At 33.7% G+C, this 72,089-nt stretch overlaps 3 protein-coding genes, 1 long non-coding RNA gene, 1 other non-coding gene and 3 pseudogenes across 5 annotated transcripts; 5 read left to right on the top strand and 3 right to left on the bottom strand.

Annotated features, from left to right (window-relative positions):
- The first annotated feature begins 11,940 nt into the window (after positions 1–11,940).
- On the top strand, positions 11,941–13,233 carry LOC107908507 (GATA transcription factor 15). The gene is made up of 3 exons (XM_016835682.2): positions 11,941–12,371; positions 12,459–12,608; positions 12,695–13,233. Exons 1-3 carry the CDS (start codon positions 12,351–12,353, stop codon positions 12,992–12,994), a joined length of 471 nt encoding a protein of 156 aa, XP_016691171.1. The 5' UTR covers positions 11,941–12,350; the 3' UTR covers positions 12,995–13,233.
- A 12,351-nt stretch (positions 13,234–25,584) lies between these two features.
- On the top strand, positions 25,585–28,502 carry LOC107908508 (COBRA-like protein 7). Its single transcript, XM_016835683.2, has 2 exons — positions 25,585–26,375; positions 26,883–28,502. Exons 1-2 carry the CDS (start codon positions 25,832–25,834, stop codon positions 28,304–28,306), a joined length of 1,968 nt encoding a protein of 655 aa, XP_016691172.1. The 5' UTR covers positions 25,585–25,831; the 3' UTR covers positions 28,307–28,502.
- A 7,509-nt stretch (positions 28,503–36,011) lies between these two features.
- On the top strand, positions 36,012–38,288 carry LOC107908509 (protein DEHYDRATION-INDUCED 19 homolog 4). Its single transcript, XM_016835684.2, has 5 exons — positions 36,012–36,353; positions 36,447–36,595; positions 37,139–37,216; positions 37,564–37,826; positions 37,981–38,288. The coding sequence occupies exons 1-5, from the start codon at positions 36,278–36,280 to the stop codon at positions 38,087–38,089; spliced, it is 675 nt and encodes a 224-aa protein (XP_016691173.1). The 5' UTR covers positions 36,012–36,277; the 3' UTR covers positions 38,090–38,288.
- A 14,821-nt stretch (positions 38,289–53,109) lies between these two features.
- LOC107908128 (uncharacterized) lies at positions 53,110–54,292 on the bottom strand. Its single transcript, XR_001686918.2, has 2 exons — positions 53,861–54,292; positions 53,110–53,716 (listed from the first exon to the last, which is right to left on the bottom strand). It is a non-coding gene; the product is annotated as an uncharacterized lncRNA (long non-coding RNA).
- On the bottom strand, positions 53,693–53,912 carry LOC121215069 (uncharacterized; annotated as a pseudogene).
- A 395-nt stretch (positions 54,293–54,687) lies between the features above and the next one.
- Positions 54,688–69,390, top strand: LOC107907655 (major allergen Pru ar 1-like; annotated as a pseudogene).
- A 559-nt stretch (positions 69,391–69,949) lies between these two features.
- On the bottom strand, positions 69,950–70,145 carry LOC121215046 (U2 spliceosomal RNA). The gene has a single exon (XR_005910782.1). It is a non-coding gene; the product is annotated as a U2 spliceosomal RNA (small nuclear RNA).
- A 1,114-nt stretch (positions 70,146–71,259) lies between these two features.
- On the top strand, positions 71,260–71,871 carry LOC107908257 (major allergen Pru ar 1-like; annotated as a pseudogene).
- Positions 71,872–72,089: the final 218 nt, after the last annotated feature.

The following is a 72,089-nucleotide window of genomic DNA, read 5'->3' as shown; positions in this document are numbered from 1 at the left end:
CTTGTTCTTAATTTGTAATGACTATTAATGTTTTGCATAATAGATGACATGTACCTAGGCATCTTGATTACCTTATGTTCTAGCACATTAGAAGTTTTGAAGTTTTCAAATGATTTTGGTATTTGGTTATATTTGTTACTTATTTTTTCATTTGGTTAAATTTTCATGAATTTTGATTTCTCAATTTATATTATGGCATGTACGGCTTTTAAGTTGAAATATGCATGCTTTATAAAATGTGTTGCTAAAATATGTTCCGGAAATTGTTGAAGGTGATTAAAGTGAGGAAAAATTGGCCCTCTACTCCCAGGGTGAGGGTATCGGTTCTCGACCCTCAAAAGGCCAAAAATGTCAACTCGAGTGCCCAAGGTCTGGTACCCTTGGCATGGGTATTGATACCAATTTTATAGAATGCTAAAAAGCTAAAGTATAGTAGCCCAAGGTTGGATACCAAGCTTAGGTATCAATACCTTGTGGTTGGATATTAGTACATGTATGCTCAAGTATCGCCATTTGGTAGTGGCCACTCCCTGCATTCCTTTTTTTGTGTTGATTTGACTTTTGGGGGGTTTGATTTAAGCCTCGAACACTTCTAAATCTCTTTTAAATAAAATGGGCCCTATTAATATTTGACTTGTGCTTTTAACATTTCACTTACTCAATTATTAATATGCCTCATCGCACCCCAACGTGCGTGCACCAGGGTTATTAATCAACACAATTATCTCTAAATATCTAGCTATATATTGCAAGTGTAACTGGTCGAGTTGTAATATTTATAGTGTTACAATGGAACACCCGAGTATTCCAAGGATCGAACCAAGAGAGTTTGGGGACAAAGTGATTTGTAAGCAAAAATCATGTAAACATGAAGTCTAGCTAACTTGTAACACCCCTAACCCATATTCGTTGCCGGACTGGGGTTATGAAGCGTTACAGTACAGATTAGGACATTTATCATCAAATAGAAACAAAAATATAAAATAAATGACAGCATTTAATGGCTTATAAAAATCAAGGTAAAAATATACTTACGGGCTTTAAATCAAGCTTACGGGGCCCTAAAAATAGTTTGGAAACAATCCAAGACTAATTTGAATCAAAACATAAAAAATATGCAAAAATTTGAAAATTTTGGAAACATGGGTCACACGCCCATGTGGCCAGACCGTGTAACTAACTGTGACCGTGTGAAAAATCTGCACCTAAAAATTAATAAGACACATGGTCGTGTGGAATAGCCCAGGCCATGTACACCTTAAAAAGCTTCCAAAACAAGACAAACTTTTATCCAACACGTAGGTTCCAAGCCAAATCAAAACCAACCATTTCCATACTTTAAAAAAAACATTTAAACAAGCCTAAAACATGGCAAACCAATCAACCTAAGTGCCTAACCAATGTGTCCTCATTGACACCATAATTCAATTCAACCTCAATTCACTTGACACATAAACTAATTTGCATTCAAATTCATAAGTTCATATATAAAACTCATACCAAACTTATCATTTCTTCTTAGTCATTCACATTCATTCATACCATGATTCAAACACTTAAATAAGGTTTATATCACATGACCAAAACAACTTTATATAAACATATTCATACCAAGATCAAAGGCACATACACAGTAAGCTTATACCAAGCTTAAAACATAACATTTGTAATAAGTATCTAAACATATACAAAAACACCTATTACATGCTATATAACCCAAAATAAACATATCAAAGTCTACCAAAATGTATATGGATAGTGTGATCTTAAAGTTGATCCAATAGTTTGACTCCATAAAACGATATCTACAAGGAATAGAAAAGAGCATGAGTAAGCTTCACTAGAGCTTAGTAAGTTCAACAGTTAAAACAATAAAGCTTACCGAATTAAATATATCAATTTTAATAACAAGATTAAAATTCAGAGTTTCCTGTCAACCACAATCCATAATAGGTGAGTTTATACATAAACAAGTACAAGATCATTCACTATCAAGCCACAATGCTATTAGGAGATTCATGAATAATCGTTCAAAAATTCAATAACAAAACATTTAACACAAGAAACATTGGCCGATGAACGATATACGGATATGAGTACACAGTTATCCATCCCAAACACATTAAACGCTCCAACAAGCCAATCCAATCGATAACACGCCTCGGTACCAAATGCCAAGCCCGAAAACTTTACATATGCCCCCAGTAACAAGCTAGAAACACTGTAAATATAACACGATAGTCCACAAAAAATCTGGACTTTGATATATTCAGTGAACAAGAAATAAACAGGAATCATCATCTCACCTCAAACCAATCCCGAACAGCGCGCACTATAACTTATTAGCATGCCAATCATACTCTATCCTATGTTCCTCCGGCTCAAGAGCTATTTTTGTAAAACACAAATCCAAGCAATTTATTACCTCAATTCATATTAAATTAACAGTAAAACATTAATTTAAACATTCAACATTCAATACCTCATTCAATTTATATTACAATTTATATTAAAATAAACCGAACGAACTTACCAGGGTTAAACTGCAATAACGACAAAAGTTCAAGGGCTATTCAGCTACTTTCCCTTTTCTTCGGTTATCTACTTGTTCTTGATCTACAATATAATTTATTTAAATTATTAGCCTCAATTTCATATATCATTCAATTTAATACATATAACTTCCTATTTACAATTTTTACACATTTGCCACAAACTTTTACACTTTAATCAATTTGGTCCTTAAGACCAAAAAAAGCTTATTTCTCATAATTAAAATTTAAACCCATTGAACCTAATTTTTAACCATTCCAAAATAGCACTCAAAATCATCAATGATAAATTTTGAAACGTTTAACAGTTTCACAAATTAGTCTCTAAACTAGTTAGATATCAATACAACGATCACAAAAAACATAAAATTCATGAGAATCGGATAAGAAACGAGATTACATGCAATACACCAAATGACCAAGCACTTAAGCTACTCCCATGGCTGTTTCTTTCTTCCCATTTTCGGCAAAAACAAACGAAAGAGATGATAGCGTTTGTTTATTTTATTGTTTATAATTTAATTAAATATTTACCACTTTGCCCTTAACTAAACCATGTAAAATTAACATTTGCAAACCCAAAATCATCCATATTCAAATGCTAGGGTCTAATTTCAACATTAATCCCCCACTTTAATTATTTATACTATTATGTTAAAATAAATCAATGATAATTAACTTTTTCACCTTTTACAATTTAAATTTTTTTCTTTAATTAACTAACTAAACGTCAAAATTACCTAACCAAATTTTAATACACCTATATAATCACTCCATTAATATTTAATAAAAATATTTACGGGCTTGGTTTATAGAAATGAGGTCCCGATACCTCATTTTCTAAAACCACTTGACTTTAAAGATAACTCACTTGAACTTAACTAATCATTCAATTAACTAAAATTATCATTTCAAAATTTACTATATACTATATTTGACTCGTAAATATTAAATAATAATATTTACGGACTCTCTCATCAGATTTATGGTCTCTAAATCATTGTTTCCGATACCATTGGAAAACAAGCTCTTACATAACTACTTGTTAAGTAACATATTAAGACAATTCATAATCAAGGGTATATTACACTAATCGGTTACCTAAAACTAAGAATGAACAAATTGTAAAACAGTCAAAATTATGTAATTAATAGTTCAATACATACAAGCGGTTGGTTGACTTCCATGTTGCTGATTAGTCTTTGGGTTAAGGAGGTTGGTTGATGGAGATGTGGGTAAACTAACAATCATTCGACAAATGACTAAATCGTAACAAATTAGATTAATTTGAATAGAACTAAGAACTTAGGTAATGACGCCCCTAAGGGAATATCAAGATAAAGTGATATTGGAAGGTAATGTTGTTGCGCACTTGTTCGTTAGTCCTGGGTTAACCAACGAGATCAAAAGATAAATTGGACGTAATTCGTTTAAGTCGGTAAAATTGAGATCGGAAGATAAAATGGAGTCAGTTGATAATTTACGTGATTTATGTCCCTAGTCCGAGATTTGGTGAACCACATCGAAGTCAACCAACCCTCATTAGTTATTTGTTGGATAGTCCCTCTAGTTTTACATTTCTTATAATTTAGTCCTTAGAGTAGAATATTCAATTTTCTTGCAAACTCATCTTTTTATGAATTGTTGTACTATAAAATTGTATTAGCAGTCGTTTGGACTCTATTTTGTATGTTAGTTATTGTACCTTTTGTATATTACAACTAACAATGTACGCTTCCAGTTAAAACCTGTTCTTTAAATGATTTCATAAATTCACTGTTTTTAATACGCATGCACCGTGCAGTCATTGAACCATTAAGTAATGATCCATTGTGTTTGGAAAAATCCGATTTGAAAACGGTTTTCTTACACAACGGAAAATTAAAATTCTGAAAAATGACCCGGTTTGTGATATTTATAGAAATAAACCTTAACTGATTACATACATGTGTTTTCAAATAAGCGGATCCTTAATGTTTTCTGGCTTTCAACCAAATGATTTTCTCCGCTATTCTTGTACCATGAACTACTTCGAGTGTGGGCTCGAATCAATTGAATCAAAACACATAGATAGAAAAAGTTTTCCTTTTGGGGGGGAAATGGAAATTCTCTCTTCTTTAATAAAAACTGGTAAAATTGTTATTCTAGAAAAATATATTTAAAATTTGAAAATAAACTCTCTCCATTGTTCGGCAAAATAACAATCTCTCAAAAGTTATGTAAATAGCTCTACCGATGTCATCTATTTATAGGAAGAGAAGGTAGAACCCTTGTAGAGTTGTAGAGGTTTATTTTAAATAGAAAAACAACATCCTACTTAGAGTAGGAGAGGGGTGAATGACTCACCCTTGTATTTATACTTGCGTTATTGCCCCATTCATGTTATATAAGGGGTTTTGGCCTCTCTCACATCGGGTCCAATTACAAGTACTTCCTGGGCCTTTTTGACCCAATACTCTGTAACATTATCCAACCCAATTTAGTTTTTCTATTTCCCAAAATAAACTTTAATATTTACATATTAAATAATTTTCTCATCCCAATATTACCCTAGTAAAATTTTGACAGTTTTACCCCCAATCAAATTTTGACGATTTTACCCTCAATAAAATTTTGAGAAAATTCATTCAATATGTCACAACTCAACATGTTCACTATGACCGAATGATTTATTTTCATTTTCGAGCTTCAAAACAATCCAAAAAAATAAACGCATTCTTCCATCATTTCTTAAGTAATCATATATAAGCAATTGATTAATCGGACGAGAACAAAGATAGAGTCCTGTTCTACATGTCAATATCAATACCGACAACAATGAAATTTATAGTAAGAGGAAAATCTGTCGACTTTAAAAATCATGAGGGTTTAAGTCCCTCTATCCCTAACCCCAAAAAGCCCGTTTACTGTTTATTTATTTTATCTTACCCTTTTTGTTAGTGGTTCAAAGTTCCTTATGTTTCTCATTCATCATATTCTTTTTTGTTTTACAAGCGTATCCTAGCATAGCAGAATTTTGTTCTCTTATCAGAAGTCTTGTGATATAGTGTGATATATTGTGATATATATATGATATACGTAGAAATCTCTTGAACAAGGAATACCTATTTGAATGATTCATAATACATATTATTACTCATATGGAAATTTACAAAGTCTTCCTATTGAAGATCCAAGAAATTCCTGTTAAAGACTTTTAATTTAAAACTTTTTCGTTTTTTTTGTTTTCATTTTTAATTGACGCAAGTTTCCATTTTCATTTTCATTTCCATTTTTGGAAACCTATATTCATTTCTAAATAATTCCATTTCTCCATTTTGGAGAAAACCATAATCATTCCTAAGTGTTTCTCATTTGTCTTCTTCTATTCATTCTGTTCATTTCTATTCAAACACGCAATTCATTTCTGGTTTCAACGAGCTAGCGGAGGGACCGATTGGACATATATAGTTGAGGCTAAAATGATTTATAATTAAGTTCCAGCTTTTCGCTTATTAATTATAAACTCATTTAGTCATGAAGTCATTCCACTATATGATCTTGACTGAGCTCTCCTCAACGATATACCATTACGAAAACAAATACTTAGGCTTGTGCAATGACCTTGTCATAAATGTGTTACCCTCATAGGATATCTTTGATCTCTTTGGGATAATATCCGTTCTTCCAATATGATTCTATTTTTTTTCTCATGGTAACCATTAAATCTTCATTCATAAAAAGTCAATCACTATCAAATAGTGGTCAAGTCACTCATCACAAAGACAGACGACCCGTGGCCACGTTTACTTTTCATCAACCATGTACTGCCAATGAGAGGATATCATTTACCCATGTTTTGGGCTATGAATTCCACTGTTGTGAATGACGCTACATAGTATAGAAGTCGTACACCTAACGCACTAGCTTTCGGTTCCTTATCTATTTGAACTCAGACTTTTACTTGCATCAAAGTGTACGAGTTACGCATACATAGTCCGCCATCCACTCAGGATTTAGGTATGTCACACTATGAACGTCACAAGTGAATAAATTCATAAACGGGTTCAGGATCTATTCTGCTTGGGTCCTGTCTGATGTATTGTCAGTCTAGTCAGTCATATCTATGTCTCTATATTCTGGGAGTCATCCACTTCGGTGCCCAAGACAAGGCATCTCCCCAGTTGGACTTGATAGACAACATATTAGACTTTCAATCAGTTTGCTCATTTCCGATTAGACTAAGGACATGTTTAGGTTTATCTACTAATACAAGCTATCTTTCTATACTATGATCCGACTACGTAATATCGCTTAGCATCAGTTTAAACAATAGACACAATCAATGAGCACCATTTGCTTCTATTTTGCTTTGAGTGCAAAAATCATTTGAGGACAATAATACAAAGTATATTAACCTTAATAAATGAATTTTTTTATTAACGAATCTTTTCAAAAAATTACAAGTGTATATTGATGAAAATATTACATTTAAGACACCATATCCTAGCATAAAAAGCAAATAACATGAATGCTTTCATATTTGATCCTTTGAGTAATGAGCCTTATTTTCACCTTAAGCAACAATGACTTATTAAAATCTACCATCACACGAATCCTAGCAAACTTCCCTCAAATTGCTAGCGTTGTATTAAATCCAATCAAGTTAAAGTCAACCTTGATTGGCTTCCGCACAAATTTTCCAATAGAGACAAGAAACAATTCATGAAAATATTCTATTGGCAAACCTAGTAAATGAATCCACATAGTAGTAGATTTCACCTCTACCCGCTTCAGAGGAAAGTTAGGTCACCATTGTTGAACCATTAAGTAATGATCCATTATCTTTTAGGGACTCTCAGTGAGTACCTTCAAACAATCCTTATCACTTACAAACTTCATCGCATAAAAACCATACCCCAAGTCAATACAATCAAACCTATCATCTAGTTTCCATAACATTGTTATCAAAGTCACCAAGGAATTAAACGAGATAGTTTTTCCAAGAAGTTCTATGATAAGTGCTTTTTGTCATGGTTGGCGTAACTTCTGATTCCATTCCTAATTGATTCTGACCGTGGCCGTAACCAACAAATCCATGTTCGACTCCTCCATATCTAAGTATGAGTCCACATCCGCCTCTTCAACTGAAATCGGCCCATGAAACATCTCATCAAATAGCAACGATTGGATAAGAGAATCTCGAAACGACCTTCTTGAAATCCCAAAACTGGGTACACCATGACCCCATCGACCTTAATCTTCTTTGTGCTCCGTTCAAGATGGTTTTTTTCTTCCACAACAACTCTGTGGTTTACTTCTTCATATTGATGATAAATACATTTTTATATGATTTAGATTACCCATGAATATTTAAGGGTTTGATTCATTAGTATTTATTGTTATTTCATTTTGATTTAATGGAAATAGATAAAAGTTATTAAGAATTAAGGTAAAATTGTTACAAAATAACATTGTCAAAGTGACTTAAGATTATTTAAACAATAATAAATATTAAGTTTATCCTCATATAATTGAAGTGGATAATTGGTCCTTGAATACATTCCTATAGAAGAAAATATTGAAGCTAAACGTATTTCTAAGATGGCATTTAGTAGAGAAGAAGGTTTACAATTATTTGTAACTCCTCCTTTTGAGTCTCTTTAAATTTTTATAGAACTTTTCTTTCCTTTCAAAAAAAAAAAACATTGTTATAATTTCATATTATCAACTCATAAAAGAAATTACCCAACAAAACATAATAATGTAATAACAAAATCTTATATGCATAATGATAATATAAAATAACTTAATTCAAATATTTAAAAAAGAAAAGCGAAAATGACATGTAGAAATGTTGTTTCTACCATATGATTAGGTGAATCAATAACATCGCTATCTCATATCATTGTTTTGACTTCCATACGCCCAACGTTAACTAGCTTGAGCTTATAATTATCAAAAGTACAATTCCATACTTCAAAGGTCAATAGAAGAATTTTGTGGAAATAAAATAAATGATTGGATTTTATTTTATTTTATATCGACAGCTGAAATATAAAAAAAAATGAAAATCACGTAGTTAGAACACGTGTATATTTAAAAATAGTATAGAATAAATAATGAAACATAAAGTTAAAAATTAATAATAATAACACATATGTAATATTTATGATCTTAAATAAAAAATAGTTTAAATTGTGAGTAAAAAAATTATAAGATTAAATACATCAGTTTAAGAGTATTAGATGCACTCCAAATATTTATTATGATATTGTCATTTTTCTTAAGTTGGTATCGCGTTGACTTGTGACACCAATTCAATTAATATCATTATCAATATATACAAACAATGTGGTGGGACACTTTGAATAATAACAGTGAAGTGTATAAAAATGATCAGTTAATTGAACCAGACATCCCCAAACTGTGAATCTTATTCTAAGTTGGTTCCTAAACTATCAATGTTATATTATTCAGGTTCTTCCATTATTGAAACCATTAAATGATACTTGAAAACTTATGTAACATAATTTAAAATTATTTTTTTAAAGTAAATTGTTGTCGTGAGAGAGAGAGAGAGAGTTCTTGTAAAAGCTTTAAAAACCTCAAAGTCAAGATTAATTTTTATAATTTTCATTTTTCTTTAAAATTCTTATTTTAAATTATGTCACATTAGATTTCGCGCATCATTTAACAGTTAAATTAACAATTTTAGTAACAGAAGGATCTTATTAATATAATATCGATAGTTTGAGAATGTAATAAGAATGTTTTAAAGCTTAAGGACCAATTTAAAATGAATGCCATATTTTAGGAATGTTTGGTGCAATTAACTCTAAAAATATCGAAACGGAGCTTTGGTTAAAGTAGTGATGAAAAGTTTTTATAAATCGTGATAGCATGAGTTTAGATATTAACATATGTAATTTTATACTGGTTTTATTATGAATGTAAAAAGAAAAAATGCCCTTATAATAACTTATTTCAAAGATATAAGGGTAATTTAATAAATTTTCATCCAAGTTGTTGTTCAGTTGGTTTGTGATACCTACTAGATCAGGAGTTTAAATAATAATATAGATAACCCAAACAAACATAAAAACTAAATGTATGATAAACACGACCATGTGGAAAATCTTCAACATCCAATTTGTCATTTGCGGTGTGTTTTGAAAAGGGCTATTATAAATTTTGGCTTTTAAACTTGTCAATTAGGTCCGCTTTGGTATTTATATTTTTTGCGGGTCTACTTTGATGTCTAAACTTAACAAGTAAATCTATTTTGATTTCTAAACTTGGAAAAATGTAAAAAGATAAATGATATTGCACTATGAGCATGTTCCATGTCACCAAAGTGGACTTAACATTGTGGTATAATCTTAAAATATTACATCATTAAGTTTTTATATATTTTTTAAATTTAAGAATAAAAATAGACCTAGTTATCAATTTTAAGTATTAAAATGGACGAAAAAAATATATAAATATTAAAGCAAACCTTTGTGAAGTTTAGGGGCAAAAAATTACTTAAAAATTTAAACTGAGTAAGAAAATTTGAAAAAGAAAAAAGATATTTGAACTGATTTGTTTAGATGGTATTTGGAATACAAATTAAAAAATGGTGGGGACACGAATTGAATTTTATAATTATTTTTAATCTTTATAATATACAAATAAATATTTTACATTGGAAATAGTAAAAATAATATAAATTTTCTTTTTTCAAAAAACATTATATAAGGGTTATTTATTATTTACTTAAAAAATTGTATTTATAAAAATATTTATGATAAAAACTTTTTGGAAATTCGAAAGAATGTTCCAAAGCAACCAAAAAATTTGATTTTGTCATCGTAAGTAAAAAATTTTCAAAATCTCAAAATTAGTATGGAAAATTTAACAACAAATAATAATGTTTTAATAATCAGACTTGTGGTTAAATTGATTAGACAATTGGTTCAATCCGTTTCATTGTTCTCTAACAATAATTAAAAATTCATAAAAAATAATAAAAATTTCAAAGGAATATATTAAAAATCTATAAAACCGGTTCAATTGTCGGTTCTTTTGTCTAGATTTCCAATTTTTTTATATTTCCAAATGGTTCGCTCCAAGACCGGTTCAATTCCTATGCCTGTACTAGTGTCATGGGTTGCGCATGGGAGCACGCAACCATGACAAACTTGTGCGACCCATCGTATTTGAAGGAGCTCATTTGGCCCAACTAAACTGGCCCGTTGCCTGGAGAGATTAAAAGCCCATCCCAAGAGCCTAATAAATATGGGAAGTGACCCAAGAAGATATGATTATGTAATCTTAGAGTTCTAATTGTGTCTTAGAGTTCTAATTGTATACAACTTTTAATTGTAGCCTTTGATGTACCTTGAGGCTCAACTATAAATAGAGACTTCTTTGCTCATTGTAATTCATTAAGTTATCAATAAGAATTTTGAGAGTATTCAGTCAAACTTTTCTCTCAAGTGTTCTTGCTTTTCTGTGTCTTTCGTTCATCTTTCAACGTTTGTTCTTACTTCGTTCTTCTGCTATTCTTTGTGAGTGCCTTGAGGGAATTCTGTTGAATCCTTTATCATTGCAAGTTAGGTTGACTTAGGCGTTTTTGCTGTTGAATCCTTTATCATTGCGAGTTAGGCTGACTTAGGCGTTTTTAAGCAAAGAAACTGCCTAAGGCCGCACGGATCGTGTGAAAAAATTCTAAGTCCGTGACACTAGTATAATGGTCAATTCTCAGTTCAATCGATTTGATCTTTTCAAATAACATTGTCGAATAGAATTGAATTATAATGAACAATTAAGAAAATTAAAAAAAAACTTGACTGAATCGAATTGATTTAACCCTTAAGTCAAGTGAAAAATGTTTGATATCTCAGAAGCAAAATTTTGTTTTTAAGTTTTATAGATGAAGAAAACATTATTAAGAGAACTTTGCCTCTCATTTAAAGATTGAACTTGATTTTTTAGTTTGGATGGGTGATTAAGTGTAGTGTGGGGCGGTGCATTTAGCTTATCTTTTGTCTCACGCTAAAGTATCGTTGCGGTAATTAGTCTTACCGTCATCGTTATTTTTACACTAATCACAAATAAAGATACTATTCATTCAAACTCACCCTTAATTTCTAATTTAATCGAGACACGATATAAATACCGGACATTAAAAGGTGCTTCTATCAAATCTAAAAATTTTCCGGGAAAACAGTCAGCAAAATCGAAATTTTGGAGCCAAAGTGCCAAACAGTAACAGAGAAAAAAAAAGGGAAAAAGAAAAAACAATGGCGCCCTTTTTGTTTATTTCATGTTGATTTTCTTTTGGCTTTAGGGAGAATTTGCCGGGTGGCAACAAGGGATAAAAAACTATACCTACCAGTGGTATTTTCGTCATTTGAGAAGCTCGGCGCTAGGGTTTCGCATCCCATTTATAAAGGAGTTCTCTAGATCTGCCCTGCGTGCGGTGTTTTGGTGTCGGTTTATTTATTCCCTCTGCTTTTACTTTCCTTCCACCTTTCTCTCCAAATCTCTCCTCTCAGTCACAATTCAGTGTCTCTCACTTTCCCCTTCATCTTCCCTTTTGCATGCCCCCCCTTTTCCTTTTTTAGGTTACCCACAACTTAAAACCCTCCCTACACTCTCTCATTTCCTTTCTTCTTCTTCTTCTTCTTCTTCTTCTTCTTCTTCATTGCTTTGATCTCTTAAATCTTTTTGTTTCTCTTATACAAGCCAGCTTTATTTTCTCTACCCATTTTTAGTTTCTGTGTTTCAAAACTTGGGTTGGTTTCAGATCCTCAAATTTTGAAGTAAAAAATGTTGGATCCAAGTGAAAAAGTGAGTGATCCATTGCTCTTACTAAGCTTTAGCTTCTGATAACTTGTTCATTTTAGCTGATTGTATTTGTTTTTCTTTTTCTAACAGGGATCAAGTTCTGAGGATCAAACCAAGAAATCGCCAGAATGGATTTCACCGAAAGGAAGTCCAAATCAAAGCATTGAAACCAAGAAAGTTTGTGCTGATTGTGGTACCTCTAAAACCCCTCTTTGGAGAGGTGGCCCAGCTGGTCCCAAGGTGTTTTTATATTCTATATATATATTTTTAATTTGATCTGATTTAGTGCAGTTCATTCTTAATCCTTTTTTGGTCTTCTTTTACAGTCTCTATGCAATGCATGTGGGATCAGAAGCAGGAAAAAGAGAAGAGCAATTCTGGGTTTAAACAAAGGAGAAGACAAGAAATCAAAGAAAGGGAACATCAATGGAAACAACTACAACAGAAAAAGTAGTTCAAGCAGCACCAAAAATTTAGGGGATAATTTGAAGCAAAGATTATTATCTTTAGGAAAAGAAGTTTTGATGCAAAGATCGAAGGTTGAAAAGCAAAGAAGCAAGTTAGGAGAAGAAGAACAAGCTGCTGTTCTTTTAATGGCTCTTTCTTATGGCTCTGTTTATGCTTAGTGTTTTCTTACTTTTATTTTAATTTAAAAATATATATTTAGAACAGAAATAATAGGATCTTTAATGGGTATCTAACCATTTTGAAATGTAATCTTTGGTTAATTTGTAGTTTTCTTTTTAGTGCTAACTTTGTTGTTAATTGTGGGTGTTTGGAGAGAAGGATTTGAAGGAAGGAAAGTGTAAGAAGATGGAGGTTTTATTCTATTTTTCTTGAATCAACTTGTATTAGTAATTCGATATTTGTGTTATTTTTTGTACTTTATTTATTTATTAAAATTTTATAATTTTGTCATTTGTGGGATGAATGTGTGGTTTGTATTAATTTGTCCAAAAGGAAAAAAAAGGGGGGGAAATTCCCAAATCCAATTCTGTGTTTAGATCTCGGATAAAGGAAGAAATAAAGGGTGTGGGGGAAAAGGATAAGGATGAAATGAAAAGAAATTGGGAAAATGAAAATTTTGAGGAAATCCTAAAATTTTCCAAGGCGCCAAACAGCATAAAGTAGATGTTAATTTTTGGTGGGGATTCAAATCTTCTTTTTCCAAATCTTGGCTGAACCCTTTTTTTGAGGTCGGAGAACTTGAATTTGAAAAATATAATTATAATATTAATGATTAATTTTTATGTACTCCAATAAACGAAAATTTATTTTATTTTTTAAATTCAACGTATTAGTTGGGTGATTTGATTAAATAGTTCTATTATTATTATGCTTTAAAAATATGATTAATTGTAATTAATTGAAAAATATGGTTTTTTAAGTTATAAGTATAATCAATTAAAATTATATATAATATATGTTTGAATAATTATAATTATAATTAATTGGAGTATGCTAATATTTGGGTAAAATTAGTCATAAATACTGATTTTAAAAAATTAAGATTTTAAGCCGGTTTTAAAGTTATTTAGAGAAATAAAACGTTTTGCTGTTGATAAAGTAAAAGGGCGGATGTATTTTTGAAAAAGGTTTTTTGCAAAAGATGTTTTCTATTTAATAAGTGTTTGACTTGGTTTGTTAGTCAAATTCATCATTCTTATTCGATCACGGCGGGACAAGGTAAAATAAAAAAACTCACATTAAATTTAGGATGATCAGGTTCGAACTGATGACTTCCACCATATCAAGGTGAAAAGTATAGTTTGAATTTAAATTTTCTCTCAAACATTTTATATTTTTATTTTTAATTCATGTTATTTTAGGATTTTTTTCTGTAATTATATATTTTTTCAATACTCTTATTAATAAAAAGTGCGTATTGTACCTCAAATAGTCTCAAAATCGGCCTAAAACCTAATTAAAAAGAAAATTCGCATTTATAGTTAATTTTTCCCTAATTTTATTTGAACATTTGTTTTAATGATTTGCATGAATTTTGGGATGGTACGACGTACGAGATAACAAGTGGAGATTACTGAAATGATGATATTCTTGTGTTTGCATTTCCATTTTCTATATTATTCATATATATATAATTTTTTTAAATGTTTTTGAGTTTCACTTCCCTATTTTTAATTCTTATTTTTTTTTAAATTTTAAAATTTCAATATTGATTCATTGATAATCATTTAATTTTTTCTATTTTCAAGAATATTATACAATATATATTATCACATTTATAATATCATGTTATTTTACTATTTCCATATAATACTTACAAAAAAACACACACACCCACCATTTTAGTTAATGGGTTTAACAACTTTCGTTTGAGTTGATATTGGAATTTTAAAATTTGAAAAGCATATGAACTTAAAAAGAATTAAATTGAAAAATAAGGACTTAATCTATAACTTATGCCCAATAAGAGACTAATAGAATTGACCTAATGGAGTTAATTCTACTGTTTGAATCAGAACTAAAATTTCAAAATAAAAATGTACAATTGATCAAATTAGAATATAGACACTAAATCCACAACTTACACATAATACATGAACTAAAGGGGAATTTGATGATTTTCAATGTTATGATTCCAATAGAATGTGATTGATGAGAAAATCATTATCCTGAAAGTTACTTTACAAAGGTTTGGTATATATAAAAAAGTATTGATTAAAATTATCTTTATTAAATAAAAGGTAAATTCATGTATTTTAACATTTTCAATAAATTTTATTATTAAAAAATATTTGAATTTAAATAATTAATGATATATTTAATATTTTTTGTTATTAACAAACATTTGAAATAATCTACAAAAAATTGCTCACGTTTTGGTCAAATTTGTTACATGAATACATTTGAAAACAATAACTTGTATATTAACTCAAGATTGTGAATATGTAAAATTTGTAAAATTTTGGTATAAATTCAATATATTCATGTATTACATATATGACTTGAAATTATCTTGATACTAAAAATTGATATCAATGGAATATATTGTAAAAAAAATATTTATAAATATATATATATTCATTTTGAATCTTAATCCTAAATACAAATAAAAGAAAAGTTAATTTTGTCCTAGTAAATTCTTTTTACTTTCTATCCATACAAGACTAATTTATTAAGGGAATCATTTTTCATTGCTTGAGCGAAAGTAACTCTTAAGAAATACTACATTCTAAGAAAGGTAAATTAAATTTTATATAATAAATAATTGAAATCACATTTGGGGTCGGATTAGATAACATGGGCCGGGTCTCTAACATGAATGAGCATTAGGTCCAAGTCTTTAACAAGGAAGCTGACAGCCGAAGCCCATAAATTAAAACTATGGGCGCAGCATCCCTGTAAGGTAGGACTTTTGTTTCAGTTATACGGAGTTATAGTTTAATTAGTAAAAATAATATTAGGATTAATTTTCTTTTTTGGGTTAGAAAAAGGTGACAAAAGCAACTACACCCTGGTTCTCCTATTTAGTGCCACAAACAGGTCCTGTTATAGTGTTGCACAGCCACAAACAGTGTTCATTGTTTCTTAAGCTAGACAAGGTTGTATTGGCCGCATTATTATCTCTCCCATTACATGCCTGGACTGCCTCAATACAGTCACTTTCTATCAGCACCCGACGTACCCTTTCGGACCAAAGCAGCTGCATTCAGCTTGTTCAATACTACAATATCTGAGGCTTCGACTAAACCCCACCATCCACTGTCCCTGCTCATATCGCGCAACTCCACCCGATGATGCCATGCTCGTACCCGACTTAAGCACCATCAGTTTTCAATTTAACCCAGCCTGCCTCCAGAAGTTCTCAACCATTACCTCTAGATTTCAACCTCACGCTGTAGTGTTCACACACTAATTATCCCGTTGAAATATGCTTTTGGCCCAGCTAAATAACGTGGACCAGGTAACATCCTCAATATTTGCTTCTAAACATTATCATAAATCCAACAAAACAAGATGTAAAGGAACTAGCTTTGTCCACTCCCCGCACGCATTATAGCAGTTTCGTAGCACATATATCGTGTCCTCCAATATGTTGATACACAGGTTGAGGGTTGAGATGGGCGGTTCATCCTCTTTAAAACTAGGCGAAGAGTGATCTAGTAGGGTGGAGTCGGAGTTAAGGTAGGATGCAAGTTCCCTGCCCCTTGCTCCAGGCCTTGAGCCATATACATTTGGGCTGACTTTATCTTGAGATGCCACATATTGTGTTGTTATTAGCCCGTCAGAAGCAAATAACTAAGTGGTTTGGTATTATAGGCTTAGGTAAAGTGGTATTATAATGTGCTTTAAGTCACCTTGTAATGGTGGAATCAGAAAAAAATTTTTGAGAGGCGGAATTAAATTGTATATTTTTACGATAGTAAAAATATAATTTCACCATTTTAATAGTCTATATCATTATAATTTTTAAAGGATTAAATCAAATTTTTATCACATTTGGGGGAAAAGTGCAATTTACCATTACTAATTTAAAATTTTATAAATTATAAAAGGCCTAAATAGAAAATAAAGGGGGGTCAGGACCCCTGCCAACCCCCTGGCTCTGCCACTGTCACCTTAGATGAAATGTAGTAGTTGAAATCTAGCGTGGTGAGTGTGGAATAGGGCCCGCTTAGTCGTCAAGCCAAGGGGTTCCCTCAAAGGTTTGCTCGCATTGCTCGTGGAGCTGAGTCATTTGTACTTTTTATGCAGCTTACCATCTAGCCTTGCCTGACAGGTTGTAACAATTGTCTCCTAATTGAGGGAAAGAATATACAATTACCTTCCTTAAGACATAGTTCAGGTCTTTGTGACCCGGGACTAGGAAGCATTTCCGAGGTAGAGGTTATAATATTTTATAACATATATTTTAAATTTATAAATAATTTTCACATATTTATTATAAATTTTTTAATTTATAAGATTTTATAAATATATCATTTAATTTTATAAAAGTTAACATAATGTAAAAGTAATTTTTATGTAATTTACATATTATAAAAAAAATTATAACCTAACATAATTTTTTCTCCAAATTAAGTTATATAAATTTTTATGACTAAAGCTATAAACTATTTGTATCGTGAACCCATATATTATACGGTACATGTTAATTATGTGAATACAAAAGTTTCGCTCGGTTGGGTTTGTTAAACTAAATCGGAAGATTTGCTGTAGAAAAAAAACAAAAGAAACTCACTCAATAACACTTTATGAATTGTATATAAAGACTCAATAAAAAACAATAACTCAAGACACTTTTTATTCACTGGTTTACATCTTTTATATAGGTTGAAACTACAACAACTTCAGCTAAAAAATAGGATAACTCAGAAGCAAAATCACAATCAAATATTGAACCATGATTTTAGCTAACCATTCAACAACTTTATTGAAACTAATTTGAATATTTCATCTGTTGATATGCCTAAGATTTTAGGCCACTAATTGAGTTGGTGGTGAACTTTAACACTCCCCTTCAACGCCAACTCCAAACTTTTTCACAATCCCAAGCTGTGAACAAAACTTTTCCAACTCAGTTGTACTCAAGCCTTTCGTGAACAAGTCTGCAGCCTAGTTATCAGTCTTGACATAGGGCAACTTCATTTCTTCTTGTAACACCTTCTCCCTAACAAAATGGTAGTGCACCTCCACATGTTTGGTCCTTGCATGAATCACAAGATTTTCTACTAAACGGATAGATGACTTGTCATAGTAGAGAGGTATTGCATAATCAACTTTTTGGTACAAATCTTCCATAAGTTGCACTAACCATGTACTTTCTTGGGCTACCATAGCTGCTGTTCTATATTCTGCCTCTGTTGTCGATAAAGACACTGTTGGTTGTCTTTTACTACACCAAGAAATTGTCCTTGAACCAAACTTGAATACATAGCCAGTGGTTGATCGACGTGTATCATGATCCCCTGCATAGTCAGCATCACAATAACCAGCTAGTTTGCAAACCTCACATTTCTTATATAAAAGACCATAATCAAGAGTATCCTTCACATATCTTAGAACTCGTCGAACTACTTCCAAGTGTTGTTTCTTGGGATTCTACATATATCGACTTACTAGCCCAACAATATAAGAAATATCAGGTCGAGTTAAAGTTAGGTAAATGAGACTACCTACAAGTTGCTGATACATCAACCTATCTTCCAAGTCTTTCCTTTCATGAGCACAAAACTTGGTGTTTGGTTCCACTAGAATAATGATAGTCTTACAATTGAGCATTCCAAATTTTTGCAACAATCTTTTGCATATTTCTCTTGACAAAGAAACATGCCTTATTTTGTATGATCAATTTCTACCCCCAAGAAGTGTTTAAGTTGGCCAAGTTCCTTCATTTGAAAGCGGACTGACAAGTTTTGTCGAACTTGGTGGATTTCTTCACTATCATCTCCAGTGATTATCAAATCGTCCACATACACCAACACTATTGCCAATTTCCCTTCACTAACTTTGACAAACAGACTAGAATCTACATGAGCCATAACATAACCAACTTGAGTTAAAAATTCAACAATCTTACCATACCATGCTCTTGGTGATTGCTTTAACCCATATAATGCCTTCTTTAACTTGCAAACATAACTAGGATGACTTCCACTCTCTAATCTAATAGGCTGATTCATGTAAATTTCATGATCTAGCTCTCCATGCAAAAAGGCATTTTTCACATCCATTTGCCATAGCTTTCAATCTTTGCTAGCAGAAAGAGCCAAAAGAACTCAAACAGTAACAATATTTGCCACCGAACTAAACGTCTCTTCATAGTCCAATTCATATTGTTGAAAAAATACCCTTACAACTAACCGAGCCTTGTACCTCTCAACTGACCTATCAGGACAATACTTTATTTTATAAACCCATTTACAATATATGGGTTTCACATCTGGTAGATGTGGCACAAGCTCCCAAGTCTGGTTTTGTTCTAATGAATCCCTTCTTCCATTACTTTGACCCACTCAGAATGTTGAGATGCTTCTTCATAAGTTGTTGGCTTGACCAAAGGTTTTTCCTCCGCTACAACTACATTAGCATACTTTGGATTGTGCCTACGAAATCTGGTTGATCTTCTAAGTTGTGGCTGCGAAGTTTCTTCACCCTCTAGATTGAGCTCTTGCATCTGATGAACACCATTTCGCCAAGGATTTGTTGTTGTCTCAACAACTTCATTGTCTCCAATTTCTTCATTAGCTGTAGGACTTGGTTGTATATCAAGAAACTACTCCTCTATTTTCCCTTAGGGCTGATCTTCTTTTACTTCAGAATCTGGCAACTTCACTTGTTGTGGAGTCTACCAAGAAGAAGCTTCATCAAACACTACATTGCATGATGTGTAGCATTTGTCAGTTACAGGGTCACAACACCTCTATAAATACCTTTGGTTATCATATCCAATGAAGATACATCGGATTGCTATCTTGTCGAACTTGCTCTTTAAATGATCTGGAACAAATACATAGCAAATATACCCAAAAACTCAAAAATGACCAATAGCAGGTTTAGTATCCCATAGTACCTCAAAGGGTGAGATGAAACCAAACTTTGGTGTTGGAAGTTTGTTAATGACATGAGCAGTGGTCTTCATACATTCTGCCCAAAACCTTTCAAGTATATTTTTGCATGAAGCATACTCCGACACGTCTCAACAAGATGTCGATTCTTCCTCTCGGTAACTCCATTTTGCTGTGGCGTGTTGGCACATGTGAATTGATAATGAATTTTTTTATTTCTAACATAGGTAGAAAACTCATCTGATGTGTACTCCCTGTCATTATCTGTGCGTAAGCATTAAATATTTCTACCAACCCCTACTTCAGCTACTTCTTTAAATTCTTTAAACTTGGAAAATGTCTCTAATTTTTTTTTCATAAAGAAAACCCACACATACCTTGAGAAGTCATCAATAAAAGTCACCATATAGAGCATCCCACTAATTGAAAGTTACTTGACATGCCCAAATACATCAGAATGAACTAGCTCTAACGGAGCTTTTGTTTTGTACTTAAATTCTTCATATGGTAGCTGATGCGCCTTACCAAATTGACATCCTGCACAAACAATATCATCTCGCACTTCAAGTTGTGGAAGACCCTTTAGCGTTGACTTCTTCATCATAATTTTTAGCTTGTAATAGCTAACGTGTCCAAGCCCTGCGTGCCACAAATCTATCATCTCATTATTCTTTGTTTTGTCCACATAAGTAGTTTTTGCTGACATCACATAGACATATTCCATTCTCTTTCCTTCCATGGTTGGTGTTCCTGAAACTTTAACATTTTCGAATACCTTTACGCCCTGTGGATTAAACAAAACATGGTGGCCTGCAGATGTTAATTGTGCCACAGATGATAATTTTTCTTCATGCTAGGCACATGATAAACACCTTAAATTGACATTGAATCAAAATTAAATCGAGGTGCGATAGTTGTCCTACCAACATTGGTGATAGGTAACATTAAGTTGTTAGCCGTTACCACCACACGATTTCCTTTGTATGCTGCAACATCTTAAAGATTTTCTTGATCACCAGTTACGTGATTAGAATAACCAGAGTCAACAATCCAGTCGTTCTTGTAGTCAATCTTTTGGAAGTTGTTACTGTGAGTGCCAAGTCTTCTTCTTCCACAGCAAAGGATGCTTTAGCATCCCACTCATCATCACCCTGAATATCTCCTTTAGATGTCACTGCATACTCTCAACAACTTTCTTCCTAGACCAACAGTCTTTGGCCATATGACCATTTTTACCGCAATTATAGCAATCACCATTAAACTTCTTCCTCTGGTTGGATCAGATGTTGTAGTTGCTACGCTTTTAAGTTTTTCCAAATTGAGAACTCCCATGATGACTTTCTGATTTGCCATCATTCTTCCTTGGTTTGCTTCTGACATTATACTTGGGCTTTTCTTTGCTTTTTCCACTAAAAAGTGCCACATCCTCAGTTTTAATTGAGACTCCACCCATTTGTTTTGCCAAAGCCTCTTGACGCGTCAACAAATTCTCAAAATCTGCAAGCGATGGTTGTGTTGGCAATCCTTGAATTGTAGCAACAAAACTCTTGTACTCTGGTCTCAATCCATGAATGATGATTCTTCTTATTCTAGAATTCGCAATACGAGAACTAGAATCAAGTTCAGAAATCTCACGGCATAAGGTTTTTACCTTAGTGAAGTACTGGTTGATTGCCAAATCTTCTTACTTCATTGATAACAATTTATTTTCTAAGAGCTGCAGCCTTGTGTCATTTTTTCGTGAGAAAAGTTCTTCCAATGTGTCTCACGCCTGTTTTGGTGTGTCAGTGTCTCTGATATGCTCTAACATTTCTTCCTTTACAGTGGTTTTAATTGCAAACATAGCCTTTCCTACATTGGCCTTCCACTTCTTTAAGCTGTTAGCTTCTTGAGGTAATGGTGAAGGCTCATCTTCGCTAACAATGTCCCACACATCTTGAGCATGCAAGTAAAACTTCATACATGTTGCCCATGTGCTGTAATTTTGGTTATTAAACTTTTTTACTACTCCAACAACTGAAAAATCAACCATGATTATCTTCATGAACCTGACTCTGATACCACACTGTTAAACTAAATCGAAAGATTTGTTGTAGAAAAAAATAAAAGAAACTCACTCAATAACACTTTATGAATTGTATACAAAGACTCAATAGAAAACAAGAACCCAAGACACTTTTTATTCACTGATTTACATCCTTTATATAGGTTGAAACTACAACAACTCTAGCTAAAAAATAGGATAACTCAAAAGCAAAATCATAATAAGATATTAAACCATGATTTTAGCTAACCATTCAACAACTTTATTGAAACTAATTTGAATATTTCATCTGCTGATATGCCCAAGATTTGAATTCTTTAACAGGGTTGACACTCACGTATTTTATTCAGTTGAACTAGTTTTTAGATTCAAGAAATTCTTCTTTTTGATTCTCTTTTCTTTTTTTTTATTTTTCAGGTCAATTTTATTATTTTTAATGATTTGTTAATATATTTGAGTAATGATGATCAAATGTTGAAACTTTTCATAATATTTTATCAATTACCCATGCAATTTTTATTAGGAATTGAATGATTCTGTAGTGTTTTATTGGGGAGTAGGTTATGTTTGCTTGATTAAGGTACAAGTGTAACACATTTAAAACATGTTGTTTTTGAGTATTTTGCAAGTCGATGAAAATACTTTGAAATTTGATAAAATTTTCAACAATATTTTCACCAAAATATAATATATAAAAATTTATCTTTTATATTATATTAAAAGCTTGAATTATCAAAACTAACAAAACGGGAAACAACCAATAAAATAAAAAATAGGGTCAAGGGCAAAATTTGGTATTGCCTAGATAAAGCCTTCTCATTTTCAAAATGATGATCCTAAAAAGAGATAGTTTGATTTTAATCCCAACCTTATTAATTGTTTCCTTGCAAATATTAGCATAGATATAAATTATGTTAATGATATTGATAAAGATTACTTCAAAGTTGATAGGGGAGTTAGTAAAGCTTAGCCAAAGGTTAATTATATTTCTTCCATAGATTTAAGTATAACATATGCCATCCTCCACAAGATTTTCCTTTAAAATTGGGTGACATCAAGCCATTCCTCTTCAATTAGGTTTATCTTCAATTAAAATTTTGTAGATTTAGACTTATGTCCAAATGTAAATATGACATGGTAATAAAAAACTAATATGGAATATTTTAATTGGTTAGGTCAAATAGATGATGTGTAAAAAGGGCTTATATAATACTTTCTACCTCCAATATATATAACAACCAAGATTGAGTAAGATTCGTCAATTTTTAATCCAAACTCAAAAATTGACTCCATCAATTCGAAGTTACATCCAATTCAACATAAATTGATCATTCAAAGTCACCAATAAGAGTTGTGTTACATTTTCAATGAAAGACACATGTTCAAACCTTAGAGATAGTATTATTGTAAGGGACAACCACAAACCCAAATATAAACAGTAAAACAAATATGGAGAATACAAGAAAAAATTGATCATTCAAAGTCAACTTAAAACAAACCTAAAATCAAAATGAATTGAACTTAAAATGACTTGAACAAATAACTTCAAAAGATTATTAAAAAAATCGAATAAGTTCAACTCAAAACTAATCTAAAAGAAAATGAAATAAAAAATTTAAAAATTCAAATTGATCCAATCCAAATTTATTAAAATTTAATACTAACCAATGTCTCGAGTTAACAAATCTAAATTAAGCACATAAAATTAGAAAAAAAAATCCAAACCCACCAAATCCCAAGCCCCTTTCATTATTAGTATGAGAAGTGGGAATTTTCTTTTTTTTTTCTTCCCTTCTCTTTTCCCCGTTCACATCCTTTCTTAATTTGCATTTTAAATCATCCTCATTAAATACTCGATTAAAAAAAAGCTTTCAAGTTTTATCCAAAATTTCATTCTTGTTGAGTGTTTCTGTGTGTCCTTTAGATCGTGAAGCTGTGTATTTATATGATATGGTGTTCATAGATGTGATGTCATAGGTAGGTTCCATGCATGTTGACACGTACCCTACTCTAGGTCTAACATGTGTTTATACGATAGGGGTTCGCCTATGTGATGGCTTGCAAACCCATATCGTGTGATCTCATGTGCGAACTCATAGTGTCACACGAGCTTGAAGTGCGAACCACGTAGAACCCAACCAGGACCCAATCAGGTTATAGGTCGGTAATAGTGAGTATCATAACAATATGTCCGCCACCTGGTTCGAAGAAGAGTTATAAAGTGACTCTTCTTGTAACATGGTTCTATGAGATGAGAAGTGATATATAAAGATAAGCTTGTTGAATACGTTTTATACCTTAATCTGCAACGTACACTTCGTCACGTGTCAATAAGGGGTACAACTATACGCAACTGATTATGCCTTTGTTCTTGAATATGGGAATTGTTAAAGTACAAAGAAAACCCTTTTAAAAGGAGTTTACCTGAGCCCTAAAAATTACGTTGTTTGAATTCGAGATTTTGGAAAAGAAACCATTGTTGAGAAGAACAATTTCAAAGGTAATCTCCCTAAAATTTCCATAATTGTTTTGATTTTTTTTAGTTTTATTAGAACACCACCAGGACTAGAGGAAGTGGTTGTGTTATTCAAAGCATCCCCCTGCGACGCTGTGAAGCGAATACTCCAATACTTTTGCATTACGAAGGTGGAAGAAATGAATCGCGTTTTGGTTGCTTGGGGAATTCAAATACCGAACTTCGCTTACGACTTATCAATCCCTGAAGGATTAAATCAGTTGAGCGACACCAACAACAATAGTTTTTTACTTCCACTACATGTGATAGAGGTAGGCTTCCATTTACCACTCCACCCTTTCTTATGCCACCTTTTCGACGAATACAGGATAATTGGGGTAGTTATTTGGTTTTTCATGGTAGGTCGCAATGGCATACTTCATCAAATACAGTCGGTGCAAATAAGTGTCACCGATCGCTGTTTTTCAGAATTTAAATAGTTCGATGGGTTTATTCTATTTCTCTCATTGCGAAGATGTAGAATCCATCATTACCAACTGGTCTTCGAATCTTCATTTAAACCGTTGCAATTACATAAGGGTTAAGTACAAGCTTAATAGTGGCTTTGACTTTCCAACCGAGTAGTTAATACCTGGTAAGAGTATATGTTTGAAGAAGCGAGAAATTATGACAGAAGTAGGTTGGGGACAATATTATAAACTTTACAAGGGTAGCGTACTAGATTTGGAGGAACTGCTAATTGTGAGGAACGTGTTTCAGCACTGCCTCTTAAATCTAAGCCCTAATGGATGGAGGTAAGCTGATGTTGATGATGGTGCGGGCACCGTTGGACTACTACTTGCACAATTTGCTTGGCTACATAAAGCTATTGATGAGTTGAGGTTTATACTGTTTGGGGAGAAGAAAAGAACCTAAAAATTATTTTTATATTTTTTTTATAAATTAAAGTCTCATCCATGGCCTTCAAAATTTTTAGGAAATGTAAAAAATAGTACGAACCATGTAGAATTCGACTCGGACCCAATCAAATTATAGATCAGTAATAATAAGTGTCATCACTATTAGTAATACATTCAATAAGTAAATCACAAATCAAGATAATTATGATTTACATTTGAAATTAAAATTTTCGAAATTTGAATTCAGCTTGAAATAATGAATGTTGTTCTTTGAATTGAGGAAAAAAAATAAAATTCAATATGAAAATCGATCTGAAAACAGAACAAAGCGTTGTCGTGTCGACTTTTTAAATAATTTTTTAAAAAAAGCTCGTGCTTTCAAAAAATTCCAGCCTTTGCTAAGCTGTCTTGTTCGAACACCAATCCAACGCGTTTCTTTTTTCACTACAAAAAACACTTTCCATTTGCTTTCGTTGTTTTGATCTTTCCCTTTCCGAATCTCATATCTTTTGATGGCTCTGAACCAGAGCTACGATCTGTTCTTCATCTTCAACCTCTCACTCCTTTTCAGTCTCTTACCCTTCTCTTTCTCTCAAACCGTCGCCGATGCCCCATCTCCCGCCGCCGATACTTGCAATGGGATCTTCTTATCTTACGCTTACACCTCCGGAACCAAGTTAAAACCAACGGATCCCAAGCACCAGCCGTACAGATTTGAGTCAGTCTTGACGGTGCTGAATAACGGCGACGAGAAGCTTAAATCGTGGAGGGCTTTCGTGGGGTTTAAAAACGACGAGTATTTGGTTTCAGCGTCGAATGCGGTTTTGGCTGATGGGACGAGCTTGCCTGCCAATGTTGGGAACGGTACCGTTTTTGCGGGGTACCCCATGACTGATCTGAAAACAGCGATTGAGATTGCCGGAGATCTGAATCAGATTCAAGTTCAAGTTAAGCTTCTTGGGACTCAGTTTGGAGTGGCGGCTCCTAGTGTTCCCTTGCCTGAAACTATTCATCTTGCTAATGATGGCTTCCTTTGTCCTAAGCCTTCCTTGCAAGGTAAAAAACACTTGGGTAAAGTTTATATGTATATGCTTGATTTTGCCATGTGGTTTGAATGAGATATAATATTTGAGTAGATTATTGGACAGTGGAAATTTTTTATTCCTGTATGGTTTTATAGTGGATTTGGTCAAATTTCTATCTCTGGGTTAGATCAAAAGATGATCATATTAAAGAGTGGGAAATGTTTCATTTTAAGCTGTTTTTGAAAGATGAAATTTATGATTTGGTTGAAGTAAATCATTTATTCATAATCTCTGCTACTAGGAGTTTTCTGTTGCTGTAATGAAATTCTTCTGTTGTTAAAGATTTTATTACAGGGCTTGTCTCCTTATGCTGGTTTTTTTGTTAGTTATCATTTTCTTCCTTGGTTGGATAGGGATGGACACTCTTTGATCTTGAGTCTAGTTCATCTCTATGTCTCCGATCTGAATTGAATTATAATCGTGGTGTTGAGGATTACTTTAGATTGTATGAATATGATTTCCATTTGCTGTTTTCCAGGTAAAAGTGAGATGCAAGTTTGTTGCACCAAAGACCCGAAATTCAAGACGAATGTTACGGTAGAGGATGAGTTCCTACCTCGGCAAAGTGGTGATCTTACAATTATGTATGATGTGACGAGAACGTACGACTCGAACTATTGGGCACAGGTTACTATCTCAAACCATAACCCCCTTGGGCGGCTTGATAATTGGAAATTGAGTTTTGATTGGATGAGGGATGAATTTATATATACGATGAAAGGGGCTTATCCGTATGTCGTTGATTCATCAGACTGCATATTTGGTCCGCAAGGACAACACTATAGGGATCTAGACTTTGGCAATGTGTTGAACTGTGAGAGGAGGCCGACGATTATTGACCTGCCTCTGACAAAGGCAAACGATACAACCATGGGGATGATCCCAAAATGTTGCCGGAATGGTACTATTTTGCCACCAACAATGGACCCTAGCAAGTCAAGTTCAGTATTCCAAATGCAGGTCTTTAAAATGCCACCGGATCTCAACCGCTCTGAGCTCTCTCCTCCTCAGAATTGGAAGATCAATGGCACGTTGAACCCTAATTACAAATGTGGTCCCCCAGTCCGTGTAAGCCCTAGTCAGTTCCCAGACCCAAGTGGCTTGCCGTCGAATACAACCGTTGTTGCTAGCTGGCAGGTGGTTTGCAATATTACACGGCCCAAGAACGCAAGCCCAAAGTGCTGCGTATCCTTTTCTGCATACTTCAATGAATCAGTTGTCCCATGCCCGACTTGTGCCTGTGGGTGCCCTCGCAACTCAGCCAACACTTGTAGAGCAAATGCTACAGCTGTTCTTGTTCCACCTGAGGCACTTCTTGTTCCATTTGAGAACCGAACTGCTATAACCAGAGCTTGGGCTGATCTTAAACACTTTACGGTGCCAAATCCAATGCCGTGTGGTGACAATTGTGGGGTCAGCATAAACTGGCATCTTTATTCAGACTTCTCTCGAGGATGGAGTGCTAGGATCACAATATTCAACTGGGATGAAACCGCCTTCCCGGATTGGTTTGCTGCTGTACAGTTGAATAAGGCTACCCCCGGGTTTCAAAAGATGTACTCCTTCAACGGAACAGCCTTGGAGTTGAATGGCGTTAACAATACTATATTCATGCAAGGTCTTCCCGGGTTAAACTATATTGTTGCAGAAACCGATGCAGCTAACCCTCAGAAAGATCCTAGGGTGCCCGGAAAACAACAGACAGTTATCTCATTCACCAAGAAAACGACCCCTTCCATTAACATTGCTGCAGGTGATGGATTCCCCTCTAAAGTGTTCTTCAATGGCGAGGAGTGTGCACTCCCTTCAATGCTGCCAACAAACAGCGGTAATCGAAAGGGCTCAACGACTGTAATCTCGATCTTGATAGCAGTTCTTGTGTTCATGCTGGTTCAACAGTAGCTACAAATGTGCCATTACTTTGTGGTTGTGTTGGTCTTTTCTGCAGGTTCTTCTCTTTTGTTCATGTTGCATGAATAGCTTGGATGACATGGATTTTACAATATAGGGCAATGGGGGAAATCCCCCCACTGATTTTGTTTTTTTTGGGTATTCTGTAATTATTTATTTATTGATCCAAATGAATTTATTTTTTTCAGTGTTTCTTCTCTAATTAATATTATTTGAAAATTAAAAAACATAAAATAAAATTTGATTTTGTAACAGAAAAGTACGATGATAACCCAAGGTATATTGCCTGATAAGCTAAGATCAATTTAAAAGCCTGATATGCTAGATTGATTTTTTATTTATTTATGTGTTGTTAATGTATTAAAAATTATGTAAATACATATCTATTGAGTTGATCTGAGAAGGAATTTTTAAATTTCGTCTTTTTGCTCGCATTGAGAGTCACACCAAGTCTGCCGAAGGGGTGTCTATATTCACAATGCTGATTCATAATTTGCTTTTGATGGGATTTAAGCTTATATTTTATAATTTTCATAACTTGGTGAAAGTGGAAGACACAATTTGAAGATAAAATCAAACATAAACATCTCGAATACATTATTAAGGAGATTCGTCAGCCCACAAAAGATTCAAAGACTTTTCCACGAGAGATCAAAATCCCATCAACAATAACATTTTAAATATAATTATCATAAAAAATAATATATATTGTATGTAAAAAAAAAGACTAAATAGATTCAAAATAATATAAAATTAATTATATGTTTTTTATAGTAAAAATAATAAAAATTTAAAACCACAGAAAATTAATTCTAAATTAAGGTTATAATTATATTATATAATTTTACTCATTATTTATTATTTATAATCCAACTGATTGATTAAATAAATTTGAGCAAAATTGATGGCATATCATCTGATTATCTTTGTTTTGTTGTGTTGGGTGGCAGTTGGCACACAAAAGAGAGTCCCAAAATAAGAAGGTTGCTGAAACGCGTTTCAAGGGATAGTCCAATTAAAAATACCGTGTGCCGTACTCAGGTGCTCGGACAGACGCAACCACTGCCACCACAACCTACCCCTACTTTTCTTTAATGTCATTATTACTTTTTAATTTTTAAATTCTATAAATTTATTCAGTTCAATTAAATAAATTATTAAAACATATAAAATTTAAAAAAAATAAAGAAAATTCATTTAATTTATTTTTTAACTTGGTTCAACCGATTTAATTGCTAACTCAATTGATTTATTGATCAATCGATTCAATCTCTTATCTCGAATTGATATCCAATCAATTTTTGATTCAACCGATTCGATCAAAATTTAAAAACAGTGATAGAAACGTAAACACTCGCTACAAATTATAATATTAAAATTAAATATTTAAACTAATTTAAATCCAATTGAAACAGTCTTTTTAACCCATTCTTTTACCTAGTTTAACTTTTGTTTTTTGGTTCAATCTTCCTCTATTTTAGAATTTCAATTCAAGTAATTGAATAATCGATTTTCAATTTAATCAATTAATCTAATCGAACTATGATAATAACTTTTCTTTTTAGCTTTCCCATTTTTCTTACATTTTCTTTTGTTTTTATATATAGGAGTATGAAGAGAGTTTGTTTATATATATATTCGACACCTCAAACAACACAAATTTTATCAGTACACCAAAGTTAACAATGTCGGTTTTTTTTTTCTATTCAATAGTTTTCCCATTCCTAATAGTACAAGTACTTGAATTTAAAGTATTATATAGTTGTAGCTGATTGAGTCTTAATCCGATTAGTATGAGCATTATTATCAATGTAAGAAGACGTGAGTTTAAGTGTATTGAAGCGTATTATCCTCTTATTTATGGATTGGAGAGGGACTAATTGTCAAAAAAATAGATATGATTATAACATTTTTTTAATTATTTATGTTAATTTGGTTATTTTTAATATTATTAAATTTAAAATTTTAAAATTTTAATTTCAAAATTTAAAATAAAAATTAACACAATATTTTATTTTACATAAAAAAGTGTTTCTTATTGTTATTTATTTCAAAATTTAAAATAAAAGTTAACATAATATTTTTTTATTTAGGACAAATTTTAAAATTGTACATTAACGCAACTTGATTTATGAACTTTAATTTAGTACACTTATATACATAAAACTTTTATTGTGGTTCAAATGTATACATAAAACTTTACTTTTGATTCTTTACACACGTTTAAAGAAGTAAATATATCAAATTATTTATATATTGGATAAATATAATTATTTGTATATGCGATATAAAAATATAAAAATTATATTAATAATTTATGAGGACTGGATCAAATCAAAATTTCATGTATAAAATTGTTCATTAGACTAAAGTTCATATGTAGTTTTAGAATTTACCCCTTTTTATTTTATATAAAAAAATAAAGTTGATTTTTTTTATTTTTATGTTAATTTTTGTTCTTATTGTTACTTATTTCAAAATGTAAAATAAAAATTAACATAATATTTTTATTTTATATAAGAATAAAGTATTTTTATGTCAATTTTTTTATACAATATTGGGATAGGGATGGGGTTTGGACCTATGCCAAATATATGTCTAACAAGAGTTTTAACTACCACTACATACAAGATAAGACTTATATTTATTTAAGTTGATTAAGTATTCGCTTGATTGGCATGGGCATTGTTGCCAATACAAGAGGACGTGAGTTCAAGTGCGTTGAAGCATATTATCCTTCTATTTATGAGTTGAGGAGGGGATATGAGTAGTTCTAGACATTGTGTCAGAAATAATAGATATGACCAGAACCTAAGATTGTTAAAAAAAAAGACTTATAGACATATTACAGAGTTTCTCCAAAATAATGGGCATCCCTTTTATTAAAATATTATTTCTATTTATTTTATTATAATTTGTAATAATTATGTAATGATTGAATTAATTTTTTATTGGTGTTATACACTTTATAGTAAAATATTATTAAAAAAACATGTTATTTCGATAATTAATTTATAACTCAGTTATTTTTATTATTTTTATATTATTTATATAAATGAACCCTAACAATGACTCAAAAGACTCATGGTTTCTCCTTTCTAATAACTTTTGTTTTACTATTTTTTCCTCAATACATTCATTAATTTTGTTAATAATTATTAATTTTTTAAGGAGAACATAAGAATGAAGACAAATTATTTAATTTTATAAATTATTATTATTTTAAATTATTAATTAAAAAAATATATTTTCACTTACATGTTAGATGTACCTAAGACTAATTGTTGTTTTTTTTTTTTTTTTACCAAACGCTAGACTTTCATTTATCTGCACAGGAGCAACAAAATAGAATTTAAAGCAAAACTAAAAGAAAAGAAAAGTCAAACCAACAACACACCAAAAGACAGAGCAAACAAAAGCAAACCAAAAGACAAAACATGAAGAATGCAACGAAAACAAAAGACCCTTCCGAACATGAGACTGAAATCAAAGAAAAACCAGCCAAACTCTCATGAATTGGAAAAGTCTTGCAGTAAGCGAGAGCCAGGAGAGAAGCATCCCAGAAGCGGAATAAAATCCGGTGAACCTGCTTCCCTGAAATGAAAAATTCAATAAATTAGTCGGGGGCGTCCACCCACCAACGATCAGTGACGGCAATAGGCTCCACCTCCACCCTGAACTGATCGAGCGACACCCATGGCAGCAAGATGGCGAGCAACTCTATTACCCTATCGAAAATAATGTTGAATAATAGTATCAGTAAAACAATTTTTAAGCTTGTATGTTCCTTCTTTAATAAGCATCGCAATTTTTGATCTGTCATCATGCAAGGAACTGACTTTCTTAACCACCGCCAAAGAGTCCCCCTCAATAATAACATGCATGAACCCTAGATCTGTCGTGAAACAGACTACTCGGACAAAAGCAAGAGCCTCTACAACAAAAGCATTAGGTACATTACTATGCATTTGTATACTTGCTCCTAAAACCAGACCCACTTCATTCCGAACAATAATACCCGAATAAGATGGCCTAGAGTGAGACTGGAAAGAGGCATCAAAATTTACTTTCACAGAAGGCCCAACTGGGGGCTACCATCGCACCTCCGAACCCCCCATAAAGCCGTGAACCCTCCCCTAGAAAGGATAACTCCCGAAGGTACGACCGGATGAAAGTCACCACACTCGAAACTGATTGAGGAAATCCTTCATGATAGCTTCAATTACGCCCCATCCATAGAGCCCAGATTGTAATAAGAATTAAATTGATAGAATCTTCAAAAATAGTTGTAAATAAATATTAAAACCAACTAAAGAAGTCAGAATTGTTTTGTTGTACATGCCACGAAATCTGCAATGCTTGCCATACTGCCGCAGCAATCAGACACTCCCATACAACATGTGCCGCAGTTTCTGGTCCAGCAGAGCATTGGTGACAAAATTTTTTGTTCATTACCCACTTATTGTAAAGATTAGAAAGCATAGGAACATAATTGTTACAAAACCGCCAACATGTAATTCTAATTTTTGGTGGAATTTTGGCTTGCCACAATTTAGTATAAAAGTTACTAGTAAGTGAGTTGTCATTGTGGACACCATGCGAGTGATCTGTGTAAGAAGACCTTAGTAACATATTGTACCCATTTCTCACTGTATAAACCCGGTAGGAGAACCCTTATAGACAAGAATATCAGGGGGCCAAATTGGGCTAGTGGAATTCTTAATATTCTCTCAGCTTCATCATCAACTACAAAAATGTCATAGATTCTAACCTCATCCCATTTGTATAAACCTGGTACCATAAGGTCACTCACCCAACTAACCGAAGTAGTAACAGCTATGTGTTGTACCTTGCAGCCAGTAGGTCTCAGAAACCAACAGTCATTCCAAATGAAAATCGAAGTTCCAATACCCATACGACAGCCCAGACCTTTTTCAAGAAGATCACGCAAACTCCACAAGCTACGCCAGGTATAAAGAGGTAAGGACCCAATCGAGCATTTAAAAAATCTACATTTAAAATATTTGCCTTTCAAAGCCCTACTTAAAAGACAATCGGGTATCGATAAAATACACCAACACTGCTTAGATAATAGTGCAATATTGAACCTGGATAAATCTCGAAAACCCACACCGCCTTGCAATTTTGGCTCACATAAAGAAGACCATCAGCACCAATGAATTCCTCTTTTCGTGCTGGAATTTTGCCACCAGAATTTACAAATAGTGGGTTCCAACTCTTTACATAGGTCAGAATAGATGGTAAAACCGATCGTATAAAAACTTCCTTACCCCATTGTGACAAAAAATGCATACTCCAATGATCAATACACCTTCTGAACCGGTCTTTGAAATGTTGGAAAGCTGCTCTTTTTTGCTGTCCCATCATAGTTGAGAGATTGAGATATTTCTCTAGATTAAAAGTAAACCTCACTCCCAAGCTTGTACTAATCTGATGGCACACAAATTTATCCACATTCGTACTGAAATCAATTAAAGGCTTGTTGAAATTCACTTGTTGCCCCGAGCAAGTCTCACATTCTCGTAAAATGGAGTAAATATTATGAGCACCTGAAGCAGTGGCCTCCCTAAAGAGAATACTATCATCGACAAAAAATAGATGCGATAAATGGGGCCCAGCTCTGCTAATACGTGTGCCACGAATAATACCCTCCCGCTGTGCTAGCCGGAGCAAGGCAGAAAGACTTCCACCACAGATTAGAAAAATATAAGGACTTAAAGGGTCTCTCGGACAGAGCTCTCGCAAAAGATGGACGACTTCTCCCAATTGACCATTAAGCACCACCGAATAGGAAACCATGTTAATACAACTCATAATCAATGAAACCTAGTCCTTACGGAAACCCAAATGGAGCATCATAGCTGCCAAAAAACTCCACTTGTCCCGATCATATGCTTTACTCATATCCAGTTTGAGAGCAAAGGAGCTCATTTTACCAACCTGTCGTTTCTTAAAAGAATGCATAATCTCATAGGCAATAAAAATGTTATTAGAAATAAATCTTCCAAGAACAAATACATTTTGAGCTTCACCAATGCAAATATCGAGTACCCGCTGAAATCTATTTACCAGCACTTTGGAGATTATTTTATAAAGAACGTTGTATAAACTGATAGGCCTGAACTATGACATATTCCTCGGATTCACTACTTTTGGAATAAGTACAATATTAATGCGGTTAATAATCTCCAACAAAACCTCACATCGAAGGATCGCAAGATAGTAATTTGTAATATCAGCTCCAACAACATGCCAATATTTCTACTAAAAAACAGCCAGAAAACCATCCATACCCGAAGCCTTAAGTGGAGGCATACTGAACACAATAGCCTAAAGTGGATGAAAATAAGACCTCAAAATATTGTTTGGTGATCGAAGCCATGACATCCAATCGAAGAAACAAAAGACACATCTTAATCCTCCAAACCAATAACAATATTTACACGTCTTCGATGGGAAGCAAATTTATGAAAGCAAGCAATGTTACAATCCCCTTGTTTTAACCAATTAGCATGAGCTTGTTGCTCCCAGTAATTTTCCTCATTTGCTTCCATATTCAATGCTAGCTTGACATCAGAAATCTCAGCGGCCAGAATCTCCTCAGTAGGATTTGCATTGTTCAATTCAACCAAATGAGCTGATGCTATCCGAGCAATCCATTTTCGGTCACGAGAGAGAGTCTTCCACCAATCTAACAAAATTGTGCCGAATCTTCCAATCGATAAGGAACATCCCCCCAACAAGTATTCCAGACACAACGAATTTCATCCTCACAAGACTAGTTGTTATTAAATGCGAGTTTAGTGCCAATTAATTGAGTGATATTAATTCAAATAATGAGATGATAAAAGAATAATTATCAATGCTTTCTTTTAAATAAAATTTTGAGAGCCACATAAACAAACAAAAATATTATCAAAATTTGCTATTGATTTAACTATCGAAATATTTTGTGGCGTTTATGCCACCAAATGCCGTTAATAGTTTAAACGTGCAACTGTGTTTTTAAATATAAACGCAGTTATAGTATTCCCACCGATGATTTTTGCGTCAAATTTATTCCCACAATTTGACAATACATTTACTGTGAAGTTTATACATATAATCGCCACAAAATATATACACTGATGATATTTTTCGTCATAAACGGCGCTATTTTATTACTATAGTGCAATTATAACATAGTTAACAAATAGAGATAAATATATATTTTTACTATAAAACAGATCACTCACTAAATAATATTTTTCATTTTTTATTTACACAAATATCTAGTATTTATCAAATTTTTTTTATCAAATCCATTTGGTGAGCTAAATATCATTAATTTGTTATAATATGAAATTGGATTTTATGTAATTTCTCTATTAAATTGGTATTATTTTACTCAAATATTTTAAATATTCAGTTTTTATAAAAATAAAAATGTTCTATTATATAACTAAAAACCGACCTCTGTTGGGGTCTTGATTGTTAAAACTAAAACCTGATATATTTTTGCAAACGAACCACATTTTTTGTTAAATCTAATTTTTCCCATATGATATTTTTGTCCACCCCTTATAAAGAACCTTCTGGCTTAAATGAAAAGGTCTAGAAAAGAGAGGGGCATTTCTATAATTTAAGAAAACTTGTTGGGCAAGTTTTAAAAATAACCCAATAAAAGCAAAAACGTGTTTATAAAATAAGCTGAAAGCCTGAACCCCATTCCAGAAAAGTTCGGTGGAGAGTCTCTCTCTGCTCTTTTTTTCCCAATTTTTTTTATTTCTCTCTCTTTTAATATCTTCATTTCTTCCTAATTAGGGTTTATTTTTTTTGTTAATTTATGAACTTTTTAGTGACTTTATTTCAATAAATTTACCAAGTTTCTCAATTACTTAGATCGAAACTCGAACGAGAGAGAAAAAAAGTAGCGTTCTTTTCTCAACAGAAGGAAAAAGAATGGAGTCAAATTCATGGAGGTTTCGATTTTCCAATTCTTCTTCGTCTTCCTCAAGGCGTCATCAGTCTCGATCTGGTTTGTTTTATTTTTTCTGTTTGGTTCACGAGAAAATAAGGAATTGATTTTTTTTAATTTGCGATTATTTTTGTTTTTGTTGTGTTTTTCTAGATCTGTTTCTGGGTGGAGGATATGAAGAATTTGATGGAGACGAGGATTTCAAGGCGGAGTTTTTATGTCCGTTTTGCGCTGAGGATTTCGATATTGTTGGGCTTTGTTGTCACATCGATGAGGAACATCCTGTTGAAGTAAAAAATGGGGTACCTTTTTTTTCCTTTTTTCTCATAAAATTATTCCTTTTTTTTTCTTTGGATGAAATTTGTGTTTTTCTTATTGAATTTATTAGAAAAAAGATTAACTTTGTTTACGTAGTTTACATATTGATGGAGTATTTTTTGAAGTTTATAAGTAAAAGAAATGTAGAAGTACTGGTGCATAATTGGGGGAAAAAAAGATATTGAAATTTGAAATGGTATTTTACAGCTGAGTTGGTGTTGAATTGGGGATTTAATTTCAGTAAGATTCTTGATAATTTTGTTAATTATGCGTCTCTCATTGTGAATTTCACTGTTGCTTGAGTTATAGATGTTGTTTGCTTGAATATCATTCTCATTTCTGGTGTATAGCATTAAGCTGTTTAGCTTCAAAGTTAATTTGATAAATTGTGTGTTCTTCATGCTTTTGTACTTTGTTTTTTCACTTGTGAAAGATATGTATTTTTGGTCTTTTAGACGCATAACATTGCTTGAGAGTTAAAATTGAGTTTCGCTTAATAGGTGTTTGGTTGAATGTTACCATTTCAGGTCTGCCCGGTTTGCGCGAAGAGGGTCGGGATGGATATAGTTAGCCACATTACCATGCAGCATGGGAATTTTCTTAAGATATCCTTTTTTTTATGTTGATTTTGTCTCGGCTTATTTAGTTTTGATATGAAAGCTAGTTAAATAATATCTATCTATCTATCTACTTTAAAAAGGCTAAACACTTTAATCTGATTTGATCTTCACCATGGTGCTTGACGATGTTTGCCATGCATTAGGGGTATGTGAATTTGGTTTTCATTTTTGTTTAGTGATCTACATTTCTGCTAACGGTCACCAAGCTTATACTTTGTTTTCCCCGTAAAAGCCATTTTGCTTTCTCCTTTGTATGTCTAAATATCTCTTGTTTGTTTGTGAGTTGGCATGTCTTGATGAAAGGTTCAGGTTATTCCTTGACTGGATTTTACGTGCAGCGCAAGCGAAGATTACGCAAAGGTGGATCCAATTTGACATTTTCTATGTTGAGAAAAGAACCGAGAGATGGAAACTTGCATGCCCTTCTCGGGGGATCTTCATGCTTTGTTTCTCCCTCCAATGTCGAAGCTGATCCATTATTGTCATCATTTATGTTCAATCCACCCACAGCTGATGAGCCTTTAAGCTTGCAGTCTCTCTCTATTGCTGAATCAAGTGCAGACAAGGAAAGCACAGATAAAGAATCTCTAGAAAGGTATAACTGCTGGTGTCATTTATTCTTGTGATATGTGTTGTTTTGTTTATCCGGGTAAAAGTGACAGTGCTGCTGGTAGTCCGCTATACCTTTTGACTTTCACTGATAATTTTAGGATTGGATTCAAGTTTCTAACACTCGTTTATCGTGACAGAAAGCCTCAACAGTCACAACTGTCAGACCAAGAGCACGAGGAGAAGGCTCGAAGGTGTGAATTCGTCCGAGGGCTGCTGATGTCCACTATTCTCAATGAGAATTTATAAGTTAAATGAGGGTATTTGTAGAATCTATTGGTAAAATATATATAATATTAGGTCTGAGAGTAAAGCATAAAGAGGAAGGTCTTCACTCTACCTCAGAAATGGCAATCGGCTGAGCTAAAAATCAAACAAAACTCTGTATTCCTATTGTATTTAGAGCTTTTGTGCATAATGGAAAGATGGAAGAACTTCTATCCTCCTATATATATATTTATATGTGTTTATGCTTGGTCTTTATATGATACATGACTGGAATTAGCTGATTTATTATAACTAAATATCTCTATGCAGTTTTTTTGCCTATTGCAAACAATGTTTTTGCAGAAAGGATTAAATGTTATATCACGTCAATAATTAGGGTAACGATGGAGGCCTCTAAAAGGCTTTCCTTTTCTCTAGAAGTTTCATCTCTTCCTCCACTGACTTAAGAACTTTGGTTTTGTCTGTGATCGGCTGTTTTAGGACAGTGTTGCCAGTGTATTTCAGAATTGGATCGGTCCAAAACCATCTGATATTGGTTGATTTCGATTTTATAATATGTAATTTTTTTTTTGTGTGTGATTTCTTTGATTTGAATCAAATTTATCGATTTAACCATTAATTTGGTTCAAAAAACAATTTATAAAAAACAAACTAGTCTATATTTTTTAATTTTGTTTTGTTTGGCTGTAATTTGTTGTCATAGGTCAATGATTATATATAATTTATTATTATTTTCTTTTGGGTTACAAAAGAGAGGGTACCATCTTAAAACTTGCATAAGTGACATGGAACAGCGCCTACTATATTGGAGGTACGCTGTCAAAAGTGTTTAACCTTGCAGCCTTCTCCCTTGAGAGCCACCGGGTTTTTTACACAAATATTATAACAAAAAATACTGAAATAAGGTGTCAGAAAAAGAATTTATCAAAATAAGTTACTTTTTTCATTGGAGCCTATTAGATAGGCGTCAATGAATAAAAAAATAATAATTTTTTTAATAAAATATAATTTTATATTTTTTTAATATTTTTTTTAAAAAAATACGGGTCAAAATACGGTGAAAGGGTCGGGTCGGGTGGCTTCTCTCAGGTAGACGCCAATGAAGGTGCCTCATAGAGAGGCGCCAATGGGGCCTTCTGCCCACCGCTGCACCACTGCATGCTGCTGCATGTGTTGTCCCTTCATGCATGTATTTTTTTTGCCTATAAGTAAATGTAAATGGTCCCAACATGCCACACGGTGGAGAAAAAAAGAGAGAGAAAGGACAAGAAGAGAAGGAGAAGAAGAAGAAGAGAAGAAGAAGAAGAGAAGAAGAAGAAGAAAGAAAAAGAAAACGTAATCTATTTTTTAGTAAATAATTTTGTTTATAATTTAAAAAGTTTATAGTTTGTGAATATTTTAGAAGATATTGTAGAAGATATTGTGAATTTTTTGTTATTAATTATTAATTATAAATTATCTATATTTAGTGTTTATAGTTTAGATTAGAATTTTGTATGAATATTCTAACTTTTTTGTATGAATATTGTAATTTTTTTATGAATATTGTAATGTTGTATGACTATTGTAATTGTTTTATAATTAAATTTGTATTTATAGTTTTGGATTAGTAATTTGTATGAATATTGTAATTTTTTGTATGAATATTGTAATATTATAGTTTTGTATGAATATTGCAATTTTTTGTATGAATATTGTAATATTGTAATTTTGTATGAATATTGTAATTTTTTTGTATGAATATTGTGATATTATAATTTTGTATGAATATTGCAATTTTTTTGTATGAATATTGTAATTTTGTATGAATATTGTAATGTCGGGATATATTGTAATATTGTAATTTTTTGTATGAATATTGTAAATATTTTATAATTAATTTTTTAGTAATTTTGGATTATGTTATAAATTGTTGTGTTTGTAATTATTTAAAATTTAATTTATTAGTAATTTAGGATTAAGCTATAAGTTGTTGTGTTTAGTTTAGTATTTGGTGAGTTTAACATATAAAGTTTATAAAAAAATTAAAAATCATTTCATTAAAAGTTTAATTATAAAAAATTAAAAATCATTTTATTAAAAGTTTAATTATAACTGACTTTTTTAATCATATAGTTGTTGTTAACTCATTTAATTTTTATATAATGTAACTTTTATATAATTAAATTTTATTTGATTTTGTATTTATTTAACAGTATTTATTGATTTTTTGAAACAAATTAACTCAATTCATTTTTTATTGCAGATTTGCAGGAAATAGGTTCTCTAATTAATAATAATAATAATCACATATCAAGTACTATTAATGAGATGGTAATAAAATTTGTTTTTGATATTCATGTTATTTGTTGAATTAAATTATATTGTATTAACTATTTTGCTAATTTAATAATGTCAGGGTCCGTACCGCGCATTGAGGGGCCGTGTTAATAGTGTAGGGTTTCAGCCAGATGAACGCCTAATACCATACTTAGAGTTAGCCGGGTTCGGATTTGGTTTCCGACTGAAGACGCATTAACGTTTCCATCCTCATTCACGCCTTCATCGTCAATATCATCCGGGACCTCGTCTGCGTCGGGATCACTCTCACTATCCACTTTGTAATCAACAGGATCACTACTATAGTATACATCATCACCAACCACATCAGTCTCAGCTGCAGCATTAAGATCAATATTTATCCCATGTATAGTTGATTGACTATCAACATACGATACCGAAACCACTATACACGACGCTTCAACTCCATCTTCTTCACCTAATGGAGTGGGATCTTCAGTTGCCTCCACACCGGCTAACTCAGCAAATAACTGAATCGGTGCATTTTTTTTACTCTGAGTCCCACAATAAAGAGCTACCATTGTCTCCACGTCTTCATCGTCTACAAGTTCCATTTTGATAAATTTTATTGGATCTGTTGAAACTGGAAACTTGTAGAAAACTTTTGATATCCTTCTCCCACAACGTCTATAAATTTTTTCACTAATTTTTTTCCTTCATATCATCAAACGAGATATTTCTATCAAATCCCATTGCTACTTGTTTGCGACATTCAAATATACATCCCACAGTTGTTGTCAAAATTTCTCCATCGAAATAAACGCATACAAAAAACTGATTCTCCATTTTCAATACTAGATCTGTTAAAAAGAATTTCAAATTTCTTAAAACAGTTTCAAAATGTAAACAAATTACATAAAAATTTTAATGCAAAATTTTTCATTCAGAAGCTAACAAAATTAATAACCTGACAAAATAACTTTCAAATAATAAAATTACTAACAAGACTCTACATTCTATTTAAAAAGAAATAAACCAAAATACCTTATTTTCTTCTTCTTTTCCTTCCTTCTTTTCTTCTGCTTCCTTCCTTCTTATTTCTTCCGTTTTTGTAGTAAAATTTATGTCTGTGTTGGGGGTATTTATAGGGAAAAATCAGAGCATTGGCGCCTCTCAGTATGGCACCAATAATGGCACCTCCCAGATAGGCACCACCATTGGCGCCTCTGAGATAGGCGCCAATACTATGTATTATACGGGTTATATACTGACCCGAGAAAATAAAAAATTATATTTTATTCAAAAAAAATTATTATTATTTATTCATTGGCGCCTATCTAATAGGCTCCAATGAAAAAGTAACCTATTTTGGTAAATTCTTTTTGACACCCTATTTCAGTATTTTTTTATAGTATTTGCGTAAAAAACCCAGAGCCACCCAATTTGGGCTTCTCTATAGACACGCCTCACGGGTTTTTTACACAAATAGGGTAGAAAAAAAATCTATTGAAATAGGGTGTCAGAAAAAGTATTTACCAAAATGGGTTACTTTTTTCATTGGAGCCTATTAGATAGGCGCCAATGAATAAAAAATATTAAAATTTTTTGAATAAAATATTATTTTTATACTTTTTAATAAATTTTTTCAAAAAATACGGGTCAAAATACGGGTCGGGTCGGGTCAGATGGCGCCTATCAAATAGGCGCCAATGAAGGTACCTCATAGAGAGGCGCCAATGGTGGCCTTCTGCCCACCACTGCACGGCTGCACCAGCAGCATGGTCTTGTCCCCTCATGTTTGTTTGTTTTTTTGCCTATAAGTAAATGGTCCCAACATGCAATGGGCACGGTAGAGAAAAAAAAAGAGAAAGGAGAAGAAGAGAAGGAGAAGAAGAGAAGAATAAGAAGAGAAGAAGAAGAAAGAAAGAAAAAAGGTAATGTTTTTTTTAGTAAATAATTTTGTTTATAATTTAAAAAGTTTATAGTTTGTGAATATTTTAGAAGATATTGTGAATTTTTTGTTATTAATTATTAATTATAAATTATCTATATTTAGTGTTTATAGTTTGGATTAGAATTTTGTATGAATATTCTAATTTTTTTGTATGAATATTGTAATTTTTTATGAATATTGTAATTATTTTATAATTAAATTTGTATTTATAGTTTTGGATTAGTATTTTGTATGAATATTGTAATTTTTTGTATGAATATTGTAATTTTTTATGAATATTGTAATTTTTTTTGAATGAATATTGTAATATTGTAATTTTGTATGAATATTGTAATGTCGGGATATATTGTAATATTGTAATTTTTTGTATGAATATTCTAACTATTTTATAATTAATTTGTTAGTAATTTAGGATTATGTTATAAATTTTTGTGTTTGTAATTATTTAAAATTTAATTTATTGGTAATTTAGGATTAAGCTATAAGTTGTGTTTAGTTTAGTATTTGGTGAGTTTAACATATAAAGTTTATAAAAAAAATTAAAAATCATTTTATTAAAAGTTTAATTATAAAAAATTAAAAATCATTTTATTAAAAGTTTAATTATAAAAAATTAAAAATCATTTTATTAAAAGTTTAATTATAACCGACTTTTTTAATCATATAGTTGTTGTTAACTCATTTAATTTTTATATAATGTAACTTTTATATAATTTATTTTTATTTGATTTTGTATTTATTTAACAGTAATTATTGATTTTTTGAAACAAATTAACTGAATTCATTTTTTTGATTGCAGATTTGCAGGAAATGAGTTCTCTAATCAATAATAATCACATATCAAGTACTATTAATGAGATGGTAATAAAATTTTTATTTGATATTCATGTTATTTGCTGAATTAAATTATATTGTATTAACTATTTTGCTAATTTAATAATGTCAGGGCCCGTACCGCGCATTGAGGGGCCGTGGTAATAGTGTAGGATTTCAGCCAGATGAACGCCTAATACCTGTAACAACCCAATTTTCAGTAGTGTCAGAACAGTGATTTGAGATCACTAAATCCGAAGAAAAATTTAGAAAATTTATTAATTAATAATTATAAGTTAAGCGTGATTTTAGAAATATTTCTAAAATTAGTGAATTTTGTGATTTAAAATAAATTATTAGGTAAATTGGGTCAAAAACGAGGTATCCAGACCTCGATATTATAAACTAAGTCATAAATATTTTTATAAATATTTACGGATTGTCATTAGGGTATTATTAAAGTTTCGTTAAGAAATTTCAATGTTTCGATGGTTAATTGATTAAAAAGGATCTAATTAAAAAATAGATTTCTGGGACTCCGTTCCGATAAATCAGACTTGTAAATATTTATTATAAATATTTAAGAAGTTAGTTGTGTAGTTAATTAGGTGAATTTGACTTAATTAGGAGTTATTGTAAAAAAAGGACTAAATTGAAGTAGGGTGAAAGTTGAATAATAGATTAAAGAAAAGTTAAAAGGGCCAAATAGGCAATTATGTCTTTTTCTAAAGTTGAGTCGGCATATGCATGATAAAAATATTAGATTTTTTAAGTATATTATTATTTTATTATATTGTAAATTATATTAATTATATTATATTATTATATTTCAAATAAACAAAATTTTTGACAAATGCATGGTGTATATGAGGACATGTGGAAAAATGAAATACATATATATTAGTAATGGTTACATATTTACTTATTATTTAAGTAAGTAATATTATATTATTATATTATTGTTATTATATTAAACTAATTAAATAAAAGAAATAAAAGATAGAAAAAGGGAATAGAAACAGAATAGGCAAAAGAAACAGAGAAGGAAAGAAGGAAAGGAAAGAAAAGAAAAAAAGGGAAGGAAAGGAAGAAAATTTGGGATTTCAAGATTCCAAGCTCAATTGGTAAGTCAAATTAAGTCCTTTTCTTATAATTTTTGAGTTTTTGGTATTCTAGAACAAAGTATTATTGGATTTATGTTGAAATTTGAGAAGTTATTATATTTCTAGACATTGATTATGTTGAATAAATGAAAGAATTAGGGGTTAAATTGATTAAATTTCAAATTAGAAGTTAGTAAAAGGTTGATTTGTAAAATAAATTATAGGCTTTGAATTAATAGGGACTAAATTGAGAGAATTTTGAAATTAGGAATTTATGGTGAAAATGAAAAGTAAAAATGAGTTTATAGTAAGAATTAAGAGAGAATATGGAGTTAAATTGGGAAAATAAAATTAGTATTGATAAGGGATTAAATTAGAATTTAGGTAAAATTCAGGTATAAATGGAAATATTTTGGTGAAATTGTGTATTAATGATTTTTAATTGTTTAATTACGTAGCTAATGTCGTGCAAGAGTCATTGTCCGATAAAGGAAGGAGAAGGTGAACAAGGAGTGACTCGAGAAAATTTACGGTTAGTATTGCCATAATTCGAATTTAATTATTAATTGTTAAAATTTAAATTAATATACATGATAAGCAAATTGAAGTAAGTATCATGATTGGATTGAATGATAAATACGTATTGATATTGAATTTATTAATAGCAATTGTTGAATTTTGAATAATATGTTTAGTAAATAAAAATAAGGTGAATATCGATATTGAATTAAATGATATTGAATCGTATGTGAATTGAATGAAATTAAAATGAAGTATGAATATGTATGAGCATTTGATGGTATACTGATTGGAAGGTGAAAAATGTATTGAATTAAATTGTGATTAAATTGGAATTGAAAGTATGAGAAAGTGATTGAATTGAAATGTGATTGGAATACCCTATTAACTTATCGGACTAGATTGGATACAAATGGCATGCCATAGGGTTTGTGATGTGATGAGGAGATTTGTAGCTCGGCCGAGAAGATGATTATGTTATTATATGCTTCGGTTTATCCGAAGAGGCATTTAATGCCTTATTGGTGTGTTTGGGAGGATATGATATATTGGTGTGTTATGGAGGATTTATATTTATTTCGGGTGTGTTTTGGTTGGATATTTTGGTGTGTTTGGGTGGAATCCGCGTATCTGTCAGAGTCCGAGTCAAGTTAATAGGGGTAAATGAATAATTTTGATAATATAAATTTTATTGAATGATCTTGAATATGAATCAAAAAGAGATATTAAATTGAGATATAGAAAATGAAATGTATGAACCATGGGTTCAAGAAATAGATAATGATATAGTTCATGAAGTGGTTTTGGTAGTATGAGATAATGTAAAAATCTAAGTGAAGAAAAGCAAGTTAAAATAGCTATTGTTGAGAAATGAGAAGTGAAAATAAAATGATTTGAAATAGTGAAATAATATGTGAATTTAATTGAATACAAGTAATTGAAATTTATTGATGGATTTAATGAATAAATTGAGTGTTAAAAGATTATAAGTGTAAATTGATTATAAATGAACGAATCGAATTAAAAGATAATAATTATTATTATTGTTGTTGAAACAAGTTGATTTAATGTATTAAATGTTTATTGACAGATTAATGGTATAAATTGAATTAAGAAATAGTGTATGAGTTAATTTGAATACAATTTTATAAAATTAGTTATTATAATTGTTGTTGAAAAATCCAATAAAAATTTAGATAGTGAAATAAGGTATGAATACAATTAAATATAAGATTGAAATATTGCTTATTGTTATTAATTATCAAGTTGATTTAAAGTACGAGATAATTAATGAATAATTGTAGACATAAATTTAAATGTCTATAATTTATCGATTAATGTTATTAATTTGAATTATGGTAATACCACTGAGTATTCCTATACTCAGCGTACGGTTGTCTCAGTACGCAGGTTAGTAGAAAGCCAGTGTCCAGTCCAGCATCCAGAGCAATCCCGACCTCAGATAAATTTTAGTGATGTGCCTTTCTTTTGATATTGTGGCATGTATTTAGGTAATGTATTAATTAAAGTATGCTATGTATGTTATTTATTTGTGAATTAGTGTTAAGTTATCCGATATGTCCGGTAATGCTCCATAACCCAATTCCGGCGACGGATACGGGTTGGGGGTGTTACATTTACTTAGAGTTAGCCGGGTTCGGATCAGCGGCATTGATCCGGACTTTTGATCTGCGATAAGACTTGATTTCCGCTTTAGTCGAGTGATGGCGTCCGGAGACCCACACATTTCATTTGCCGTGCGGAGAGTGTACCGTCACTCTAGAGGATGTTGCAGTACAGCTCGGGCTTCCCATAGACGGGAATGCAGTCACGGGCGTAAGTTCAATCTCTAGGCCGGCTACCCTTTGCAATGAATTACTTGGACGCTCGCCAAGTCAGGGAAAATTTACCAGTTTGAGATTTTCATGGCTAAAGGCCAATTTTGAGCATTTGCCAAGTATTGCTAATGAATGGGAGGTGATGCAAGCTGTTCGAGCTTACATTATGCACCTTATAGGGGGTGTGCTCATGCCGGATGCAAACGGCAGTGAGGTCCACTTGATGTACTTACCCCTATTATCTAATTTGCATAACACTCGTTCATACAGTTGGGGGTCCGCAGTTTTAGCCTTGCTGTATCGCGAACTTTGTCGGACGGCAAATCCTTCTGCGATTGACATAGGCGGATGCCTCATACTGCTGCAGTCGTGGGCACTTTACCGGATGCCATTCTTGGCATCCATTGGTCATCAATCATATATATTTCCACTCGTTAATAGGTGATAAATTTTTACTCATTATAATAATTAGTTGACTTTTTTATATTATATTATTCTAACAATTTGTTTTCGTAGGTGGGGTACTAATCCGGGTATCGGAAGGTCACAGACGGTTCCTATATATCGTCTAATGATTGAGAATCATGCTGGAGAAGGGGTAAGTTTTTCGAATATAAACTTAATTTTATTATTTTATCTCACTCGACCCGCGTTAATATAACAACGTTATTAACTGTGCAGTTCATTTGGATGTCGTATTCTGCTCCAGAAATTATGGCAGTTATGCCCTCATCTGCCCATGTCCACTCAAACCTATGGTGCATTAGTGCACCCATTATCAATTTTAACGTAGCAGTTCAGTTGCATACAGTATATCCCGACACTGCCAGTACAATTGGGGGAGATCCATGGGATGAGCAATAGGGGAAGGTATGGAGATAATTGGGGAGAAGTGCGAAGAATATATTACGATATGGAACAACCGGTTCGGGAGGGTACCTCAGATGGATCGTGCTTCGAATTTGCAGCCCTCGTTAGAGTACATACAGTGGTACTGTGAGACAGGGAAACCATTTTTATTTGGTGGGTGGTCGATTGTAGTCCCTCCGCATACGAGACGAATTACGCAACCCATTCCAGATCTGCATCATGCACCAGAGCCAAAGCCAGAGCCAGAGCCAGTGCCAGTGCCAGAGACAGAACTACATTCTAGGGATAGTTCTTATCATCCAGAATTGGGGGGCGATGACTATTTCGCAGCCTCGTATCCACCTCAGTACTCCGCTCCTTCCGACCAATATCCGCCGTCGTACTCCTCTCCTCCCGGATCAAGTTCATCGATGGCATTTGAGACATATGATTATTCATCTATGTTTCACACACCCCAACATACTGTTGAGGAGAACGTTGATGACCGTAATCGCCCACAACGTGAGCGTCGAGCTCCACAAAAATATACCCCTAGAACCACACCATCAAACCATCAATTTTAGGGGGTTTTGTAATAAACAACCTCATATTTAATGTTTTTTTATGTAAATAAAATTATAATTTTTTTTATTTTGCAATTTCAAATTACTCCATAACTGCAACAAATTGTAGACAATTTTGTGATTCAAACCATCTTTATTTAATAAAGTACATATCAATTTCTACCCGATTGAGACGATTGTCCAACATGGTAGTTTCGGAGAGGGCATTTACTCCGATTATGACCGGCTATTCTGCATACGCCACACAAATTTCCGTCATATTTCTCCTTAATGTCCATTTCGTTATGGATTCTGGATGATTGCGGATGACCTTTCAGGTTCCTACGCAACCTTTTGTCTGGGACTAGCTCGAAGGTCGTCGGAGGTACCTCCCAAGTAGATAGGTCAGGAAGCACGGGGAACTCATTTTCCCATACACGTAACGTGCGTTCGATGGTGTACACTTCATCGATAAATTGTTCTACATTGAGCCCAACTTTAGCACAAGCTGCCACGACGTGTGCATATGGAAAATGAAGTGTTTGAAACCTCTTGCAATCGCACCGTCTATTTCGGAGATCAACTCTGTAGGACCTAGGTGGTATACCGGGTCAACAACCGATGGTCTCTGTAACTTGAAACGTTTCATTATGTCGTGAATATACTTCTACTGTCATCGACCTCGCCATTCAATGGTTTACAACCATTGCATCCCTAATGCCTTCGACAAAGACATGTCCCAACTCCATCTGGTTCACTTGTTGCTGACCCATTCTTGGCATCAAGGTCCCCAACCTGTAGAACGTTGCCGAGAAGACAGATGAAATTGGAAGATGTTGTGTTTTTAATAACACAGCATTGATCCCTTCTACTAAGTTTGTAGTCATTTGACCATAACGATAGCCCTCGTCAAAACTTTGAGCCCATTGCCACGGCTCCATGGTACCCAACCACTGCTGGAAAGATGTGTTGGTTTGACCCTCCATATCACTCTCAAGCCAGGCCATTCTTTGGCGAAAAATGTGTGGCTCTAGCTCGTACGCTGCATATGTATTAAAAAATTTTAAGTTACAGTATTGCTCTAAAACATTAAAACTTATATTGAAAAGATAAGGTAATTCTTTACCCATTCTCACAACTTGTCTCTTCCAGTCTGCATTCTTATAATCTCGCTGGAAGTTAGCCGCGATGTGCCAGATGCAGTAAACAGATCTCCATGGTACACTAGAACGCCTAATGGCTGCAATTAATCCTTTCCCTCTATCAGAGATGATGCAAATATTATCGTTGCTAATAACATACCTCCGCAGGTTGGTAAGAAAGAACTCCCACGATTCCATGTTCTCCTTATCGACGATGGCAAATGCTATCGGGAGCATGTTCCTGTTGCCGTCTTGAGCAACCACAAGAAGTAAGATCTGTGTGTATTTTCCATATATCCAGGTTCCATATACTTGCACAAATGGTTTGCAGTGGGGAAATGCGCGCACACATTGATCAAACGTCCAGAACATCCAATGAAAAATTCTTTTTCTCGATTGTAGTTGGTCATTTGACCCGTAATAAGATCGTGTCTGCAACTCAATTATAGTCCCCGGTACGTGTTCCCTCATGGCGGCTATCCATCCCTGTAACTCATTGTACGATGCATCAAAATCTCCGTACAATTGCTCAATTTCCATCTGTTTAGCTATCCATGCCTTTCGATATGATACTCGATACTGGAATCGTGCTTGTATTTCGGTAATCAGTACCGAAACTTTACTGGTCGGCATGTCTTTCACCATTGGCATGATGCATGTACAGATAGTTTTCGAGTCAAGTTTTCGATGATCTTCTGTCATACGTGTTGAAGTGCATGTGTGAGGCCCAACAAATTTTCGTATCTCCCACATCTGCGACTTCTGCATAAATGCAGCTCGTATCCACCAATTGCAGCCTTCTGTCGACCTCCAACACTCTCCAATATATAATATTGGTTTAGACTCGATGACTTTGTAATCTACTGATATATTCATGCTATACCGCTTAATGGCAAACATGCATTCTTCCTTACTTTCAAATCTCTGGCCCACGCATAACTCATCTGGATCAGAATATACGCCCATTCGGTTAGCATGTGGTATTTCAGGGTACTCCAGAAACTCAGTTGCCCGTGCCGCATGGGGGTCTATCCGAGACATGTGTGCCCCAGGATTATTGTGTATCACAATACGACGAATCTAGTTTCCGACTGAAGACGCTTTAACGTTTCCATCCTCATTCATGCATTCGTCGTCAATATCATCCGGGGCCTCGTCCGTGTCGGGATCACTCTCACTATCCAGTTCGTAATCAACAGGATCACTACTATAGTATACATCATCACCAACCACATCAGTCTCGGCTGCAGCATTAAGATCAATATTTATCCCGTGTATAGTTGATTGACTATCAACATACGATACTGGAACCACCATACACGGCGCTTCAACTCCATCTTCTTCACCTAATGGAGTGGGATCTTCAGTTGCCTCCACACCGGCTAACTCAGCAAATAACTGAATCGGTGCATTTTTGTTACTCTGAGTCCTACAATAAAGAGCGACCATTGTCTCCACGTTTTCATCGTCTACAAGTTCCATTTCGGTAAATTTTATTGGATCTGTTGAAACTGGAAACTTGTAGAAAACTTTTGATATCCTTCTCCCACAACGTCTATAAATTTTTTCACTAATTTTTTTCCTTCATATCATCAAACGAGATATTTCTATCAAATCTCATTACTAGTTTACGACATTCAAATATACATCCCACAGTTGTTGTCAAAATTTCTCCATCGAAATAAACGCATACAAAAAACTGATTCTCCATTTTCAATACTAGATTTGTTAAAAAGAATTTCAAATTTCTTAAAACAGTTTCAAAATGTAAACAGATTACATAAAAATTACATAAAAATGTAAACAGAAGCTAACAAAATTAATAACCTAACAAAATAACTTTCAAATAATAAAATTACTAACAAGACTCTACATTCTATTTAAAAAGAAATAAACCAAAATACCTTTTTTTTCTTCTGCTTCCTTCTTATTTCTTCCGTTTCTCTAGTAAAATTTATGTCTGTGTTCGGGGTATTTATAGGGAAAAATCAGACCATTGGCGCCTCTCAATATGGCACCAATAATGCCGCCTCCCAGATAGGCACCAATAATGCCACCTCCCAGATAGGCGCCAATACTATGTATTATACGAGTTATATACTGACCTGGGAAAATAAAAAATAATATTTTATTCAAAAAAATAATATTTTTTTATTCATTGGCGCCTATCTAATAGGCTCCAATGAAAAAAGTAACCCATTTTGGTAAATACTTTTTCTGACACCCTATTTCAGTAGATTTTTTTTCTTACCCTATTTGTGTAAAAAACCCCACGCCTCACCTTAACTTCCCAATGCCTTTTGCAAAGTTCATTGATGCCTCCAACAAGAGCCAATGGGTTAAACCCTACATGCTGGTCATTAACCATTTGTACTATCGCATTGTTATCACATTCAACTTCAACCTTGCAAGCTCAAATGTCGTAGCCCAACTACAACCCATCAAATAGTGCCCGGCACTATGTTTGATTTTTCAGAATGGAATACAATATTAATGTAATAATTATTTTGTAGGAATAAAATAAAACGATAATAAGTATTATGTTGTTTGATTAGTTGAATAGAATAAACATATAATACTATTGCATTATTTGATTGGGTAAAATGATATTAAGTAATAGGAAATGAATATATATAAAATGATAAATTTATCTTCATTTAAATAATATTTTTCTAATATATTGTAAAAAGAATTTGAACATTAATCTCATTATAAGTTCTTATCACATCTACTCTTTTTGATACAATGCCTAGAACTACCTATAGTCCCTCCCAACCTTTAAATAGGAGGATAATGTGCATTAGAACTCACGATTTTCTACACTGACAACAATACTGATGCCAATCGAAATAAGACTCAATCGACTATATTGTAAAATTTTAAAAGCAGTACATTTATTAATAAAATAGAACTTATAATAGATTATTTATAACTTTTGAATGCAACTTTTAAAAAAAATTACAACTATTATTTTAGAATAATATTTTATAGTAATTTAAAAAAATATGTAATAATATTTAAATGTTAAATACAATATAAATGAATATTAGTTATAGTATTCAACAGTTATATAAATATTTGCAATGACGGTTCGATTTTTACGTCAAAAAATGTCATTAATGTTATTTAATATTTAATAAATATTAACATATATTTAATGTAGTAATAAAATTTTCTTTATTTTAATCATTTTTAACTCTCTTTTCTCTCTAATTACCCCCACGCCTCAATTTCTCTCCCTTTCTGTATTAAAAACATGAACCCTTCAAGAAAAAAAAAGCATCAACATTCATAAGCAAGTTCATCCTTTCCAGAATCCAACCGTACTCCGTAACAATCGTCGCCTGTCATCGTCCACCGATGTCTGTTTTTTAAAAAATCCTTCGGAGAAAAATCTTAATCCCTCCAAATTTAGGTACTTTCTTGTGCAACAATAAGCACCTAGATATAAGCTCAAATAATCAGCCATACAGAAGTCAGAGTTTAGATTTAAGAGTCATCTCATAATTAATTTGATTGGATCTTACAACTGTAAGAGTCATCTCCTCTACCGCAACAAACAATGCCTTGACATCCTCAGCTTTCGGTTATATCACTTCATTTTCATTGATAACCTCCCAAAGGTCTTGTCCTTGCCCTTGCGCATATAAGACATTATGCAAGTTGACCTGTTATCGTACCGAAAAATGATTCTCACAATTAAATATCTAAAAAGTGAAAATATTTCGTGAACGATTTACTAAGTAGTTACCAAAAAAGAGAGGTGAGTCACAACGAACACTCTTAAATATCAATTCTCTTCTTAGCTAGAAATTTTTAAAGTGGAAGATCAGACAATGCTGCAACCACATGACATATTAAAAAAAGTTTTTACTCCTTCAACCTAGCTCTGATATTAGTTGTCAAATACCTAAACCTATAACATCACTAAACATAAATTTAACTACAACTCTTAAAACTTAAAAAAAAAAAGAGAGATAAAAATCAAATAGAAAATTTAATATTTAATTTGGTGTAAACCATATCTACAACATAGATTACATAAACCCAGGTGCCACTATAATTATTTTTCTAAGCATGTGGGATAGTTTTATATAAACTCATAACCCTTGGCAAGTATGTTACCCTATTAACAAAATACTTCTAACAAGCTGATGTTGATGTTCAACATTTTCTTCATGCTGGAAGCCAAACAAATACATGAAGCAGAAGGTTGAAGCAGTAGACAAAGAAACTTCTTTGTATATTTGTGTAATTGAAGGCGATGCATTGATGATCAAGCTTGAGAAAATCACTTAAGAGACGAAATTAGAGGCCTCTCCGGATGGGGGATCTATATGCAAGACTAGTAGCAGGTATTACACCATAGGTGAGTTTGAGCTCAAGGAAGAGGGGAACGAGATAGGCAAAGAAAAAGCTTTGGGAATGTTCAAGGCCATTGAAGCCTACCTCCTGGCAAACCCTGATGCTTACTACGATAGCATCATCCACCTCAACGAATATCAAGCTATTGGTCTTTTCTCCCTTCTGGCTTTGAGTTTTGAAGTTGGTGGTTCATAGTTTATTCTGATTACCAGGAAGCTTGAGCTGAAATGCGTGAAGCATATAATAAATAAATAAAGGGCATTCAATTTGTAAAACTTTAAAGCACCATACTTGGAACTTAAAAAGAGCGGGAAATTTTTTAATCAGAGCTGATTCATTGATAAGAATTGGCCAATAACTTCGTACCTCTAAGAACAGATACTACACTTGACCTTAGCTAAAAGGCGGAGAAAGGTATGCTCTTATCAGTCAAGCATCGCGCTATTTAAAGCCTGCTTCTCGCCTCTTCTTACACACACTCCCTGATGTGGGATGCTAAGCAAAGGAGCAAGGCACCATCCCAGTAAAGATTTAGTTTCCGTAGTTGCATCAGACAAACAAATTTAACATTGAACGAAGCATGCTTAAGCTAATTAATTCAACAATAAAACCACTTTTCTAACGATTAAAACTTTGAAAAACAAACGCTACATTTGCAATTTGTAAATCACGCCAGGAATGGAATTTTGGCTCTGCTCAAAGAAGCAGCAATTGAAACAGCATTAGTATTATCTATGTTGAACTTAAATGGTTTCCACAAGCCATCCACAAGTTGCAATTTAATGGTTACTTTCTCCCTTGTTTCAGTTTCCCAAATCTTTAGTTTTATTATTATTTTCTAATCTAAAGCTTAGGAGAGTGGAGAGAAAATTAAATAAAATGTCAATTCAAATAGGTATCTATTTCAGTAATTACTAATCAAGAGATAATCTTTGGCTTGTAACTATTAAAAAAAATGGAAATTACAAACTGGCATTATTTTTTATGAAATTCTTTATGCATGGTGGTATTATTGACTATTTCTTTGTCAATGGATCTTACCCAATGAAGAAAGCAAAATAGAAATGAAATTGCTAAGCTTCAAATTGCAGTATATAAATAGCAGGTTAGTTTCTCATTTCTTCCCACACCTCAAACTCAAATCCTATCCACTTCATAAATTCTGCCTGTGTGTTTAATCAAATTGTTTGTATAATTGGAAGAGAAGAACGGGTGTTTTCGCAAAAGAAGCAGAGTTTAGTACCCCACTCTCACCTAGCAAGGCGTTTAAGGCCTTTGTTGTTGATCTGGACACCCTAATACCCAAGGTTGCCCCACAAACAATCAAGAGTGTGGAGCTCTTCTAAGGAGATGGTGGCCCTGGAATTTTCAAGAAGATCACCTTTTGCCGAAGGTAATTTAATTACTTAAAGGGTAAACTACTACAAGTTGAGATGTAGTATACTAGTTATCTTGATGCGGTCGTTGAAAGCATAAAAAATATCCTATCCCTAATAAATAATGAAAAAAATAGTAAAAGGGAAGTAGGGGCAAATCCTTAGGGACTGGATTTGCACAATATCTTGTTCCGTGAAATCCCAGGCAGAGTCTTGCCCAAGAAAACCTGTGTTCCTGAAAAAAATAAAAAATAACAGAATTAAAGGGTTGGATCTGAAAATGAAAAATAAAATAAAAACAGAATTAAGAATATTAAATTGAAAATTCGAGAAATTAAAAATAGCGTTAAGAAAAAGAAAATTCTTATGGGAGATTCCAGCCTCCAATTGTCTCGTTCCGCTTTGGGTTCAATCCTCAACTTTTAGATAATCCTTCCCAAACTGAATAAGCCAGTTATAGTGGAAGAGGACGCTAACGACCACCAACTCCAATGATTTAGACTTAAGATTTGGTGGAACCTGACTCTAGCCAACAATCGCTTCTGTGAGACCGTCTTATGCTAGATCAACGCTTCTCAATGGCGAATCCCATGCCATTTTGTCTTTTGGGCTCGCCAACCTCTGACGCAGTAAGCTAACAAACCGATTGTGTAACATTCCCAAAACATACAAAGCGGCCGCCTTTGCATGCGTTGAAAAGCTTACTTCTTAAGGGACATGGACGGAAGCGTCAGCCCTGTAGTGCAGAGAAACGAAGAATACTCAGCAATGAGGCTAAGTACGGACTCTAAGCCTCAAGAACCCTTTTGGGGATTTTCGACAACCTTCGGCTAGATGGGTTTAGTGGCTCATGATTGTGGTGGAAAATAAAATAAATAAAATAAAAATGGAAATTTTATTGAAAGGAAATATGAGAAGAACAAAAGCCTAGAATTTTGAGGAGAGAGTGTTTACAGAAAAAGATGGATCCCTTTTGAGTCACTTCACCCCCTATTTATAGTGCTAGGGGAGATAGTCTAATCCTACTTAAAGTCCTAAAAGATAAATACATTTAATTGAAGATAATTAAAGATAAAATAAAATCCTAAAAATAATCCTTAATAATTATCTCAATATTAATTATCCTAACATAATTAAAATAGAGCCTGATAGAATAAAATCTCTTCTTTTTGCATTTCAACTCTTGTGTCCTCCATGCTTGCACTTTTGGCACAAACTTTTTCTTGTGTCGCACATTGGCCCATTTTATCTCTAAATCCACGCTTTTGGCCCTTAATTTTTCTTTTGCCTCAAATTTAGTCCCTATAAGATAAAAGATCATAAATAACTCAAATTAGCAGGATCATACTCAGAATAAATACATAATTAATACATAAAAATACGTTATTCTAGAGTGTTATCAAATTCCCCCTACTTAGCCCATGCTTGCCCTCAAGTATGGTTCCTATCTACTATGAAAGTTAGATTCTGCCATAAAAGAAATACCACTCCAAAGTTTTATAAAAATCAGTCAAAAATGCATATGAAAAATAAAGAGAACCCTAAGATTGCTTTAAGTAAAACAGAAAAAGTTTTCTAATTAATACACACAAAAATTAGAATCGACTTAAATTATTTAATGAAAATTAGGTAAATTACCAAACCTACCTAGACACCTTATTTGTTTCCTCCTTTAGTCCCTAAATTATATTTTTCCTTTTTCTTTTTCTTTTGTCTTTTTTTTTATTTTGATTTATTATTTATACTTTTTATGCTTGAGGAATATATTGAACATTTTGACGCGAAAAGAGATGACAACCAAGCACCCCACCCCAGTTACTCAGCCCAGCAGACTCCTAATTTATTATAATTTTTTTTCTTAAGAACATATCAAACCTTTTAACGCGAAATAGGATGACAACCCAAGCACCCTACCCCAGTTACTCAGCCCAACATGTTCTTAAAAATTAATTCCGGTTAGCGGAGTTTTACCTAACACGTCACACAACCTTTTGACGCGAAATAGGATGACAACCCAAGCACCCTACCACGGTTACTCAGTCAATCACGTTTTTAAGCTGCACTCATAACCACGGAAACATTAAACAACATTTTAATAATAACTTTTTTTTATGAAAACTTTAGAAAAAAAATAATCAAGTATCAAAAATAAGTTTCAGTAATTACCTTAATAGTCATCAACATATTTTAGCATGCAAACATATTAAGTGTCCACTTTGTATTTAAACTTGATCAATTTTACGAAAAGCAAGATAAAGTTAACTTTATGAATCACAATTATTTTTAGTCTAATAAGAATAAAACAGTAGAGATGGCATCAATTATGGAAAATCCGTAATTTTCTCAGAAAACAAGAATCATGCTTGTAGGTCAAACAGTAGGCAATTCTTGGTAAAAATCTTGGGCATGAAAAGAGACAGAAGATTTCAAAAAATAAATAAATATGGACAAAATAAATTCTTAAGCAGCAACACCAGCCAAAAATAATCACAGCAACAGCAACAATAACCAAAATCAAAGCAGAAAATGATTGTAATAACGAAGAGTACCTCCCCCTACTGAAAGCATATTGTCCTCAATGTGGACGAAAAGAAATAAATAGGTAGAAAAGTTTAGAAAAACTCCCCGTGTTGTTACTGTCGATCGCAAATGATGGCAATGAGCTTGATTAGTTGTTGGCCAAAGGTTTCAAGTCAGGCCTCAATGCGCTTTAAGCGTTGCTTAACGGTTTTCTTCGCATTTTCGCTCTGTTTTATCCAAGCAAAAGAAGAAAAATTTATTAATATCCAAATAAGTACTAAATAATAAAATAAAGTAAAGTAAAGTAAAGAAAGAAAAAGAAAAAGAAAAAGAAAAAGAAAAAGAATAAAAATCAAAATCAAAATAAAAATAAAAATAAAAATAAAAATTGGGTTACCTCCCAACAAGCGCTTGTTTAACGTCGTTAGCTCGACGCCATTATTGGTTCTATAGTGGTTCTAAATGGATTTTCTCAATCGTGTGGGCTTGAAAATTCTCATAAAACGGCTTCGACCGCTGGCCATTGACTACGAACCACTTTCCAGATTCTTCACTATCTATTTCCATCGCTCCATGTATGAACACTTCAGTAACAATAAAAGGTCCCTGCCATCGTGATTGAAGCTTACCCGGGAATAACTTTAACACGGAGTTATAAAGTAATAATTTTTGTCCTACCGAAAAATGCTTTTGAGCTATTCTCTTATCGTGAAACAATTTTGTCTTGTCTTTATAAATGTGAGCATTTTCGTAGGCATCATTGCAAATTTCTTCTAACTCTTGGATGTCTAATTTCCTTGCCTTTCCTGCGGGTTCTAACTCCATGTTACACTGTCGAACGACCCAATAGGCTTTATGTTCCAATTCGACTGGAAGGTGGCAAGCTTTACCAAAAACAAGTCGATACGAGGTCATACCAATCGGTCCCTTATACGCAGTCCGATAGGCCCAAAGTGCGTCATTTAGCCGAAGGCTCCAATCCTTTCGGTTAGGACGAACTGTTTTCTTCAAAATAGTCTTGATTTTCCTGTTTGAGACCTCGACTTGACCATTTGTTTGGGGATGGTAAGCCATAGCTATACAGTGGTGGACTCCGTATTTTGCCAACAGTGCCTTTATGACCTTATTACAAAAGTGGGTGCCACGATCACTGATAAGGGCTCGAGGTGTGCCAAACCTGGAAAAAATAGTTCGTTTTAAAAACTCCATAGCAGTTTTGGCATTATCATTGTGAGTAGGCTTTGCTTCAATCCACTTAGAAACATAGTCTACTGCAAGAATTATATATACATTGCTAAAAGAAGAAATAAATGGGCGTATGAAATCGATGCCCCATACATCAAAGATTTCACAGACATGAATCGGGGAAAGGGGCATTTGATTTCGTTTAGTGATGTTACCTGTATGTTGGCACCTATCGCAAGACTTACAGAAGTTATATGCGTCTCGAAAAATTGTGGGCCAATATAGCCCACATTCTAACACCTTATGAGCGGTTCTCTTAGGGCCAAAGTGACCTCCGCAAGCTTCAGCATGACAAAAATTAAGGATAGAAGTTACCTCAGTTTCTGGAACATATCTTCGTATTATCTGGTCTGAACAATGTTTCCACAAGTATGGGTCATCCCAAATGTAATATCGAGCGTCGCGTCTAAGCTTGTCCCTCACAGAACGTGCTAACTCAGTGGGTAATGATCCTGTGGCTAGAAAGTTTACTATATCTGCATACCATGGGAGACGTGTCTCGGTCGAGAATAGGCTCTCATAAGGGAATTCTTCCTTAATAGGGATGTCGTCAAAAGGTACTTTTATTCTGCTTAAGTGGTTAGCCACTAAATTCTTGCATCCCCTTTTGTCTCGAATCTTGATGTCAAATTCTTGGAGCAGCAAAATCCACCTAATGAGCCTCGATTTTGCTTCCTTCTTCGAGATCAAGTACTTGAGGGCTGCATGATCAGAAAAAATAATTACTTTAGATCCCAATAAATAAGGTCGAAATTTATCTAAAGCATATACAACGGCTAAGAGTTCTTTTTCTGTAGTGATGTAGTTACTCTGTGCAACATTTAGGGGTTTCGAGGGATAACATATGACATGTGGTTCTTTGTCTATCCTTTGCCCCAACACGGCTCCTACACTGCGCTCGATGGCATCGCACATAATTTCAAATGGGTATTTCCAATCTGGTGGTTGCACTATAGGAGCGGAGACTAACTTTTGTTTGAGTGTATCAAAGGCCTCCTTACATTTTGGGTTAAGCTCAAATTTCGTATCCTTCTACAACAACTCACACAGTGGTTCAGCTACCTTCGAGAAGTTTTTTATGAAGTGCCTGTAAAACCCTGCATGGCCAAGGAAAGAACGAATTTCCCTCACAGTTGAGGGATAAGGCAAAGAATTTATAATATCAATTTTGGCCTTATTAACCTCAATTCCTTTAGATGAAACAACATGACCCAGAATTAAACCCTTGTCTACCATAAAATGACACTTTTCATAATTCAAGACAAGATTAAATTCTATGCACCTACTCAAAATTATCGTTAGATTTTTAAGGCATTCATCAAAACAACTCTTATATACAGTAAAATCATCCATAAAAACTCTGATAATTTTTTTCCATATATTCAGAAAATATACTCATCATGCATATTTGAAAGGTGGCCGGCGCATTGTAAAGACTGGATGGCATCCTTCTGTATGCAAATGTATCGAATGGGCATGTAAAAGTGGTCTTTTCTTGGTCCACCGATGCGACTGGAATTTGAAAGAAACCTGAGTATCCATCAAGACAACAAAAGTGAGTTTTTTCGGCTACTCTTTCAAGCATTTGATCTATAAAAGGAAGAGGGAAATGATCTTTCCTAGTGTATGAGTTCAACTTCCTGTAATCAATGCAGACGCGCCACCTATTTTGTACTCGGATAGGTACCAAGTCACCTTCAGCATTTTTCTTTACTGTCACGCTCGTTTTCTTGGGCACGGCTTGAACCAAACTTACCCACCTACTGTCAGAAATAGGGTAAATTATGTCAGCATCCAGAAGCTTGAGTGTTTCTTTTTTTACTACCTCCATCATATTCAAATTTAGCCGTCTTTGTGCCTCTCGCCTCGGTTTCGTGTCTTCCTCCAAGTAGATCTTGTGTGTGCGCGTCAAAGGGCTTATCCCTTTTAAGTCTGTAATAGTTCAGCCAATCGTCTCCTTATGACTTTTTAGTAAATGAACCAAACTCTCCTCTTCATGTGTGGAGAGTCTATTGGAGATTATGACTGGTAGGGTATTACCGTTCCCTAAAACTATATTCAGATGCTCAGGAAGTGGTTTCGACTCCAACTCTAGCGCCTGTATAACAGAAGGTAACAGTTTAGTATTTGGAAATAATAACTCATTAACAAATTCAATTTCATCAAGTTCAGAATTATCTCCATAAATTGACTCAAAATTCTCTTCCACCAAAGAGTCAATTATGTCGATACGATTTACGCTCAAGATTTCGCTTGGATGGCTAATGGCGTCGTAATCATTAAACTTTATGATCTTCCCATCAAACTCCTTTGTGAGAGTTTCACTTTGAAAATCAATTTTAGTACTAGCTGTACTAAGCAACGGTCGACCTAGCAGGAGTTCTGAAGATCCAGGAGTGTTTTCCTCCTCCATTTTGATCGCATAAAAATCTGCAGGGAAAATAAGCTCATTAACTTTTACCAAAACATCCTCGAGGACTCTTTCTGGATGCACAACAGACCTGTCTGCCAATTGAATGATAACACCTGTTTTTGTCAAAAAACCCACGTTAAGTGATTCATAAATAGAATACGACATTACATTTATAGAAGCCCCTAGATCACACATAGCCTTCTTAATTCCCAGATGGCCTATTTTGCATGGTATTGCAAACATGCCCCTATCCTTGCATTTTTTCGGCATTTTCTGCTGTAACATTGAGGATACATTCTCACCAACATTCACCCTTTCATTACCTGTTAATTTTCGCTTGTTGGTGCAAAGCTCTTTAATAAATTTAGCATACCGCCGTATTTTCTTGATGGCGTCCAACAGCGGAATGTTGATCTCGACATTCCTAAATATTTCAAGGATTTCCTTGTCCTCTTTACCTCTTCGACACTGGTTGAATCGTTCTGGAAGTGGAGGTTGAATTTTAGGTAATGGAGGCTTCGGTCAGACCTATTCGTCTTTCTTGGGTTTTTTCTGGGCGATTTCTTGGGCAAGATTCCTGTCAAGAATCGATTATAGTACCTTTTCGCTTCGCAACATCACTGCATTTGCATTTTGTCTAGGGTTTGGTTCTGTTTGTAATGGCAGCTTCCCTTGAGAGGTTAATTTTTCGATCGATGTGGTCAACTCTCTGATGGACGCCTCGGTTTTCTGTTGGAAATCCTTTGTCTCTTTTTGGAAATTAAGAGTTTGCTGTTGAAAATTAAGAACATTAGCTGCTAACTTATTGACCATGGTTTCTAGGAAATTACCTAAACATTGCGGCTGTTGTGAAAATCGATTTTGGTATGGCTGGTTATTTCGTGGATTGACCCCATAACTTAAGTTAGGATGGTCCTTCCACCCTGGGTTGTAGGTATTAGCGTAGGGGTCGTACTGCCTTTGTGGCGGCCCAGGGAAATTTCCCACAGCATCTAGACGGGCCGTGGTATCATCATACAAACTGGGACATACATCAGTTGCGTGATGGGGTGTAGCACATATTCCGCATAATCGAGCTGTCTTCGTTTTTTCTGTAATAAGAGAGTTCATCATAGTAGTAAGTCTATCGACTTTATCCTCTAAGGTTGAATTACTTAGCTGGTGAACCATTCTAGGGGGTTCAGTATTGGCTCGGAATTGCTGAGAATTTGCAGCCATCGTGGAGATGAAGTCTCTCGGTTGTTGGAGAGTCATGTTGACCAATACTCCTCCACTAGCAGCGTCTACCATATTCATCTCCATGGGCTTCAAACCTTCGTAAAAATATTGGAGAAGAGATTGCTCCGTTATACTATATTGTGGGCAGCTTGCACACAACTTCTTAAACCGCTCCTAATAATCGTAAAGGGACTCAGCTTCTTTTTGCCTTGTGCCAACGATATTTATTCTTAGCTTAGATGTTCGCGAAGCTGGAAAAAACCTGTTCAGAAACAAACGAGATAGATCAACACAAGTTGTAATAGATCCAGGGGGTAAATAAAATAACCATTCCTTAGCGAAATTTGCTAGGGAGAAAGGAAAATCATGCAATTTAATCTGATCCTCAGTTACCCTCTGAGGTTTCATGCTAAGACAAACCATATGAAACTCTTTCAGATGCTTGTGGGAATTTTCATTTTACAACCCACGAAAAGTTAGCAGTAACTGGATTAAACCTGACTTCAACTCAAAATCAGTATCCACAGTACGATACGCGATGCACAATGGCGGTTGTTCTGTCGGAGCTTCGGCCAGTTGCCGAATCGTTTGAGCCATTGGTTGGTGTGCTAGATTCGGGTTTTTGTTAACCCTAGCGTTAAGCACTTCTTCTGGTGAGTCAACTTCTACTTTTTCACTTTCAAGTGTTCGAGTAGGGTTTTCGTTAACCCTAGACTCAGCTTCGTCTTCAACTTCTATTTCTGGCACTGGGTTACTTTGAGTTCTAACAACCACTGACTACTTTTTCTGTAACTTTGTCTCCTTGCGATTGGCTCTAGCAGTCTTCTCAATTTCTGAATCAAACGCAAGAGTACTTGGAGCAAATCTGGTAATAAGAAACAAAAAAAAAACAAGATTAGTACGTTGCCAGTTCCCGGCAACGGCGCCAAAATTTGATGCGGTCATTGAAAGCACAAAAAATATCCTATCTCTAATAAATAATGAAAAAGAATAGTAAAAGAGAAGTAGGTCAAATCTTCAGGGACTGGATTTGCACAATATCTTGTTCCGTAGAATCCCAGGTAGAGTCTTGGCCAAGAAAATCTACGTTCTTGAAAAAAATAAATAAAAAACATAATTAGAGGGTTGGATTTGGGAACGAAAAATAAAATAAAAACAGAATTAAGAATATTAAATCGAAAATTCGAGAAATTAAAAATAGCTTTAAGAGAAAGAAAATTCTTATGGGAGATTCCAGCCTCCAGTTGTCTCGTTCCGCCTTGGGTTCAATCCTCAGCTTTTAGATGATCCTTCCCAAACTTAATAAGCCAGTTATAGTGGAAGAGGACGCTAACGACCACCAACTCCAATGATTTAGACTTACGATTTGGTGGAACTTGACTTTAGCCAACAATCTCTTCTGTGGGATCGTCTTATGCTAGATCAACGCTTCTGAATGGCGAATCCCACGCCATTTTGTCTTTTGGGCTCGCCAACCTCTGACGCAGTAAGCTAACAAACCGACTGTGTAACCTTCCCAAAACATACAAAGCGGCCACCTTTGCATGCGTTGAAAATCTTACTTCTTAAGGGACATGGACGGGAGCGTCAGCCCCGTAGTGTAGAGGAACGATGAATACTCAGCAATGAGGCTAAATACGGACTCTAAGCCTCAAGAACCTTTTTGGGGATTTTCAACAACCTTCGGCTAGATGGGTTTAGTGGCTCATGGTTGTGGTGGAAATAAAATAAATAAAATAAAAATGGAAATTTTATTGAAAGGAAATATGAGAAGAACAAAAGCCTAGAATTTTGGGGAGAGAGTGTTTATAGAAAAAGATGAATCCCTTTTGAGTCACTTCACCCCCTATTTATAGTGTTAGGGGAGATAGTCTAGTCCTACTTAAATTCCTAAAAGATAAATACATTTAATTGAAGATAAATAAAGATAAAATAAAATCCTAAAAGTAATCCTTAATAATTATCTCAATATTAATTATCCTAATATAATTAAAATAGAGTTTGATAGAATAAAATCTCTTCTTTTTGCATTTCAACCCTGTGTCCTTCATGCTTGCACTTTTGTCACAAACTTTTGTTTGTGTCGCACATTGGCCCATTTTATCTCTAAATTCACGCTTTTGGCCCTTAATTTTGCTTTTGCCTCAAATTTAGTCACTATGAGATAAAAGATCATAAATAGCTCAAATTAGTAGGATCATACTCAGAATAAATACATAATTAATGCGTAAAAATACGTTATTCTAGAGTGTTATCATTTCTTCATATACCTACGTGCAAGTCTAATTTGGTGGATATTTGTTGAAGATTTGTTTCAGTTATCATAATCTTGCTAATTTTATATATAATTATAACTCTTTTATTTGTTTCAGATTTTTTAGAGATATTTTTTAGAGATTATGATTATGTTGGTAGCCTATTTTTAGTTAGTAGTTGTTAACTTGTTTACTATATAAACACTAGTTTCAGTTCAATAAAATGTACCTTTTCCATTTCAATTACTTGACTTATTTTTTTCTCTTTTCAATTAGTTCTTCTTAGTTCAATTTTCTTTGTCATTTTAGTTTTCTTTTCTGATAAAATACCAACAACTAGTAATCAGAGCTTTCTTCTTGAGGGACATGTGTTAGTGTTTGTTGCATTATGGAAGTTGAAATTAATTTCTCTTTTATTGCGCCGCCTATTTTTGATGGAGATAATTATCAGATTTGGGCAGTGCGAATGGAGACTTACTTGGAGGCTATAGATCTTTGGGAAGCAGTGGAAGAAGACTATGAGATTCCTACATTGCCTACTAACCCCACTGTGGCACAAATCAAAACACAAAAAGAAAAGAATATAAGGAAATCAAAGGCAAAAGCTTGTTTGTTTGTTGCAGTTTCACCAACTATTTTCACGCGAATTATGTCTCTAAAGTCAGCAAAAGAGATATGAGATTATCTCAAGACTGAGTACGAGGGAGATGAAAGAATTCGCGGGATGCAAGTGTTGAATCTTGTACTTGATTTTGAGTTGCAGAAGATGGAGATTGAGACAGTCAAGGAGTATTCTGAAAAGCTCCTTAAATAGACAATAAGGTCAAGTTTCTAGGTTCATCTCTAATAGATTCAAGGATTATAGAGAAAATTATTGTAACAGTACCTGAAAGGTTTAAGGCTACCATCACCACCTTAGAGAACACGAAGGATATGTCAAAGATTACTTTGCCGGAACTCTTAAGTGCTTTACAAGCACAAGAGCAAATGCGTGTAATGAGGCAAGAAAGGGCTGCCGAAGGTGCTTTACCAGTTAAGCATCAAGATGATGGAAAGAACAGGAGGTCAAAGAACAAAAATTTTCACGCTGCGAGTAGAGAAAGCTTTGCATTTAGGAACAGAAGTAAAACTAAAAATAGAACATCAAGAGTAAAAAAGGATTATGCTCCATGTTAACATTGCGGCAAGAAAGGTCACGCTCCTTTTAAGTACTAGAGAAGACCAAATGCAAAGTGCAGTAAGGGTAACCAAATGGGACATGAAGCTATTATTTGTAAGTACAAAAATCAGCAACAAGGAGATAAAGCGCAAGTGGCAGATCGAGAAGAAGATCATCTTTTTGTTTCAACTTGTTTCACTAGTCATGAAACAAGTGAAAGTTGGCTCATTAATAGTGTTTGCACTAATCATATGACACATGACAAAGAGTTTTTCAAAGAATTGAAGAGTGCCGAGTCCAAGAAGGTTAGAATTGGGAACAGTGACTACATTGCAGTCAAAGGAAAGGGCACTATAGCCATTACAAGCTGTTCAGGTACCAGGTTTATTACTGATGTTTTATATGTACCTGATATTGATCAAAACTTGCTTAGTATTGGTCAATTAGTAGAGAAGGGATTCGAAGTGAAGTTCATGGAAAAGGCATGTGTGATAGAGGATGCTACAGGACAGAAGATGTTCGAAGTTAAGATGGCAAGAAGAAGTTTTTCCCTCAATCCAATGCAGGAGGAGCAATCGGCTTTTCTAATCAAAAAATGCCTCACAATGCCGTGGCATAAAAGGCTCGGACATTGTCACTATTAGGGGATGCTGCAAATGAAGTCCAAAAAAATGGCAATTGATCTTTCAGAACTTGATGATCACATACCGACATGTAACGATTATCAATTTGGATAGAAAATAGAAAGACATTTCCTAAGACAGTATGGAAAGCCATTTGTAAGTTGTAGTTGATTCACACAGACATTTCTGGACCTCAAAGAACTCATTCATTAGCAGGTAGTTGATATTATATTGCTTTTATTAATAATTTTACAAGAATGTGTTGATTTTTTTCTTAAAATTCAAGTTAGAAGTGGCTGGAGTATTCTTGAAATTCAAGAAGACTGTGGAAATTCAAAGTGGCAACCACATCCAAATATTGAGGTTCGATAATGGCAAGGAGTATACATAAAAAAAAATTCAATGCATTTTGTGAAGTTAGCATTGAGCATAAGTTAACAGCTCCCTATACTCCACAGTAGAATGGATTTAGTGAGAGGCGAAACAAATACATCTTAGACATGACTAGATGTATGTTGCATGAGAAAAACTTACCTAAAAAGTTCTCGGTAGAAGTAGCTCATATTGTGGTTTTCTTATAGAATAGACTGCCACAAAAGCGGTCAAGGATCAAAGACCCTATGAGGCTTGGTATGGTCATAAACCATCTTTAAATTTTCTCAAAATATTTGGTTGTTTGTGCTTCACTCACGTTCCACAGATCAAGAGAGACAAGCTAGACAAAAAGGCACTTCTAGGAGTCTTTATTGGCTATAGCGTTGTTGCAAAAGCTTATAAAATTTTTCAACTGCAGTCTGGGAAAGTTGTTATAAGCAAGATGTTCATTTCGTGGAAAATGAAGAGTGGAACTGGGATGAGAAAAGTGACCAAAGCACAATAGATCTGAAGCTTAAATTTCCTGTTTCAACCACAGATAAAGATGAAAATTGGCTGAAGGAGTTGGTGGATGATGCTCAACAAAGGGTACAAGATTGCTCACTGACATTTATGCAAGATGTAATGTAGTTGTATGTGAACTTGTAGATTTTGACACGTCAATGAAGGACATAAAATGGATGGTTGCAATGAAGGAGGAGTTGTCCATGATTGAGAAAAACAAAACATGGGAGTTGGTTGATCGACCTCATGATAGGAATGTGATTGGAGTCAAGTGGGTGTACAGAACCAAGCTTAATGTTGATGGCTTAATCAACAAGCACAAAGCAAGACTTGTGGTCAAAGGCTATGGACAAGTTTTTGGCGTGGACTATTTAGACACTTTTGCACCAGTTACTCGTTTGGACACCATAAGACTTTTACTTGCCGTAGCTGCTCAAATGAATTGGAGAGTGTATCAGCTTGATGAAAAATCAACTTTTTTTAAATGACATTTTGCAGGAAGAAATTTACGTTGAGTAGCCAGAAGGTTTTGTGAAGAAAGAAGATGAATACAAGGTCTTTCTTCTCAAGAAGGCTCTTTATAGGCTGAAACAAGCTCCAAGAGCTTGGTACAATAAGATAGATGACATTTGCTGAGCTTGGGTTTTGAAAAAAATTTGTCCGAGACTACTCTTTATGTCAAATGTCAGAATAATAATATTTTGATAGTCTTTATTTATGTTGATGATCTCTTGCTAATGGGAAATGATGCACGGTTGCTTGAGGAATTCAAGCGGGAGATGATGAAGGTTTTTGAGATGACATCTGCCAGAAGAAGTATGCCAAGGAAATCTTGAAGAAATTCAAACTTGAAGAATGCAAGGAAGTAAGTACTCCTATGAATCAAAAGGAGAGCTGTGTAAAGAAGATGGAGTTGATAAAGTTAATCAGGGATATTTTAGAAGTTTGATTGGTTTCTTAATGTATCTTACAACAACACGTCCTGATATTTTAAATGTTGTAAGTATTTTGTCACGATTTATGCATTATGCCAGTCAATTGCATCCCAGGGTTGTTAAGAGAGTAGTTCGTTATATCAAAGGCACAAGTAATTTTGGTGTTAAATTCACAAGAAGTAATGAGTTCAAGCTTGTTGGCTTCTCTAATAGTGATTAGGGAGGATCCATTGATGACATGAGGAGTACATCAGACTATTGTTTTACTTTTGGATTTCTTGTCTTCTCATAGAGCTTGAAGAAGCAAGAAACTGTGGCTCAATCCACTGCCGAAGCAGAATTTGTCGCTACAGCAGCCACTGTTAATCAAGCTTTGTGGTTGAGAAAATTATTAAGTGAGCTTAACCTTGAACAGAAGGAAAGCACAAAGATTTTCGTTGATAATCAAGCTGCCATTGCAATTTCTCATAATCCAGTATTTCATGAGAAGACTAAGCATTTCAATATTAAGCATTTCTTTTTGAGGGAAGTGCAAAAAGAAGGTAATGTTATACTGGTTCATTGCAAAACAGAGCAATTTGTAGATATCTTCACCAAGCCGCTTCTAGTAAGCAAATTTGAAGTTTTAAGAACAACACTTGGTGTTTGCAGCAACTGAAGCAAGGAGGAGTGTTGAAGATTTGCTTCAGTTATCATAATCTAGCTAATTTGAGATATAATCATAACTCTTTGATTAGTTTCAGATTGTTTAGAGATATTTTTTAGAGATTATGATTATGTTAGTAGCATATTTTTAGTTAGTAGTTGTTAACTTGTTTACTATATAAACACTAGTTTCAGTTTAATAAGATATACCTTTTCCATTTCAATTACTTGACTTATTGTTTTCTCTTTTTAATAAGTTTTCTCAGTTCAGTTTTTTTCATCATTTTTAGTTTTCTTTTCTGATAAAATATCAACAATATCAAATGCAGGGTATGGATTCGCATATGCGAAACACAGAGTCGATGTATTAGACAAAGACAACTAGTTATACACTTACGTTGTGAACGAAAGTGATTTTTTTAACGTGGTGAAGAAAATCAGCTACGAGACCAAGTTTGTAGCAGCAGCAGATGGAGGAACAAGTATTAAGGTAACTACCACCTTTTACACCATTGGTGACATTCAGATCTCTCCAGACCTAATGCTCCAAGTCAAGGAAGCATCCGAGAAGCGAGCCCTTGTTTTGAAAGCTATTGAAAATTATGTGTTGGCAAATCCCGATTTCTGAAACTCTACTTTCATGGCGTTTAACGTTTAATGGTGTGGTTTGGATGATGTTTCATGTTTTGTCTTAACCAAAAACCGTGTTTGATTGCGTAATAAGTGATTTGTCTCTCTAGATTTCATCATTAATATTTCCATTGTAATAAGGATCTTTTGAGTCGTTTCAAAAATATATACTTGAAAGCAATGTTTTATGGTTCACGACAGTAACACTGTTATTATTTTTAATAGAAATAGGCAATGATTGGTTGAATTAACAATTAAGTTAATTATGTTTTGTTGACACTACCCTGCAAAGTCAAATGGAAATACCAAAACAAGAAAAAAGAATTACAATTTGCCACATTCCAAGCACATTAATTCAGGGTATTATATTGATCATTATCCAAGGTGCCTATATCCAGATCATTCTCAATGCTCGTTCATGAACCAGATTAGGCCGTTACTTGTTAACATCGTTGCCACAACTAATTATCTTCAACGATAAATTCATCAACTAATTATCCTTCAACGATAAGTTAATCCCTTGCGTTAATAAATCGAACTTTTCGACTTAGAATTGGGTGTGGTGAGCCAGGCCCAAGCAATAGTGCAAAACCCGAGCGACGCTCGAGAACCCCAGTAGCAAGCTACTGTGATGGACTCTCCCACTCGAAAAATAAATTTAATATCGTGTGATCCAATAGATCACGTATCAGATATTAAACTGATAAGAACAGATACTACACTTGATCTTAGCCAAAAGGCCGAGAAAGGTATGCCTCTTCCTGTCGAGGGTCGGGCTATTTAAAACCTGCTTCTCGCCTATTCTTTCGTACTCTTCCTGATGTGGGATTTTTTAATAAATCAGCTAGAAAAGAGCTGCCTACCGGTGCTCCTATAAAGACTGAACCCTTCCTGAATAGACTGATTCTGGGCTACATACGATTTGATTCAACAACCAACGTACTCTTCCTAATGTGGGATTTTTTAATAAATCAGCTAGAAAAGAGCTGCCTACCGGTGCACCTATAAAGACTGAACCCTTCCTGAATAGACTGATTCTGGGCTACATACGATTTGATTCAACAACCAAGGCACCATACAACAAGAAAACAACTCTCCTAACCACCAAAACTTTGAAAAACAAACACTGCATTTGCAATTTATAAATCAAACCTGGAATAGGATTATGGCTCTGCTCAAAGAAACAGCAATGGCAAAAGCATTAGTTGTATCTATGTTGAACTGGAAGTCCTTGTACAACATTGTTTCCAGGATAGAAGTCTTCCGCTTTGGATCATTGCAGACGGACCTTCCCATAAACAAACAGTACACAGTTCTGTATCAGACACCTTTTCTTTCATTGTAAAAAGCAAGTTTAGCTAGAATCCCAATCAAATACGTGAACATGCTGCTTCGGTTCGCATGTGACACTCTTCCATGCAATAGGCAAGCCATCCACACGTTGTAATTTCAATGGTTTACTTTCTTCCTTGTTTCCGTCTCCTATATCTTTTGTTTTATTATTCTTTTCTATTCTACAGCTAGAATGGGAGAATATAAGCTGACTCTATTTTCAAGATTTATTATTAGAGAGTTCTTTCTTTTTAATCTTCTTTTGATATTGACTGCTCTCAAGATCCATATATTTTGTTCTCCATGATAAGCTTACATCTGTTTCATGTCCAATGATATGTAAGGTCAGTACGCAAACCAGAATCAATTTTGCAAGAAACCTTCGGTGATTTCCAGAGTACATTTAAAAATTTCAATAAAATATGAAGAAATTGATCACGTACCTAGGCTTTGAAAGAGCCTAATATTCTTCATTATTCTCACTCTATAAATACTCCAACATCCTGTTTACATCTCCACAGCTCAAAAACCTGTTCGATCATTTCGTAAAATCAGTAGAAAATAATGGGTGTTTTCACATACGAATCTGAGATTGTTACTGCAATCCCACCAGCCAAGATGTTTAAGGCTTGCATCCTTGACGGGGACACTCTCATTCCCAAGATTGTTCCTCAGGTTTTTAAGAGTGTTGAGTACTTGGAAGGTAATGGTGAGCCTGGGAGCATCAGGAAGGTCACCTTTGCACAAGGTTATTTAGCTTATTTATTTAACTTCATATTTTGAGCCAAACTAATATATGATTAAGTTTGAAGGAAAAAAGGATGAAAATGATGTGGTTTTTAGACATGTATGTTGCAGGAAACCAATTCAATTACATGAAACAGAAGGTAGAAGCATTAGACACAGAAAAATTTGAGTACATTTACAGTGTGATTGAAGGCGATCCGCTGATGAACATGCTCGACAAAATAACTTACGAAATAAAGTTAGAAGACTCTCCCGGTGGGGGATCCATATGTAAGACTAGTAGACCATTGGTGACATTAAGCTCAAGGAAGAGGCAATCAAGGCAGGCAAAGAAAAGGCTTCGGGTGTATTGTTCAAGTCCATCGAAGCCTACCTCGTCGCAAACCCTAACGCCTATTGAGATTTGTTGAAGTCAGCTCCCATGCAGCAGCAAAGATGGCCATGCAGGGAACGTGCTTCAATAGCAAATTGGTGCAGTAAGCTGAAGCTATTCATTTAGTTTCTTTAAATGAATGTTTTGTATTTAGTTAGGATCAAACTTAGTTGGTAGCTGCATTTTGATGTAACTAAGTGATGAATGACAAGTTTAGGTAGCTGTTTATGTATTCAAACAAGTTT

This window comes from Gossypium hirsutum, chromosome D02 (assembly GCF_007990345.1).
Source record: "Gossypium hirsutum isolate 1008001.06 chromosome D02, Gossypium_hirsutum_v2.1, whole genome shotgun sequence".
In the NCBI taxonomy this organism is placed as follows: Eukaryota; Viridiplantae; Streptophyta; class Magnoliopsida; order Malvales; family Malvaceae; genus Gossypium; species Gossypium hirsutum.
This window is presented reverse-complemented; position numbering and strand designations above follow the sequence as displayed.

Bases quoted from the DNA above. Each gene is read 5' to 3' on its own strand.
- LOC107908507 (XM_016835682.2), top strand. From the start codon at position 12,351: ATGTTGGATCCAAGTGAAAAA. The intron at 12,372-12,458 runs GTGAGTGATCCA...TTTTTCTAACAG, and splicing joins TGTTGGATCCAAGTGAAAAA to GGATCAAGTTCTGAGGATCA. The intron at 12,609-12,694 runs GTGTTTTTATAT...CTTCTTTTACAG, and splicing joins GTGGCCCAGCTGGTCCCAAG to TCTCTATGCAATGCATGTGG.
- LOC107908508 (XM_016835683.2), top strand. From the start codon at position 25,832: ATGGCTCTGAACCAGAGCTACGATCTGTTCTTCATCTTCAACCTCTCA. The intron at 26,376-26,882 runs GTAAAAAACACT...GCTGTTTTCCAG, and splicing joins TCCTAAGCCTTCCTTGCAAG to GTAAAAGTGAGATGCAAGTT.
- LOC107908509 (XM_016835684.2), top strand. From the start codon at position 36,278: ATGGAGTCAAATTCATGGAGGTTTCGATTTTCCAATTCTTCTTCGTCT. The intron at 36,596-37,138 runs GTACCTTTTTTT...TTACCATTTCAG, and splicing joins CTGTTGAAGTAAAAAATGGG to GTCTGCCCGGTTTGCGCGAA. The intron at 37,827-37,980 runs GTATAACTGCTG...TTATCGTGACAG, and splicing joins GATAAAGAATCTCTAGAAAG to AAAGCCTCAACAGTCACAAC.